The sequence below is a fragment of the Gambusia affinis genome, linkage group LG09 (assembly GCF_019740435.1).
Source record: "Gambusia affinis linkage group LG09, SWU_Gaff_1.0, whole genome shotgun sequence".
NCBI lineage: Eukaryota > Metazoa > Chordata > Actinopteri > Cyprinodontiformes > Poeciliidae > Gambusia > Gambusia affinis.
In genome coordinates this window covers 1,204,082-1,276,170 of record NC_057876.1, presented here as the reverse complement: position 1 = coordinate 1,276,170, position 72,089 = coordinate 1,204,082, and the positions used below count along the sequence as shown (strand labels likewise).

General features: G+C 40.8%; 1 protein-coding gene across 1 annotated transcript; it reads left to right on the top strand.

The window, feature by feature from the left end:
- The first annotated feature begins 38,299 nt into the window (after window positions 1–38,299).
- Window positions 38,300–67,630, top strand: LOC122837430. The gene is made up of 5 exons (XM_044127784.1): window positions 38,300–38,491; window positions 41,446–41,937; window positions 42,048–42,206; window positions 44,406–44,441; window positions 67,317–67,630. Exons 1-5 carry the CDS (start codon window positions 38,395–38,397, stop codon window positions 67,628–67,630), a joined length of 1,098 nt encoding a protein of 365 aa, XP_043983719.1. The 5' UTR covers window positions 38,300–38,394.
- The last annotated feature ends 4,459 nt before the right edge of the window (window positions 67,631–72,089 follow it).

The window sequence follows — 72,089 nt, the reverse complement described above, 5'->3', positions numbered from 1 at the left end:
CACAGCATGACACGTCGCATGCGCCTTCTGACGCATTTAAACACAGCGTGAACCGTCGTGCGCTCAGTCTGACGCATTTAAACAAAGCGTGACATGTCGCGCGCGCCATCTGACGCATTTAAACACAGGGTTACGCATTCAACAACACACCGTGACACGTCGCATGAGCCTTCTGACGCAGTTAAACACAGCGTGTAGTGTTACGCGGGCCGTGTGACGCATTTAAACACAGCATGAACTGTCGTGCGCGCCGTCTGACGCATTTAAACACAGCGTGACACGTCGCATGTGCCTTCTGACGCACTTAAACACAGTGTGTTGTGTTACGCGGGCCGTGTGTCGCATTTAAACAAAGCATGACACGTCGCGCGCCGTCTGACGCAATTGAAAACACAGCGTGACGCGTCGTGCGCGCCGTCTGACGCATTTAAACACAGCCTGACGCATCGCTTGCGCCGTCTGACTCATTTAAACACAATGTTACGCGTCGTGCACGCAGTCTGATGCATTTAAACAAAGCGTGACACGTCGCGCGCGCCGTCTGACGCAATTGAAAACACAGCGTGACGCGTCGTGCGCACAGTCTGACGCATTTAAACTCAGTGTGTTGTGTTACGCGGGCCGTGTGACGCATTCAACAACACAGCGTGAAGGGTCGCGCGCGCCGTCTGTCGCATTTAAACACAGCCTGACGCATCGCTTCGCCGTCTGACTCATTTAAACACAATGTTACGCGTCGTGCGCGCAGTCTGATGCATTTAAACAAAGCGTGACACGTCGCGCGTGCCGTCTGACGCAATTGAAAACACAGCGTGACGCGTCGTGCGCAAATTCTGACGCATTTAATCACAGCGTGACACGTCGAATGTGCCTTCTGACGCATTTAAACACAGTGTGTTGTGTTAAACGGGCCGTCTGACGCATTTAAACACAGCGTGATGCGTCGTGCGCGCCGTCTGACACATTTAAACACAGCGTGACACGTCGCATGCGCCTTCTGACGCATTTAAACACAGTGTGTTGTGTTACGCGCGCCGTCTGACGCATTTAAACACAGCCTGACGCATCGCTTGCGCCGTCTGACGCATTTAAACACAGTGTGTTGTGTTACGCGCGCCGTCTGACGCATTTAAACACAGCGTGACGCGTCGTGCACGCCGTCTGACGCAATTGAAAACACAGCGTGAAGCGTCGCGCGTCCCGTCTGACGCATTTAAACACAGCCTGACGCATCGCTTGCGCCGTCTGACGCATTTAAACAGTGTGTTGTGTTACGCGCGCCGTCTGACGCATTTAAACACAGCGTGACGCGTCGTGCGCGCAGTCTGACCCATTTAAACAAACAAAAACAAACAAATGGAGCAAAACAAGGAGTAAAATCATAGAAATGACCAGAGGAACCAGGGAGGAGGGAAGTACAGAGAGGAGCTTCCATCCTGAGGGAGAGATAGAAGTGACAGAGAAACCAGAACAGCAATCAGAGATGAGTTCAGGGGAAGCTGAGGGAAAAGCCAGGCAGAGGAAATGAGGGGATGAAAAACAGCTGGAAGGGGGAACATACTGGAAGACTGAGGGAAATGAAGCTGAGCATCAGGGAAACCATGAATAAAAGGAGAAGAAAATGAAGCTAACATAAACAGGAAAACAGCTACCCAACTCTAATAACCAAATAAAAATAATCAAGAAGTAAAAACAAGAATAAATGAACTAAAGCTGGATCTGAGCAGAAAACCAATAAAGAAATGATCAAAACAGAAACACAAACAATCGACTCAAACAAGCATATCATAACACTCATATTATTATTGACCGATATATTTCTTATTTTAATGTTTGCTTTGTTTACAAGCTACAGGCAAGCAAAATTATAATACTCTATTCAAGGTTTCACTTTGTGAACTGAGTTACTAAAAAAATAAACTTTTCAATGAAATTCTGATTCATTGAACATGACTATTACTCTGATAAACAACACATGTTCTAATTGATTCTAATCAACTGAGTGACAACCCGCCACTCCAGCAGGCCCTTGGGCTCCAAGGTCAAAGTCTGTTGTACCCATACCCCATATTAAAATGATATTGGATCTTCTGAATATGATGCACTGAAACTTCCTTTGATGATAAAATGAAGAAAGCTAATTAAAAAGCTGGCAGAGGCCTGAAAGCAGTGGTGAGTAAATCATTATCTATAAACCAACTAACTGAACCAGGCTGGGCAAAAAGATCAAACAGGAGGTGATTGCTTTAAGATGCTGCAGATTAAAGTGTTTCTGCATGATACAAGAGCAAACAGTGGATTTATATTTCTGCAACATTTGCCTGTTAGATTAATGACATAGAGGAAGGATGTTGTTTGCTGCTGTTGATCAGTGATCATATTTAATGAACTGTAACACATGGTGTTTTTCAGGTATTTAATTTTTCATCGTTGCTTGATTTCTTTATGCTAGTATGTGAAACCTTGGAAATGAAAGTGTGTGTTCTTTCCGCTGCAGCCAGCAGCCAACCATCAGGATCAGTTTAGTAGCTGTGGATTTTAAATGTTTTAATATGTTCATTTTGTTGCTAGGAAATTACATCTGTCACCTGACATCTCCCACTCTCTCAAACTAAGCAGCATAACTGCATTAACTCAGGTAGCAGCAACAATTCCTGTCTTAATAATGAAGATGGAGAACTTCTCTAATAATTGTTACAGTTGGATACTGTAATTACAATATTTTTCCCTGCTAGATATATGATAGTAAGTTATTATCCAGGCATTATACTGAGATTGTGTAAATTCAATAAGCGCTGCATGTTCATGTTTCATTTTCATTTTTTACAATTTGTCTTCCCACTCCTCCTACGTTAGTTGCTGCTTTCTCTTCACACATTACATCTCACATTTTTCTTTGAGGAACACACTAACTCCCTGCGCCCCTCCCTCTGAAATCACAATCATCTCCCCTTATCAGCAGCACTACAGGTTTTCCACTTTTCCCTCCATGGCTCTGTTCTTTTCTCCCTGTCAGGCTCATCCTTGGCGGTAAACCAGCTTCTCTTGTCAGGAGTCTGGACTCATTTCTTTGGCTTCAGCAGCTGTACGGTAGCAGTGGTCGGGGTTTTTTAAATCTGCAGTTAAGTGTTGTTTGAATGGTAGACTGCAGATGGACAATCACATGACATTGTTTGAAAAATTCATTATGACTGACGCTGCCTTTCTGCATAGCAGCATGTAATAAAATAGATTTTGGTAACACTTTATTTGACAGGTTGTGAATAAGACTGTCATGACACCGTCATAAACATGACATAACACCTGTCATGAACATGAATAAGTCTTCATGAATATTTATGACTCTTGTCATAAAGTCTCATTCGGTAAATCATGACACTTTTAATACAAAGTTGACATTCAAAATGACTTTGTCATGACAACTTGACATTAACCAAGAAATCATGATCTGACATAAATTTGTTATAAAAGTATTACTGATTAGACTTTAGCTTTAATAACATAAAGCTACATAATTTTTAAAGTTTAATCAGTAATTTTTTACTGATAGAAAAGTCACATAATAAACCTAATAAAGTTATACACAAGAATAATAATTTAGAATGCAAAATAATTCAATTAAAACACAACAGTTGGTGTTACTAAAGAAATGACAGGAAATGTTTTTACCAAGCTTATTTCTCTCTTGTACACACTCCTTCTCCTCAGTGTGAATATTTTATACAAATGAGGAGAATAAAAGCCTTCTGAAGATGATGATATAAGAAAAAAAGTAATGAAAAATGCTGAAGAGTAAATAATAGGATTACCAAACACTCATAAAAACCAGAGATTGCATATTTAAAGACAGTAATAACTCTGTATGTCATTCTACTGCAGTCAAACTTCTAAACATTTCAGTCATGACCCAGTTCCTCCAAGCCCCTCTGGCCATTCATAAATCACTAGTGGATCAGTGATATCCACACACAGCTGGGAGGGTTCTGAACATACATCTGGCAGGAGCCACCTGTATGTCCTGGGACATCAACGTCAGCACCACGCATAAAATCTGCATTTAAGTCTCTCCCTTTACATTTTTTTTTTTTGGTATTTGAAATTTATGATGAACACAGCATGAACTCAGTGTAGCGATGGTGTTGATGGCCAAGCTCAATTAAAGTCATCCATCTGAACGTCTAAAGGTTCCTGTTGGACATTATTTCTAAGTCTTGTGACGCTGGCTCCCCCCTGCATAGGTCTGCCAGGGCTGGACTGCGACTACCTTCACTAGTGAGTCAGGGGCGTGACAGAGGTGGACTCTGTCGGTTCCCTTTCACTAAACAAGGAGACAGCAAAAAGGAGCCTTAATTCCACCAAGAGGAAGCCTGGTCATTGTCTTCCTATGAAATGTTCTACTGACTTTACTGATCCGAAGAGAAGGAGGAGTTGTGAACGATGACATCAATTTTCTGCGCTGTTTCAGAATTGTAGACTTGACAGGCATGACATGTCCTGTCATGATGGGGAAATTGTCTTACTTCCATTGCTGTAGTAAAATATTAACAAGCGATCTGAGGCTCTGTCAGATCTGCTTCATTATAAAGGAAAAGTTTGTTTATCTTGATACTGTGGAAACATATTCTTGTTTACTGAAGGCCGAGCTGGAAGCTGTGAAGTTTAGACTGTGCTTAAGCATTTGTCTCCAGTAATTGGCTGTGCTCTCTGCTTTGCTCCCCATGTTTGCTCCACATTTTCTGAGCTCTGTTTTGCTGTACAGATGAATACTTCCCCCATGAGAACCAAAGAATGTAAACCTGAGTAAACCTGGCCGTCCGTAACACCTTAGACTAGAGGAACAGTGAAAGGTCTGCTCTGGTCAGCACACAGCTCACAAACTACACAAGTGGTGACCAAACGGTGCTTTAGGGGACTTTCAGAAATGTGCCTACTCAGGTTGTTCTCCTGCAAAGAAATAAAAAAATATTCTAAGCTGATTGGAGTATACACAAACTGCAGCACAGGGAAAGGAAGAAAGAAACAATAGGATTGTCACTCACTATTTTGACAGTTATGGTGCCATTTTATAGCAAAATCAAGTAACTATTTTACCTTCAGTCATAAAAATGCCATATATATTAAATATGACTAAAAGGAATTTTGACTTCATAAATGAAAGCCTTGGAACTGGGCCTTTAAAAAATTCCTGGTCTATCTGAAACTCTGTCTTCAGGAAGTCATCACAACATGGATCCTCTATTAACCCTTTAATAATATTTTTACCAGCATTAGCAGTGGCTTGTATAATGAGCATAACTGATGTGCAGTTCCACCAGATGTTTGCTAATTGCTGCTGGCTAGTCTGAAGGAGCTGACTGGAGAAGTCATGAGGGGAGGGCTGCTCTGTGAGGCGGACATTTGGAAACTGCAACTCTGAGGAGTTGCACCTCGAAGGCAGCGCTAGGTCCACCCAAGTGTTTTACACAGCTGAATGGTTGCCATGGAGACTAAAGGATTTCTCAAACATGCAAGAAGCACTCCAGGTACACTTTTTATGAAGGAGTAACATTATAATTTGTTGCAAAGCTCAAAAAGTCAATTTTACATAATACAGCCCCTTTGAAATAAAAAAGATCATGTTTTTATTGCATCTTTGGTTACCCCTGTATCTAATCATCAGGTGAAATGTGTTCCAAACTTTAAATGTCACAACTTCTAAGGCAGCCAACTCAGAAAGACACAAAACCTGTTCACCCCAATGCAACTACAGCCATTCTAGAACAATCTTTAACCTCAATTTATGTGTATCTCTATTTGTTCAATTAATGTTCTCTACCTCTAAGTAAAAACCTTTTACTCTTTATATTTAAATTGAAATTCACTCAGAGAAACACCTGTTTTCTCTCTACCTAAGCTTTGTTTTTAAAAAATATTGGTTTTTCATTATTCAAGGTTTAGAAATTATTCAAAGTACAAATCTGGGAAGTGTCAATGAGATTCATATGCTGGGAGTAACTGAACTTAATGTGCCACAATAATTGGAAAGACTGGGAGTAAAAAGCAAGTTGTTCACCTTAAAATAAATTTTTCTCATTAAAATACCCATGAGAGCAATTTAATGGGAGCATATGTTGGAACCAGAATAGCAGACCTAAGACTTACAGTATTGTATCCTGAATCAGCACAACCTGATCACAGCACAGTTTAAAAAGGTAAACTTAGCTTTAGTTTGAATTAGATATGTTGGTAATGAGCATGCTGCGAAAAGAAGGAAATGTAAAAAAATATGCTATGTTGAACAGAAAGTATTTCTGTCTTTAAGCTAAAATGCCTGGAAAGCAGTACAATAGCAACATAATCTGAGATTTATCACAATACACAGGGCCCAAGAGACCCTGACCGACTGCTGGATGTCTAATCAATGTGATATTTTATTAGTGGACCAAGAAAAAAGACCTTAGTAAAAGGCATAGGGGTCTGAAGCAACAGCAATATCAGGAAAAAAGGAATATGGGAGGCTTGAGAAATACTTTGTACTCACAGAGGAAATAAAGAAGTTTCAGAGAGTCAAGGCCTCAGTGATGCACCTCTGAGTCATTAGAGAACTCACAGGTGTGACATCCAAACTGTGAGAGTGGCTTCAGTGGATTGCAGGAAGAATCTGTAAAATCTGTCCAGAGCAGATTCTATAGATTTTCAAACTTCTGGATTTAACATGCAAAACTTAAAACTTCCCTTTATGAGCTTGAAGAAGAAACAAGAGTTTCTGGGGAAACATTTTATCCATGGATAAATCATCTCATTTATTAAATTGTTTGACATTTTGAATGAAATTTGATCTATTGCATTGTTGCTAAAAGACTAAATCTGTTTTGGTCTGTAGGTTCTCCTGTGCAGGTATGAGTTTGTCTCCATTTTACTTCCTCAGTCTAAAAACAAACATGTCAGGTTGTTTAATAAGGTCAGACATGTGATGTTCTGTTTCTTCTGCAGCATCAGTGTGTTGACAGTCTTTTATTACAGCGAAACAGCTTTCTCTTTAACTGGAGCAGACATTTAAATGTGCTGTTGTAACAGAAATATAATCCACATTTATTGTCTGCATACGTATGTATAATTGTGTGTGTTTGTGACTGAATGTGGCTCTAGTGGTCAGTATGACAGGAAAAGTGCTAAATACGTTCAATGTGATTATCATTTTCATGTTATTGTCAGTTACTCATATTTTATTCATCTTTGGTAAACCATCATATTTTAAAAGCCCTACAATCTGTCGTTCCATTTAGAATAAAGAAAAAGTGCTCATTCTAATTGATGCTTTTGTATCGAACTACAGTGTACTCTGTCAAACACACAGAGACTTTGACAGCGGTGAACTAATGTCTCTGTGTGTAGATAATGCCCTTGAGCTTACTTTTTCTAGACCTGCTAATGAAAGGCCTTTTAAATTACATTCATTCTAAAGCGAACACAGATTATACCGGTGCTTATCAAAGTGGAATCATGGTCATTAGTCCTGTTGCACGGCTGCAGCCCAAGCCACCTTCACCCATCAGTACCCCAACATCGATTTCATTATCTGACTTTTGTTGCTGGACATCACTTGTGCATGTTAAACACTCAAGTCTCTGTGAGAGACTGTTTGTTTTCTGCTCACTGTTCATTTTGTCTTTTTCTCTGGGTCAGTCTGGGAGCAGAGGAGCACAGACCACCAGGAGAGACAGAAATTACAGTGATACGTAAGCTGTTATCTGAAATGACGCCTACACACAGATAGTAAACAGAGGTGGAAAGGTCAAAGTAAGAGAAATGATGTGTCCATGTTGCTGCTGTGACACGCTGGGCAAGGTTTTCTGGAGGCAAAGCAATTTTTTCATTAGCATTCTCTACAGCATGTAATACTTTATCACAAAACCCAAAGAATTAGTTTTAGTTTTTGAGGTATGAAGTACTTTCCTGTGACTGGCCACACAGCTCAGATGTAGTCCCTCTAGCATCCCCAACTAGTCACTGAAATCCTTCCAGCCATTCCAGCCAGTAGGAATGGGTCAAACATTAATAGTTTGATCCATTTTTTGTTCTGAGTGACATTTTGCTACAAACTGTAGTTAATAATAATCGTCAAACTAGATGCTCTGATTTGTGTACGTGTAGCACAATGCAGCAGTGAAATGTTAGCTCTAGTAGAGAAACTGTCAGTGCTGGTTTTGGACTCATGGTTTTGGTTTGGACTCATGGTGTCTGTATCACTTTTCAATAGGGAAGGACAATATTAGTAAGATGACAAAATTTGCATCATCTTGTTCAACAGCAGACCCTGGTTGAAGTATTTTGCCCAGAACTCTGAGAAGTATTGTCGGAAGGTTGTGGCAGTTTTTTGTGGAAATGCAACTTGGACACCAATGCTGATATTTGGAATTACATACATTTCACCAAATATCTACAAAGATTGGCACATGGCAAAACCCTCCTGGGTGGAAACTGCAAACTCATTGTCCCTGGAGGAGGCTGCCTGCAAAAGGGTGTGGCATTAGCTCTGTGACTATTTTTATTAACTTTATGCTAAGGAGTGTGATATTCTGGGAGCGATGACCCCCTGGTGGTCTGCGCCAAGTGTAAAAAGTGCATGTGAATACAACCACATGATGGCTCGTTGAGCGTTTTGCTTCAGGTGAGCCTTAAAGCCACATTGACTCATCCAGCCACTCATACAGTCATACAGTAAAACACAGACTGGTTTCACACTTGAGGTTAAGTGAGCTCACAACCTTCTGAAAACAAGACAGTGAATCTTCCACTGAGCTTCAATCACCACAACCTCTGCACATCAGCAGATTTATATGACTGTACATGACAACCCAACTGGAACTGCCCATATTTGCAAAGCACTATGGGATCTGCACCAGCTAGACTCTACAGGACCGTGTCAACATGCAGCTGCACTTTAGAAGACCATACATCTTGAACAAGGAGGGAGTGCAGGGTCTCCCTCCTTGACCCTGCAGAGTCTGGTTAACCTTTTCATTGTAGCTCAATCCTAATCCTCTGTGAAGATGAAGCAGTAATCTTTTCAGCAGTTTTTGAGAGGTGACACATGTTAGGGTTGTTGATGTCTATTTCAGTAATTTTCCAATCATTCATTTTTAAACTTCTATCCATGAACAGAGAGAGTTTTGTGTCTCAAGCCTGGTGCAAAACTGTTTCAGTATAAAAATGCTCCACATCTCTGAGGCCAGAGATCATGCTGGTTATTTGAGGTAGCCTTTATAAACATCTCAGGGCTCAGTCAAATCAAATTAAAGAGTTTTTCAGGCTAACTTGGCTCATGTCTCTGATTCTCAGTGGATCCTCTAACTGTGTACTCTTTAATGACTACAGGGAAAAACCGACTGCACACTAATTGAGGCCAAATAAAGTAAACTCTTATTTGAAATCTTGTTTTAATTGCTTGTTTACTAAGACTGCTAACATTAATTTTAGTGTCAGGGTTTGATTTTGTTTCTGTTCAAATATGGCTGTGTTCATTAATTGCAGAGATCATCCAAGAAGGCTTTTAATTATACCCTGTCCTGAAGTTACAAAAGATTTTTCACATCAACATGCTTATTTTTATATTTTTATTGAGAACTTAACACCCAGTCATTCAATATGCCCTTCCTTTATATTGATTTATTCTCTAACTGTGGTTTTGCTACCATGGAAACAGAAATAGGAATTTTATCATAGTTGTTGTGAGGACGTTGTTTTTATATGTGCTTTCTCTTTTGATACACCTTTCATAAATTATTGTGTCTCTTAATTTAGAATGTTAATATTTACAATTTACAGTCAGAAATAATGGCATTTAAATTTGCTCTGACTACTCAAAGAAGCAGTTATGGAGATATGTAGTTATGAATATTTTCTTCTGTAGATATCAAAAAGTTTAATAAGTATTTTCTGAAACAGATTTGGTCCTTGTTTTTTTTAATTCTGTGTTATAAGCATAAAAAAATCCATGTTTTCAAGAATGTCAACTAAAAATGGGAGAAATTTCTTCTATACATTCAGACCACAATTAATTTGTTCTACAAACCATTCTGTTTCCATTCATGCTTTTCATCTTAATTTATGGTATTTGCAGACTTAACCTTGCTTATGTCAACCACTAATATTAAGGGTTCACTGTTTGGTCATTTTCTGTTTTAAAAGGAGAGCAGTGTATGAAACAATCAGTCATCCAGAACATTGTGATCCTGGTTAATTCAGGTGAAGTCTGCTGGGTTTGAATGAATGAATCTCCGAGACGTTCTCAAGTCAAATGCAGTGAACTGTTGTTTTTGCAGACTGATCTTGTGGAGTTGTTTCCAGGAAGCTGAGGAAGGAGCAACTCAGAGTGTCTATTTAAATCTTAAGATAATGAGGAAATACCAACTGCAGTGTTACCTGCACTGGGGGAGATGAAAAATGTACAAAAATGGCATCCTGTCTGTTTTGTTGCACTACATTGTGTATGATTATCTTTACTTGGGAAAATAGCACTTTGATTCTAGCTTAATTTTAAAAATGGGGCAATACATATTCATCAGTCTTTCAGTCTGTTTTTTGTGCTCACCACAGCACAGAAACTGCCCTCGTAAAAGTGTTCAATGACATCCATATAAATACGGACTGTGGGAGAACCACAGTGCTGGTTCTGTTGGACCTCAGTGCAGCTTTTGACACTGTTGACCATGAAATATTACTGAATCGACTGGAGAGTTGGGTCAGACTCTCCGGTCCAGTGCTTAACTGGTTTGAATCTTACATAAAGAACAGGGATTTCTTTGTTTCAACTGGAAACCTTTCATCAAAGAGGTCAAAGGTCACATGTGGGGTACCCCAAGGTTCAATCCTAGGACCCCTCTTATTCAATATTTATATGCTCCCACTGGCTCGGGTTATAACAGGAAATAATATCAGCTACCATAACTATGCAGATGACACACAGCTCTACATTACGATTTCACCAGGTGACCTTTGACCCCATCCAGTCACTGAACAGATACTTAGAACAGATAAATGTGTGGATGTGCCAAAACTTTCTCCAGCTGAACAGAAACAAAACTGAAGTTATTATTTTTGGACATAAAGAGGAACGATCTAGAGTTATAGATCTAGAGTTATAGATCTAGAGTTATAGATCTAGAGTCAACGCACAGCTTCAGTTATTACAACTAAAAACCAGCAATCAGGCCCGAAACCTGGGAGTAGTGATGGACTCTGACCTGAACCTTCAGATCCACATAAAGACAGTTACAAAGTCGGCCTTCTATCAACGGAAGAGCATTTCCAGGATTAAAGGACTAATGTCTCAGCTAGATCTAGAGAAACTCATCCATGTGTTTATCTTCAATTATATTGATTATTGCAACAGCGTCTTCACAGGTTTGTCCAACAAATCAATCAAACAGCTGCAGCTGATCCAGAATGCTGCTGCTCGTGTTCTCACTAAAACCAGGAAGATAGAGCACATAACACCAGTTTTAAAGTCCCTCCACTGGCTCCCTGTAGCTCAGAGAATAGACTTTAAAATACTGTTGCTAGTTTATAAATCACTGAATGGTTTAGCACCACAATACATTAAAGATCTGATGCTGTTGTATCAACCTTCCAGACCTCTCAGGTCTTCTGGTTCTGGTTCTGCTCTGCACCCCCAGAACCAGAACCAAATGAGGAGAAGCAGCATTTAGCATCTATGCACCACAATTCTAGAACAAACTTCCAGAAAACTGTAAAACAGCTGAAACACTGACTTCCTTTAAATATTGACTAAAAACCCACTTGTTTAGGATTGTATTTGAAACGTAATCAATTACAAATTTCTTGATGGAACCCGACTTAATGTTTTATTTTGATTATTGATTCTATGTTGCATTGTGTTTCTGTGTTTGATTTGATGTAAAGCACTTTGAAATGCCTTGATGCTGAAATGTGCTATACAAATAAAATTTGATTTGATTTTTGATTTGATTAACATTTAAGGCCAGGACTTTAATTTGCTTATTAGGAATAATTACTTACATTGATTGTAACACGTTAAAAATTTTGGGGGCATAGAAGCAACATCCACAAAACGATGACCAAGAGGCTTCTCTTGTCCCACCGGGGTTTCAATTCTGCTTCAGAAACGAACACTAGAAAAGTGTTCGTTGAACTTTTCGTAAACGTTGTACTAAAAAGAGTCAGCCTGGCAGTGAAGCTTTCAAGTCTAAAATAGCATCTGAATGCTAAACATGTAGCCAGAGCACAGATGCTAACGCTGATGTCAGCGTCCACAGTCCACATTACTAAAGAAGTTCCATGAATGATCAGGAGTTCCTGAAACACTGGAAAGATGAATGGATAGAACAACACTTCGATATAATCTGATGGTTTAAGAAGCTAACAATAGATTAAAAACAAAAAAATATCTCGTATGTCTATTTATGCAATCATTTAGCAGGAAAAAGGGTTTTTGAATAGAAAATGTTTTTTGGTGATATATAGTTTGGTTAAAATATGGATAATCGTGATCAATAAATTACAGACTTACTCAAGTAGGAAATGGTATTGAGTCTCATCACTCATGTAAAAATGCATGAGATTGTTGCTAAATGGTGAAATCCCATCTGTAGTATCATTTGCAAGTTTATGTTAAAACACAGATAATAAAAAAGAGATCAAAAGGACAGATATGACACAACTACAGCTATATAACACTGAGGTTCCATGAATGTGAGTTTCCATCTCTTCTCTTACTGGGGATTCAGCTAGCCAAAGACTTTCAGTCCCTTCTGTGACACAGTCACACAAACTGCTTTTGGGTTTCTCAAAGGAAGTTCTGTCTCCCTCCTTGAAATAAAGAGAGAATCCCACAGAGAGACTGAGAACAACAGGATGAATGAGGAGAAGTAAGAGGGCAGATGTAGGTTTATGAAAGCTGGAAAACGGCAGGGGAATGGAGCAAATTCATCAGTTTATATCTGGCCATAAAGTCATCTAAATCAAATAACAGGCCTGCGGGAATGTTTTCTCTTTCACTTTCTGGGACCATCGCCTAAAGATGGCCTCATTTCATTTCAGTAAATAACTTCACTGCACTCACTTTCCCTTTATCACCCCATAGTCCACACACACACATACACACACACACATTGGGCCAACCCTGTTCCTGTGCTCGGTCTGTCTCCTGTACAGTTAGTCTGTTCAGCCGTTACTGCAGAGCTGAAGTTCAAACCTGGAACTCTGAAATCATGTTCGTGGAAGTCAGATGGGACAATTCAAATGTGATTATTTTAAAACATGAAAATGTAATGAGCAGGAATTCAGAAAGTCACTGATGTTCTCCTAAAGGGGGGAACTGTTAATGTGTTCTTGTCAGTTTGGAGCTGTTTGTGTTTTGTTTTGTTGTTTTATGTTTTGCCAGTTTATCTGATATTTTTCTGTGATGTATGCAAGTCTGGTTTTACTGCAATAATCTGTTAGTTTACTTCTGAGTATACTCTGTATTTCTCCTCAGACTCTCAATCTTAGTATAAAAACTGCAGTATGAACTTTTATTTAGAAAAATATGGTTTTTACATATTTGCTGAAACTGTAATCATGGCATGACAGTAAATTATGAGACATAATGCTAAGGAACAACATAATTTGCTCTGATAAATTCCTACAGATTTTTCTAATGCACTTTGGACAGTTGAGGTTCTAGCATTAGAACATGTCCAAACGTGCTTGAACAAACAACAAGTTGCAGATAAGTTCAGTCTGTTTATCTGGAGCTCCTGTGGCCCCTGGGGGACGGCTGCTGACGCTGGTCAGAAACCATCAGTCACCTGTGGAAGTTTCTTTAAATGTTTTTTTACTGCAACATACAGCAAACTGGAAAGTTAGGAAATTCTGCTCTATGGATTTCTTTAAGGATGGATGTACTAAGCTTTGCGTCTACAAATTTAATAAACTAAATGATCCATCTTTAAATATGCCATCAACTAAGGGATCCACTTATTGTCTATCAACCTCTTTGATCTTATGAACAGTCATCTAAAAGCAGCTGCTTTGTTCTTCCTTTCTCCAGCTCAGTTTGTCTTTTTTCTGTCTCTTCTCAGAAGGACATGTAACTGTCTGCTGACTTACCTGCTCTGTATTGCTTTCTTGTACAATATGTTATTTATTGCTCTTCCCAAAATGAATATGTGAAGTGAGATAAACATCTGTGGTTCACAGTGGGCAGGAGAAAGCTGCATTTATTCACATAATACCATATTCTTCCTATTACAAACACAAACCCTTTCTTTGACGAACATTAATGATGATCTGCATGAAGGCTTCTTGTGGCACAGTAAATAAAGGGGAAAACAGCTTCAACAAGGGAATGGATAATATTCTATAGTTATAGTTACACCTGATAAAAAAAAAACTATTATGTGGTAGAACCGACTAATTGTTTTTATGGCTCACTATTAAACTTATTTCATGTTCATTTTAATAGGTTTCGTGCAGTGTTTTTTTTTTTTTTTATGCATCAAGTTATGCTTGAGAATATGAAGGCAAATTTTTCCCCTCGCCCACTTTCTTGGGTGATGTTTTCTCTGCTGGAGATGTAGGTTCTCCTGCAGGCGGTGAGGAGGCATCAGCTCAGCTCTGGCCCCACAGGAGAGCTACCACCAGGGGCTGATGCATGATGAAGAGGCTGCTCTCTCTGGGGGAGCACAGAGCTTCTTTTCAGCTCTATCCCAGCTTCTCACACCCCTGCTGCTGGGCCAGGACAGAGATGAACACTTTTCTTTTTTACAGAAATGTTCTCTACGCACTGCAATTTCCCCTGCAGCTCCATCACCCCCCGCTGCTGCGCTTCTTTAAAGAAAGAACCCAGCTCTGAGGCTTTTGGACAACAAAGTCATTCTATGTGAGACTAATGTTATCTTTGATTTATCTATTCCAAATATAACATTTGATATTGGCTGTTTGAATTTGAACATTTTATAAGTTTTTTTTATTATTAATATGAATTCATTTGCAGTTGTAAAAGAAAAAACTCAAAGTATTCTTTTTTCAATATGTTTTATCCATCAGGATGATATCTGAGGGAAAAATCTATCTATCTATCTATCTATCTATCTATCTATCTATCTATCTATCTATCTATCTATCTATCTATCTATCTATCTATCTATCTATCTATCTATCTATCTATCTATCTATCTATCTATCTATCTATCTATCTATCTATCTATCTATCTATCTATCTATCTATCTATCTATCTATCTATCTATCTATCTATCTGTAACAAATTTGTGTAACTTACAAACAAATAAGTTGAGAAGATTTCAAGTGTAGTTACAATTAGTCTTCTTTCTATGTTCAAAAAGGAGGATAAGCACAAACTAAATGATAACATTTAACTCCAAAGTGTTTTGCTCTATTCACAAATTGTTGACATTGTGATTCTATGAATGAGTTTTATTTTATCATTTTAGAGTCAAAGAAAAATTTCCACTTTGGAAGACTAAATAGTTTAACCATATTTTTTCCTATATATAAAACTCTACCAACAAAAAGTCTCAGAATAAGATGACACAGTAAAAATAAAAAAATGTGTTGTATTCTGGAATTCATTTGTTTGTTATTGACTTTTGCTCAATTAAATTTCCAATGAATACATTGTAAATGATATTTTTAATATAGTTGATCATGTTTTTCATATCTTATTTCTTTTGTTCCTCCTATAATTGATGGAGATATATACATATTGTTTATAATGTATAAAGGTATTGTTTATGTCACCTAATTAGCTCTACATCCTGACGAAAATGGAAATTATGGTGTTTTAGAAGATTATTTATCTTTCATGTTGCCAGTAATGGCAAAATTAATGGTAAATAATAAAGACTTTGTGGTATTCTAGTTTAGTGACATAATTATATTAGTTGTGTCACCACCCCCACACCACTAGAGGCAGTAGCAGGCCCGAAAAGATGTGAATAAGAAGCTGATTTACACGTACACAGAGCACAAGGATCAGATGAGAGTTGTGGCCACAGCATGCAGTGGACAAGCGGATGGAACTATTCATCCCCCACACACACACACACACACACACACACACACACACGCACGCAGGCACACAATTGGTGTGCTGAGCAGGGCAGGGGTCGCCCCTCTCCCTTTCACGCTGTGTATCAGGAAGACAATCTGTTTAAAACTAGAGGTATTACAACACTCCTATTCTATTGAAATTTCTCTGGGTATTGTATACACTATAGATATTATTATCGATTATTCTAACATTTATTGTTTTTCATACTTAATTGTTTTCTTTTTAAAAATCATAAAGGCGAGAAGGAGTTTACAAAAACAAAGTGTCACAAAGATGGGATTAACAGAGGTCAAAAGAATGATTTTTTTTTAAGGAGGGGGAGAGAGGGAGACATCCATTTACCAGAAATTAAAAGCAATTAATTATTAAGGTCACAAATCACTCTATGTATTAAATTTTGATATAAGGGTGTCCATATAGTCTCTCACAATGAATAAAAGGTCATTTCATCGTCTCTAAGGAATCTGGATGAATGGGAAAGACAACGGTTTACTTTAAACTTCTACTTTAATAATTCTGTCTTTTCCACTTTTCCTTCTCAAATGTCCCCTCCCACATAGTTAATGAAAAAAAACAAGAAATATATGGTAAACTGCTCTAATATTCCCTAAGTAAACATGATCTGATCTGCATACAGAAGAGCAAGAGCAAGTTCTCAATTAACTGCTATTCTATTCTTTGTCTGCAAAGAAAATATCATAAAGCATATCTCATTTTAAATGCTTTATGTGAATAGCTGCACATTTAATATGCATGTCTTAACTGTGACATTTGCAAAATAATTGTTTGAGGAAACAATGATAGGTAACATTTTTTTTAAAAAGAATGTCTGCTGATATAAGGCAATCACTAAAGAGTGAAACGTTTGCTGTCTCAGGCTGTAGAAGAATGTGTTAGTAGGAAGGAACTCATGGAAACTATGGAACAAGGCATAATTAAACTAATCCCAAAACCTGGTAAACATAAGAACAATTTAAATAATTTAAGGCTTATTGCGCTATTAAACACAGACTACAAGATCCTAACAGTTTTATCAACAAGGTTAAAATCTGGCTTACCTAAAAGAATTAGTCAAACACAATCCGGCTTTCTAAAAGGCAGATCCATCCATAACAACATCCGCCTGGTTCTGAACCTTATTGATTATAGTTACTTAATAGGAGATGATGGTTTTATGTTGTATTTAGATTTACACAAAGCATTTGATTCTGTGGAACATCAATTTATTGTTAACACATTGAGACATTTTGGATTTGGAAATAATTTTATTAATATGATTACCATGTGGAATAAACAAATCTGGTCAATTACTCATTTACTGGATGACAATTGTGATATTTTAAGTTTTAAACAGGAAGAATTAAACAGGAAGTATGGAACTGATTGTTCACTAACAAATTATCAGAAAGTTTTCCCTAATGTCCTCATTCTGTCAGTTAAAAACAATTTAACTAATTTCTCTATTCCAAGACTCAATAAGCTTTAAATTGAGCATATGGACACTAGAGATAATAAATGCAACAACAAATTTTTGAATCAGTATTTCATTAATAATATGTAGCCAGGAAGAATGAAAAGCACAGTTCTCTTAAAAAAATGTAACAAATCTATGATAGTCAAAATTAGGACAAATTATTTGAAATTCCCAATTCCTCCCAAATATAAAGAATTTTAAAACAATTAACATATATTTTTCCAATGAATTCTTAAGAGAGAGATTTAATTTTAATGTTGAGAATTGTGGTTTTTGTACAACTAAACATTTGTTTTACGAATGTAAAGAAGTATTAAACTTATGGGATCAACTTTGTAACTTTCTGTCTTCTGAAACAATAAATGTGGATTTTATTTCCTTACAAAATTTTCAGTTTGGTTTATGTATAAAAGAAAATAATTTGGAATTTTTAGTCAATGTTCTAATGATTGTAACAAAATATTATCTTCATAAATGTTGCTATGAAAAATTTTCCCTCTTAATCTCTGCTCTCAAAAATGAACTTTCCCTTTTTAAAAGTTGTCTGAGAAAAATGCAGAATTTAAGCACAATTAAATTGTTTGAATTAATGGAAGATTTTCAGTTAGTAGCCCCCTCTAATTAATTAATTTATTTTAACTTTTTTTTTTTTTTTCTTTCCCCTAACTTTAATACTTTGCTCTAGCCTCTGTATCCAATTAGATTATTGGCTTGTTGTTTGAGATTGTCATTGCTATTCTGATATATTCAATAAAAAAAATAAAAAAAACAACGGGCCGACACGCTCAAGCGATAACTTTCGGTTCCAAGGCGCTGTCGTCCAATCAGTGATCTCTCAGGTCGCCAACTGGGACAAACCCTTTTCATTTTGATAATGTTGAAGTGGTTTGCACCTCAGGGCCACCGTAAATAACAAATTAAAAACAATAAAATATATTTGTTGTTGAGCTTATATGTCTATTAAAAAAAATGCAAAAAATTCAAATTGAAAATATTGCTTATTTTGTTGATACTTTTAGATTGAATTGCAGTGACTTAAGTACAGACTCTACATAACCTGATTAAAAATTTTAATGGACTTCCACCTCTACAAATAATCATATAAAATATAATGTAAAACAATCTAAAACAGAGATCCTCAAGTCCAGGCCTGCGGGTCCGGTGTCCTGCAGGTTCTGGATCTGACTCTGCTTCTCTGTACCTGAGTCCAATACTCAGGCCGCTATCAGGACTCTGGAGAACCTGACTGGACAGAGGAAGTGATTCATCTTTGTGATTGAGGTTCATTGGACCAGGGGTTCATCTACATTGGCCCCCCAGGCCTGGATTTGAGGAGCCCTGATCTAAAACATGCCAGGTCCTTATTTCTTTCTGAAACATGAAGAGGATCTGCAGTGATAACTGAACGCCGTCTCTTTCTGCTCTGCCCTCTGCCGTGTTCCTGTCAGAACTGACCGACCTCTAAATCAATCATCCTTCACATCACTTTCCACGTCAAGTTCTTCCTCATGTCTTCCAAACGCTGCACAAACGATTGTCTGTCTGTCAATGTTGGCAAGTCAGTCAGACCGGTGAGGTCAGCAGTCATCCGTAACAAAGTCAGCTCATTAAGCAAACGAAAGGAGCTTGTTGGTTGGACTCAATAAAGAGCTGCAGGACATTATTAGGCAAATCCTTGATGAAAACCTTCCTCAGAGGTGACTCTGCAGATGGGTCAGACAGAACAGTTCTCCTCATCAGAGCAGAAAGGATGTGTGAATGATAGAGCCATCAGATCTACAGAGTGTCGCTAGGCTGGGGCCAGCAAATGATGGAGCATGCTTGTTGAAAACTTCTAACAGAAATGGAGCACCATGAAATGAAACACAAACACAGAAAATCCCCTGTTATTTTCCACCTCTATTCTCGGTGACTGTAAAGCGTTTCATGTCCCACTCATCCAGATGGTAGGGATGATAATTGGTGCTCCAAACTTAATGAAGGCTTTCTGCCGTGGTTAATTCACTTGTGTATGTGTGGGATTCTGTGTTTTTTCTGCTGCTCTGTATGAAAGCACAGCTATAAGAAGTGAGATGGCTCTTAGTGCTTTCCTGGCAGCAATTTGGAGTGATGCAGGAAGATATTTTTAGGAATAATGCATCCTCCACAAAATGTGCATCATTCATTCCGACACTCTGGTACTTTTAATACACCTGTCATACACAAGAGGGCTCATTAACTCAATTTCTAGGGAAACCATTTGAGTGAATAAAGCACATTAGCATCAAAAACAGCAATGAAAACACCCCATTTATCTTTGTCTTCTTGTCACCCCTCCAACAATGCAATCTGATAAACACACAGGCAAACAAAAGAACAACTAATACATGTGGGACAGTGGAACATCATTCTGAAACACTGTCATGTCCAACTGCAATATCTGGGTTATTACTCCTATCATGAGGTGACTGCTCTGGGTGGAAACCTGACACCTGAAACATCTGGACATTTAACAAGAGTATCTGACGAACTGACATATGCTGAAGTGTGGTTTTGATTCATGGCTGTGCTTAATGATTTCTCACAAACCTAACGATAAGAACAAAAACCACCGAAAAGTTCAAAAACTGATTTTTTTTTATCTTCTTTCTGTTTGGATAAAGGAGTGTGTTACAGTCCAACTGGAGCACTTTGTAGTATTTTAAATACAGAGCAACATCATATTCAAACATGTACAAACTGATACCTGCAAATTTGAAGAGTCCGTTCATAAAAGAAAGAACAAAATACAGTTTATAATTATCTAAACTGGTAAACTGTTACACTGGCCTGTTTTTTAACCCCAGACTTCAGTGTTGTGTTTATTGTCATTTCATGTGATCTACTGCATTTTGTTTCTGGCTTCAGATGTTTTGTTAGAGAACATTAGAGGACAAACAGCATAATGAAGTAGACATAAAACTTCCCTTTTTCATAAAGTCTATGTTAGACTAGCTTAGTTTGTCCTGAGCTGTTTCTGTAGCTCTGCTGCTACCGGAAGACAAACTGATCACTTTCTTCTTCTACTACTCTCCAATTTGCATTATTTGCTGCAATTTCAATAGATTTTTCGTGTTTGCTTATTTGTTATCATTCAGTTATTTTCCTCTCCATAGAAGCTACATCCTCTCTGGCGTTCTGATTGGCTGTGATTCCTTCCTGGAATCAGCTGACATAATGCTGTCATCAACTAGTCACTAAGGTGCCAGTGACTCCATTTGTACATGGCTGGTCAAAGTAACAAATAACCAGGATCAACTGGAATGTATCCATGATTGATACATGGATGCAAAAAAATGATGTTTTTTGCAAAGTGCCTGAAAAGGAACTGATGTGTTCAGGCCTCACTGGGAAAAACCACGTTGATGGGAGGGAGAGGAGACGGTCTGCACTTGGATTTAGATAATTATATTTTCTGTGAAATAAAGTTGTTAAAGTAGAATTTAAATACGTAAATGTGTTTGGGTTTTTTCTAAAGATCTCATTTAATTGCAAAAGTTATGTGCAAAGAAAATCTCTACACCTTTTAACTAGCACTGATATAGGCTGCAATTCTTTAAGACCACCCTTAAGACTCCCTTACAAACCTGACATTCAAGCTTTGAGCACAGAACTGATCACTGTTCAGTCCAGCATCTGAAAGTGGAAAAGAGGATGAAACAACTGCAGAGCCACCTAAACATGGCTCTGCATGTCCCCACAGTGAAACACGCTGAGTCCTTCCAGCAGCAACAACCACAAACTGCAGCCACAGTTACAAAGTGTGGTTTACATCAACTGAGATTGAAAGGTCCAGTGAAAATTCACACTTAAATCCAGTTGTGACTCTGTAGCACAGATGCTCTCCATCTAATCTAACTGAGCAGGAGCTGTTTTGAACGAGTTAAACTTTCAGCCTGTGAATGTGTGACGCTGCTACAGACAAACCCTTTAAGATGAAAAAATAGAACTGCATAAACAAATTCAAACAGTTCTGCAAAATATTGTCTGAACGGGGCTGTCTGGAAATGTGAACCATATGTTTCCGATTATTCTTTGTAGAAAGATGCAGAATTTTCCTTCTGTTTCACAGCTATGCCAGACGTGGTGATCTATAAAACACAAACCATCAAATATATAGCAGATTGTGAAAGTAATATGAAAAAATAATTTATAAAAAGCTATTCTAGGGTTATGAACAGAGCTGTCTTTATGAATGATGGTTTAGACTTCTGCACATCTGTTTATTTGTCACTTATAAATAGTTTCCACAATTTGTGCTAACTATTCAGTGTTTACCAGCAGCATTATTCATTGGTCAGGTCATTTCTCTGGGTACTCTGCTTTAAGGACGATCTTCCCAAATGAATTCTATAAAACCATGAGATCAAGATCACAAGTTGAAATGTCTGAATGTAGAGACGGACAGTGGATGAACCTTTGCTCCCTTGTTTGCTGCTTTGGGCTGTGACAGTGTGTGGACACATTGTCCTCCAGTCTGACTCTCATCCTCAAGCAGCAACCAGACGAACATTGTGAAATCCAGTCAGAAGAGAGAACGTTGTGTCTTTGGTGAAATCAGTGACATGACAACAGTCATCCATCCATCTGCTGTCACTCAGGCCTTTCAGTCACTTCCCTGCTTCTCTAAATTTTTACAGCTGCTTCTGTTGCCCTCACATGTACCAAAGCACCAACCTCCCCCGAACACACACCTGCCCACGCATGCAAACACACACCTACACTTTGTTCAGACGCAGTACAGCGAAGCTCCAGAGGACAGATGCATCTGTTGATCAAAGTTGATTCTATGGAGAGAGACGCTCAAGTTGATGTGGAGTTGTCACTACCAGATCTGTTTGCCTGGAGGTTTATTCTCCTTTTGTGTTTTTCTCTTTGTGTAGACCAAAGCACCAGAAACAATTTTGCTTTATATTAAAGTCTTTTCTATTGAATGCTTGTGTCAGATTAGTCCTGGGACCCATGTGAGATCCTGTCTTTATAAACATCTTGACATGTAAATAAGGAAGTCTTAATAAATGTCAGCTCAGTACCAGTGGAGATGTGTCCCACTGGTACTGAGCTTACCATTTATTCAGTGGTAAGCACTGAATAAATGGATGAACAGTTTGCAGCTAGAACATCAAATATTAAAACTGCCCAGCTCTATTGTTGTGGAGAAATACCAGCTTATTTTAAAGCAGGGAGCAGGAGTTTGTTTCTCTGCAGGTTGCATCAACTTTTATATTTTGTTTGTTGCTGAGGATGCGCACCGTTAGCTCCTGTTGTTGTGTTTATTTGATGAAGGCTTCCTGTTTGATTTTGTTTGGACTGGACCAAACACCGTGCTGCTGCTGAAATACGTCTGGTTTTATTGAAGCAAAGGACTTAACATGGCATGGATGTCGCAATAGTTATATGTAAATGAGACATGTCTCCCTCAATAACTTACAATAAAATATTACTTCCTCAATGGTGATTCTGTTGCTTTGTGAAAGAATCCCTTCCATAGCTAAATACTCATACTCCAAAACTCTAGATGAGAACAGATATCCTTTATTGTAAGCAGCATTGTGTAGATTCATAAAATTATGGAAAAAGCGTGATATATTGTACACAACAGGATTGTATCATAAATGCTGTGTATAAGTGATGTGTAGTGAGTATCCCAGAGCTGAAAATACAAATAGAAAATCCAGAATAAAAGTTTATATTTTTATTTTGAACCTAACTGATTAAAATTTTAATTATGCTTTTATCAATTCCACACAATTCAATTATAGCAAGAAAAATAAAAGATTATTTAAAATTAAATCAAAGTAGATTTTTTTATTTATTTATATGTTTTCTTTGGCCTATTGAAATTGAAAATCATGCATGATCTTAGCTTTATTTTTGTATTTTCTTCGTCTGTTGTCCTGTTTGCAGATTAACTCTCAGGTTATTCTTTCAGCCTGGTTGTGCCACAAACCTGTGAGGGTTTTCAGTCCATTCTGGAAACATCTGCAAAGATTTTGAAATACAGATTTTAAGAAAAACACATTAAATGTCTGGAGAACTCTGAGATGACAAATCCTGTTACAAAAGTAACATTTGTAAGAAACCTTGTTCACTGCATATTACGGCAAGAATTTGGTTCTGGACTTATTTCTCACACACTGTCTGTACATCAGTCTTGGGCTCAGCCTGATCCATCTCCCGTGGTTTTCCTCTTTCTCATGCCTACATCTTCATCCGGCTCCATCTGCCCATTTCACAAAGACGTCAACCCTGACAGTCCAAATCCCTCAACATGTGTCTGAAGCCATCTTGTGTTCTCTACCTATCCAATGAGCAGAGCGGACGTTCATCTTTCCATCTGCACCCACTGTGACAGTGTAGATGTACATTTTGATGAAACATCCTGAGGAATAACCGAGCTGTCACTGTAGTTTCTTATTTGAGGAAGAGCTTGTTATGTGCTCAGGTCTTGTTTAGCATGTTCAGCTCCTGCGTCTCCATGGACACCGGCACTCATTCTAGGATCCAGGATTTTCTCTTCATGGTTAGAATAATAAATTCTAACCATGAAACTGCTACATTTTATTACAACGTGTTCTTGCTGGGGACTAAGACTTATAGAGTTTAAAAAGAACAGAGAAAACCATGAAATACTGAAACAGAGAAAACTGAAATACTTCAGGTTTTATCATTTTCATTTTAGTATTTTTAATGAATATTTGTGTGTTACTTATAGGTAATGGGAGTGCTAATAGTAACCTTAATCAATCTTAATATGAACTGGCTATTTTCCAGATGATATAGGTATGACTGTCAAAGGGGAGTTTAAGAATGAACACAGAATCACAGAGACTGAATTGATATTTGACAGGCACCATATATTGCATTTTGTATAACAAATACCAATAATATTTAATAAACAAATACTGAATGTTCACTCAAATTTATAATTATGGACAGTTAAATATGAAACTAACAACAGACAATAAGCAATAAGGTTTGCTATTGTTTTCTTTGCTGTGCTAATTATTCATTTACATTGTCTCCTGAACCCCAGGAGACAATGTAAATGACCACCTCCTCCCTGAGTTAAGGCAGTAGCCTGAAGAAATGCACCGCTCCCAACCTAAAAGAACCAGTCAGAGCCAGGAGGAGGGGCTTAGTGCTGTCAATCAACCACATATAAATGAATATGAATTCTCTCTGGAGGGGAGAGGCATTGGGGAGGCCAATACTTTTCTAGAGGTGACCACACCTAGTCAGTGATTGATGCTGACTTAGAGGTTTCCTTAGATAGACCATTTTTTACAACTTTGAATAACAAATTGAACTTGACCACATTGTGGGATGACTTGGAATGTATGTAACTGAATTGGATTGAGTGGTTCAGGAAGGATGAGAGACTAGAAATCACCATGTTAATATCTTCCTTTCATTGAGAATCTTATTGATGAATTTACACCCTGGTCAAATTCTCCAGTTATCCCCACAAGATCTTAATGCGATTCCTTATGGAATTAAACAGTGTGAGACGACAGGGGTTTAGTTAAATGATGGTGGAGCAAACGTACGCTGGGATCAAAGCTAAAGACGGTCCAATGAAATATATATATTTATTTTTATTTATTTATTTTTTGACAGGTAGTGTCTGAGTAACAGAAATGTCTCGCTGGCGTTGTAACAGTGATTTAGAAATCCAGGATCCAGTGTGCCTCAGGCTACATTCTGCTGACAGCGTCTTCTATTTAATATAATGACCACAGAGCCTGAAATATGTAGAACTACAAGAAAGAAATGTATTAAATTAGTGTTATTTTGCCCATTTTTTCCCCATGCACCAACCCACAGGTTTGCAGCCTGAGGGACCTCATGCTGTTGCAGCACATTTATTTAGCTGCAGTTCTATTAGCAGCTGTGTTCAGTAGAAACCTGTGGATGCTCCAGGCCTGCAGGGGAAACCTCAATTTCCTCACCTGCAATTTAAACGAACAGAGATACTTTAGTGGAAGACTGTAAACTATATGCAATGGCTTATAGGCTTATAGGAAAAACAATAAGATAGAGAAAGGTGTTACCCTTGTTGTCATTTTGATGTCAGAGAGAGAAGAAAAGAGGTCTGGACTGCCACTTGCATGCATACTGGAGTGAAAGTAAGAACATGAAGAAAATGTTCTCCTTTGAAGATAAAAAGTTCCTAGTGCTTCACAATCATCATTAAAATAAGACGTTAATCACAGGAACACAGCTTCATTCTAATATCCTTATAAACATTGACTGAAATTATAAAAGAATTTCTTTGTAATGGAAATTTGTTTTTCCATTTTGGTTTCTGTTTTTGTTCTGTTGTTAGAATGAGTATTTCGCCTGGACTTTAATAAAAACCTGAAATGTTTATATTGGCAAAATGGGAATTTTTGTTTAAATATTGTAAAAACAGGATTTTTTACCAGAAGTTCAGTTGTTTGTGAATGGATCCAGTTAAGGCCACAAAGGGTCGGGTTGTGTAAAACAACCTGGTACACATAAGATGGCTCAAGTCGTGTTTCTGGCGCTGGAATCTCTGGGATCATTTTGCGGCTGCAGCCTGGCCTGATTAGTGATATCAGGGATATCTGAAGACTCCACCACAGTTTCAGTCATTTTCAAAATATTTTGCTTGTTTCCAAGTAAACCCAAGAACATCTTTCTCCTCAATTGAACACCATTGTGAAAATGGAAGAATGGAAAAAAACTTGTGCCAATTTGATGGAAACGTGGTAAAGCAGAGACATTAAAGCTGTCAGTGAGAGCCACTGCGTTAGCTCGTTAGAGTGATGTTTTTATGACAGCTACACACAGCCACTGCTGCTCTAATTAAGCCCAGTTTTTAGTTTGGATTTGTTCCAGTTTTGTCAAATTGGTGCCACTCAGTCTGCTGAATTAATGAATGTTTTTGTCTGTGCAGACAGCAAACTCGGAATTACTGTAATGTTATTAATTAGAGCTATCGAAGGAATAGCCATTTTAATACATGGCTTTTGGGCATTGAAACTAATTAATCACAAATTAGCATCAAATTTGCTTTTGATTAAGTCAATGAAAATACTCTAGACTCTTAGAAATGGTATGTGTAAAAGGTACAGTCATACAGCCACACTTAGAATTATCACTGCAAATTAGGTATATTGGCAAAACGTGCAGACCGGCAACTGTTTGTTACAACAAATCAATCAAGAATCTTCTAAATGTGCCAGTTTTAATTTATGGTCAGACAGTATGTTCTGGTGGCGTTCCAGATCATTAATATTCTTGGGTTAGCGTTCTGATTTTCCACAGAGCTAAAGTCAGGGAAGGATTATTACCACTTCTGATACCAAGCCTTGGTTGACAGAAGCTTGGTATCATAAATACAGTGGATTAATGTGACGAGACAAAACATATGGTAGACTCCAAAGTACTCTGCTGGATGTCAGCGTCTGTGTCAGTTCCTGACAAACAGTGACCAATTCTTCCTTTATTAGTTCTTTAACTTGAACTGAACCACATGTCCTCCAAGATGATTAATGCTGGGGCTTTACTGACCATAAGACTCAAACTTTTTAAAGTTGCATTATAATAGGGTGCCCCATTATGATGTGAAACACAGCCAGTCAGTGCATTGGGCCAGAGAAAAAAAGTCAGAACACAAAGCTCATGGATGATGTGCTGAACAGTTCTTTTATTCTGACACAGTTCTAACACAAAGGCTACATTTGCACAAGATTGTGGTCTGGAAACTGCTAGTATTTTAGAATGTTGATGGGGGAAAAGTTCCACGCTTAAATATGGACCAGGCCAAAATTCCAGCAAACTACTGTGACAAGTTTATTGATGAAAAGCCAAAGTGCTCAACCCACACTGGCAGTTCTAACAAATATTGCAGAGATCTATGTACATTTTGGAACTTGAAGACAGTAAAATGAAAATAATATGGCATTTTGCAAGAACAAATCAATTTGGTAATCCTAACACAGGTTTACCAATGTTACATTATCAAATTTTGTCTGATTTAATCTGAATGCAACAGTATTTACATTGTATTTGTCATATGCAATTATTGACATCAAGGAAATTTCTGTGGATTTGTAAAAAAGATTATCTTTATCCCAAATATGAAATTTCAAATGAAAAATCCATGTATAAATAGTGTAGAGGGTTATCTGCTGTACTGCCCAGCCCAACTCTGAAACTGTATGGATGAAATCCTATCTCATGTGATGACAGCAAATAGCAGGCATCAGAAGAAATAGTCCCATTTTCTGTGTGTACCTGAAAGCAAACTCAGAGAGCAGCAGTCTCAAGGTGGATAAAGTAAGATTTTATATGTCAACACTCCACTGTGTGCTGAGGCTTGCAGTTATTATCACCATTTTCAATGACATCTATGTCCTGCACAGAGTGCTCTATGCAGACAGACAGTTTTTATGGGTGATGTTACCACTCTTGATACCACTGACAGTTAAACTTTACCAATTTATTCATTGTTAGATTCCTCTGGCTTTTCTATAAGAATAAATGCACTCAGGCATTCTTTTAATCACAGAGTGTAATTTGCTTTGACATGCTGCAGAGAAAGGAAGAAAAGCACCAGCTGCTCCTGAGAACAGCTCAGTGTTACAGCAAATGGTTTGAAGAAAGTGGAGGACTGAGTCCTGACATGTAGACACAGACACTGGCACCCTTCCCCTCCTCTGTTGATGAACAGTAAGGCGGTCATCAGCCTGATTCTGCCTGAAATCAAGGATTAGTGTTTAGTGTCTGTACAGACTCTGACGAAGTTCTGAATCAACTACCAGAAGTTAAACAAATCAAAATCTATGGCATAAAATCCAATGCAACAAACTATCTTCAAAGGCAGGAGCTGGGTAGAGGAGCTTAGCACACCATCCCCTCAGTGAAACTCAACATGGCAACTTTTCTCTTCAGCAGGTACATAGAAACTGGTAGGAAGATGGATGGAACTAAACATACTGCAATCCTGGAAGGAAAAGATTAAAGTTTCTGGGCCTATGAAGCCAAAGCCAGAACCAGAGACACAAGGAAAAAGCTTACATCAAAGCATATCTGTGTGTCAGAAGCCTGGCCTAGTCAAAGTCTGAACTAGAATCCAATTAAGAAATTGTGCCAAAACTTTAAAAAGTTAATGGTTCTGCAACATATTGACTGGGGTGAACATTACTCACAATGACAGTACAGAGACCTGACTGTCTTTTCCAACATCAATCTCTGATTTCACAAATCCACTTCCATGAGAGAGGACCAGAATTCCCATAGACACATTCCTAAACCATGCAGCCGTCCCAGAGGAAGCACATCTGGGTTGAAAGAGTGAGATGCCACTGAAGTTCACATGTACGTGAAAGCACACCAGTGAATACTTTTGGAAATATTGTTTCAGTTTTTCTTTTATTCATCATCCTCCTTGCAGCATTACATAACTAAAGGACTCAGAGGAATGGGTGGTTGAAGATAACCCAACGCTACTACAAGCAAGGTCTGGACAGAGCCAGAACAGATGGCTAACGTTGAGGTAAGCCAGCCTCACAGCTCCAGGATGTGATGTAGCCATGGCAGACAGTCTGTGCCGCCAGCTGACTGGCAGATTTAAAGCAGAATCAAACAGAGTCCACCATGTTGGTGTGTGTCACACACTTTATCTCTTACTGTTACCTCTCATTGGCTTAATGGCATTGAAAACCTATTTTCCAAGAGACTTTGCCAAGATTGGCTGCAGAGCATGACAACACTATGGATAATGTTACATAGCTGATGAAAACAATATTAGTTCAAATAGCAGGAAACTGACAGGTGAATTGCTAAAAATGAATATGTAAAATACATTTTTTCCATTTTGTTTTTTTAATCACTCAGTGAAATGAGTTGTTTGACATTCCAGCCAATCGGATGCTTGTTCCACACAAACTCTGCAGAATGACTGAAGGTCTGTTATATTCAGGATGAATATACAGAACCAAATGCAACAAATAATCCTGAGATCAAACATGTAGTTTGTCAGGCTAATTTATTTGTTTCTAAAAAAGTCATGTCAGAACAAAACACCATAATAATTCACACACTGATATTAGTATGGGTCATTGAATATGGTCCAGAAACCCAGGAAAGGAAAGAATCTCACAAATGTATCTGTGAAGCCAGTCACCATGTTTCATTAGGATCAGATTAGTGTGTGGGCTTATGTTGTGGGTCTGGGCGTGTGAATGCATGCCTTCAGTCTCAGTACCAGCAATTTCCTGCTGCCGGATGCTGTCAGTCCATCTGACGGAGAAAGACAATTAAGTTTCATTTTAACATTTAGCTCTGGCTCCTCTCTCCTGCTAAATTGTCAGCTGCCTTCTCCCAGCATCCCAATTTTTCAACTCAACAGCCTTTTGTTGTTATCCCTGACTGTCATCAGCCACCAAACAGTAGCATGTTTTTTTTTTGTTTTTTTTTTTTTTTAATAAAATATAATGCCAATTGCAGTCAATTAGGATTTGCACACATAAGTTTGTTATCAATACCTGTTAAGAATTTCCTCTTGTTGTTGATGATGCTTGGAATTTTGCACCTATTCTCTTTTTTTTTTTTTTTTTTTAGCGTAAGTAGATAAAAAACTTTTTTATATAAAAGTTAGAATTATCTGACTTTGATCTACTGTTTTCTCTTTGAAAATTGTGACATAATGAAAGGACCATTTTTGCAGCCTATGCCACATAAAATAGACTGCTGGCTTTCCTTTTTAGTGCGTGTATGTGTGTTTATGTTCAACTGTCTTTTTTAAGATAAGTTAGTAGATGGGACGACAGTGCCCCCTGCAGCTTGAAGTAGGCAGAGATTTGCTGGATCATAGGTTTCAGTATGGTGAGTTTGTATTTGGCCTCTTGCGTTCCGTCTAACCTTCCATTGTCTCTGCTGTTGCTGCCTTATCACATTTCAAGCCCCAGACAGAGTCATCAAAGAAAGCCTCTCTTTACACACTTGAAAAGGGGCTGCGTGCCTTGATGCTGAGAGGAGAGAGTGAGGAGTTTCAGCTGAATGGATTGTAGTCACGGATATTCTCTGGCTGATGGCAGAGGGCAGCTGAAAACAAGGCAGCAATGAAGAGATCATCAGCCCATAAATGATTCAGCCAGCCTTTGGCTGAAAAATACCAATGCACTCCGGTCCAGCAGCAGCACACCTGCCTGTGTAGGACTGTTTCTACCATTCACCAAGCATCTACTGAGTGTGGAGTTCTGGCTCCACTTAGGAGCTCAGAGGGTTTTGAATCCCATTCCTGTCTGTGTAGCCGTTGCTACAGCTGTGTTTTGCCTTTAGAATCTATTGGATCTGTGATTCATAGTTGGCTATCCAGACCCACAGAGCAGGTTGCATCTGCAGAGTGTCAGATAGGATGGTAGTAAACTGGGTAAAACTAATGCAAGCTTCATGGTCGTGTTATATAAAACTATATCCGCTTGAACCACCAATGTTTTAATTAAAGGTTTCTTCAACATGGCAGGAATGTGTTTGTCTCGGTCCCCTCACTGACTGGGAACACTCGCTCTCTCTCACCAAAGCAACAAACACCAACAGGATAACAGAGGTAATACAATGGTTAGTCATAATGTCTTATCAGACCACAATGTCAATAAAACCTGCCTGTTAAAGCACAGAAGACCACAGGGCTTCCTTCGTCAGCAGTACCATTGGTTCTAGTTTTTTCTCCTCTAATCCAGTGATCACATTATGTATTTTTCTAATATTGATCTTAAAACCAGTACTCTGTGTTTAAGTGTTTTTTTTTTTTCAGATTTCCATAGCTTAGACATTATGTGATGCATGAATTACTGCATCGATGCTCCGTTTCATGGAGGCGACCAGCCTGTGGTTCTGTGTAGATGTAATGGAAGTCCAGGTTGCTTTGACAGTGACCTTCAGGTCATCTGCCTTGTTGGGTCTGGAGTCTCTCATCTTCCCAGAGGATTTCTGTGGGGTTAAAGGTCAGAGAAGTTTGCTGGCCAATCAGAAACAGGAACACCATTGTTACTGAAGCAGCTTTTGGAACCTCTGGCAGTGTGGGCTGGTACCAAGTCCAGCTGGAAAATCAAAGCAGCATCTCCATCCAGCTGGTCAGCAGAGGAAGTATGAAGTCTCTAGAATTTGCTGCTAGAAGCTGCATTGACTGTGGACTTCAGAAAACCCAGTGGACCAGAACCAGCAGATGACATGGTGACCCAAACCATCACTGACTTGAAACTTCACACTGGACTTCCTGTTCCTCTCCACTCTTCCTCCTGATTCTGGAACCTTGATTCCCAAATGAATACACAATTTATTTTCATCTGACAACAGAAATCTGGACCAACAGTCTGGTTCCTTTCCTCCTTGGCGCAGGTGAGAGGCTCACAGCGGGTACTTTCTGAAATGACTGACACTAAATATTGGTAATCAGATTACTAGACAGAAAGCACACATTCATACTTTAATAACAAAGAATGTCAACTTTAAGAATAATTGAAGCAATCAATTAATTTAGAAAAGAAATTATATACATATGCAGTCTTCGATATCAGAAGTTGATATCTGTGGTTTATAGTAAGATGCTACATCTAATAGAAAGCATCCATGTTAACCAGAGGCTGCTGGTCCGGCAGGGTCAAGGTCAGTCTCTAGTAGAAGGAGCTAAACAGAGTCATGGTTCAAGTCTGTAGACCCAGCCCTAATTTAAAAGTCTAATATTAAGTTTCAAAGTTTCCCCTGTTTCTGTAAAGTAAGTCACAGTCATAGATTTGCATATATTAGTGTCACCACGGTAGACTAATTGCAGCTCAAGTCAAGGATGATATTGAGTAAGATAAGTTCCTTCAGAGTCACTGTGATTCATTGCAGTTTAAAATGCAACAGCTGTGAACTTACGGAGCCTATCAAACACTTTGGAGGAGCTCGTTCTTCCTGACCCCTCCCCTGCATCCCATCAACTCTCTCTGATTAATTCAGAACTGCAGCACAGCAGTCAGGTTAGAAACGTTCAGCTCCACTGTATTCTCATAAGCATGCATGAAGATCTGATGGATGTTCTAAACATAGCTCTGAGTGTTTCATCCAAAACTTGGTGCATCCATTAGATCAGAATTGATCTCCACTAAGACCATTTAAAACAACACCATTAGCTGTAGGATAGCGAGTTAAAGTGTGCTGGTGTATCCAAGGCGAGGTTAGCAGAATAAAAAGGTTGCTTGGTTGATTATTATGAACTTTCTGAGAGACAGGATGACTTTGGTGGGTTGGACAGCTTAAAGTTGGAAGGCTGCTGGGTCACAGAGTTTCTATGTTCTCCATTTGTATTCATGAGGCTTCTTCAGCTGCTCTGACTCACATTCCATGTAAAGTGAAGTGGTGACTCTAAATTGACTGTAGCTATGGGTGCAGACATGCATAGCTGTTTGTCTCTTTCATCCAGTAGAGAGTCCTCTGACTGCTGGGACGAGTCCCAAACTCTGAAGACCAGGAGACCTGCAGGACGAAGAGCAAACAGAAAGCAGATGTATGAGTAGATGTATAAATAAGGCCCAATCCCTGAAAACTGATTATATCATAAAGGTTGTTGCAATAAATGTAATGTAATGTCAGTACTAAAATGTTATTAGTTATGTTTTAAAGCTAAATAAAAAGAGCTCATTGCTAATACATTTACAAAAGTTCTTTGTCTTAACATCTAGTGATGGAAATAACAGAAGGAAGTGAGATTTCAAAGTACAACTGTGTGCATTACTTTAAAACAAATTAGCCTTTCAGTGCATGGAGTTAAACTGTGGAACATCTTGGATGAGGAGTTGAAAAAATGTTCTTTGATAATTCAATTCAAAACAGTCCACAAGAAAAACATGATAAATTCTTAAACACTTCTGAGTGAAAAATGAGGTGAATGATATTGTTTGCAACTTGTATTGTAAGTCAGTTGAATGAATAAAGCCATGAAACTTGATTTTGTCATTTTTGAGACAAAGGCAGGTTTATAAAGGTGTTTTTTTTTTCTTTCTGTTCCATTTTCACAGTAATCAAGTTAAGATTGTGTTTGTGAAGTAATGATAAAAGCACTTAAATCAAGTGAATAAAATGTTTCTTGGTGATGCCCTGTGAAAGCCAGCAGTATCAGACAGCTCCTCTGGGTTTCACACCACACTGATGGATATGGATCTATGAAGGACCAGTTCAGTATTTTCTGATAAGTAGGTTACATTTGATATGTATAAATGCAATAACATGGGAATGGCCCCACAAGAGCACAGAAGTAGATAATGCAGAACTGCTTTAGTATTCATAGATCAAGAGAGCCTTTGAGTTTCTTACAGTCACAAAACTACATTTGTGCAAACAGCTTTAACTGGTTCTTTCTGAAGGTTAGAGCTGAATGGACATGTATGTGAATAATGCAATGCAGAAAACTTGAACTAAAAAGCTCAGTTACTGCTTCTGTTTAAAAAGGAAAATAAAATCAGTTTTGAATGATTTGCAATAATATACCAACCTGCATGAAGGTTTCAACTGTTCAACTATTTGTTCACTGGCAGTTAGAAGCACACGTCTCAGAATTGGTTTATTATGCAAGGCGATGGTTGAACTGGTTGGTTTTCATTGTGGATAGTTGTCTTTTAGGTCAAAATTAATCAATTAATTTATTTGCGATAAAGGATCATGAAATGTCCGAGAGCTTAGAAAGTCAAATAAAAGCAAGCAAAATTTTAATTATATAGCACCTTTCAAAACATAAAATGACAGTTTCCAAACAGACAACAAATGAAGCATAAAAACAGAAGAAATTAGTAAAAAGTAGATAACAAATATATATTAACTGACTTTTAAAAGAGACCAAAGACTCACCCAAAGTCCAAAGGAAGCGATTGAGGAGAAAAACTACCTCTGTTTTGAAGACCACATCCTTTTACCATGTTTAGCTTAGCTGCTGTTAGCACAAAGAAAACAGAACATTTAGAGAGTATTTAGGGCTAATTTGTGTAACTCTGTGGTAGTTTCTAATATGGGTGGCATGGGCAACCGCCCAGGGTGGCATCTTGCATAACTGCAATAACATGGCGCCCAGCGCACATAAGAAGAATTAAGCATGTTACATTTGTTCAAATTAACCAGTGTACATTTTAATAAAAAATGTGAAAGAAGTTCTGTCAATTAGAATCTTTAAAAGTCTTCCATAGACAGGTTTTTGAGGTAGCTGCATCATTGCAAAGCAAGCACACTCTTCAAACACAAAGATCAAAGTTAGGCTATCTTTGCTCATCAAAGCACAGATAAGAAGCTTATAATGATGATTCAAATCGATACTTGGGCCATTATGTTTGAACAGCTCATTATATGTACCTTAATACCATATTACTGTTCAACTGTGGAAAAAAAAAGAGGTAAAATAATCACTCACAAGAATTGATTGGCAGAGTTGTCAGCTGCTCATCAGCATTAATCATCGTCTGTAACAGATTTCTCTTTATTTCTGTGACTGAATTGTAATAAAAATCTATCACCAGTTTTAGAATAAACAGTTCTCAGTTTCCCCTTCAACAGTATATGGAACTAAGAGCTCGCACAAATGTCATTTTCCTTTTCTTTGGCGTTTGTTTTTGTTTTTTCTAAATGTATTATCAATGGTTGACTTGGAAAAGGGCATGGATGCAGTGTTGAGAGCAAGGGATGGCATTTAAACTGTGCTGACAGATGGGCTGTCCCACTAAAGGTTGAACAAAAACACACAGTGACTGGGAGCTTTTAGAGGTTGAAAGGCAAAAGGAGCTCCAAGGGTGAAAGAGTGGGCCAGGCTTGTATGTAAAAACAGTGGCTGGAAGGGTCAGCCTCAGAAGCAGCTCTGTATGCGGTCTGGGAGGACTGCAGCTGGGACCAAGAGCTGCAAACACAAGCACTGAACACAGAGACTGAGTCTTCTGAGCACGATGAGGCGTTTAGTTGTTTGTGTACTCAGCAGCAGAATGTTTTCATGGCAAATCTGTCCAAAACTCACAACACCCACACAGAAACTTCACAGTTTGTATTTTGGTTTTGAAAAGTACAGGGGGAAAAAAAACTTAGCATAATTTATTTTGTGTGTTTCGCTGAGATATATATAAACAAGAGAAAAAGCGCCGATTTTAATTGATGGGTAAAGTTACTGTACGATCTTGTCATACGTTAGGTTCTATAATAGTAATTCTATAATACTATTCAATAAATAAACAGCAACACAAAATTATAATAATGATTAAAATGAGGGAGATAAAATGTGAGAAACGTCTCCTCTGGGCAGACATCTGGTCCATGAACAAACTGGATTCCCAGTTAAATGCTAATGTTAAAAGCCAAATTTAAATGTTTCATGAAGCAACAAAAGCCCTGAATATGGATTAGTTTTTTCTTGTTAGTTGCAAACATGGAAAAGCAACGAATTCTTCACACATAATTTAGGAGCCAATGCTGTGAGAGCAGATATCTGTTCTTCTGTCTGAGGACAAACTGAGTTTTCCTTCATGATCACAACATCTCTTCTTAAGGCTTTATCTTATCAAATCGCCACATCTCAATATGTTGAGTGGAGACTGCTATCACTGTCACATCATCACAAGATCAATCAAAAAATAACCAGCAAATCTTAATTATATACAGTACTTTCTGTGTTCTGTTGCAGTATCTTAGTTATACCATATGGAGAAACCGAGTGTCTACATGTACCAGTGTGGATGGAGCATGTGTGTGGAATAGTTGTGTGTTTTAGATTGTCACCTGGAAGAGGTGACAGCAGTGAGGGGAAGGTGGCTTCAGTTCCCTGGAAGACAGATACCAAGTGTCCCCCAGAGCAGCCATGTACCCCACACAGAGGCAGGCAGTGAACCACAGGAGCCCCCGGGCCTGGGAGGCACAGGGCAACACACATGGCACGTCACACCACACAACCACAACCCTCCTTCCTCTCAAGAAACCCTCACCACCACCATATCCACCAGTAAAGGTCAGGGCTGCCACCCAGCCTCCCCACCAGCAGAACAGCTAGCAAGAAGGATAATCCCCAAGGTGCCCCAGACATGCTGCCAGACATCAGTAATCCACAGAGGCTGAGACTCAGCAAGGCCGGATAGCCCCAGAAAGGTCAATGGAGCAGGACCCGCAATAAGGCCCAACTAAGTCCCCACAACCCACAACTAGTCTGGGACGTCCCAGTGAACCACTGGAACCCACCCCAACATGGCATGGCTGCTTCACACAAACATCACCACATCAATGGGGCAGCCCTACTGGTGCCCTTCCTTCCCACCACAACCCCACAACAGCCCCCTGAAGTTACCCCACACAACAGAGAGTGCAGAGGCAGGACCAGTAGCAGGCCATGTCCCACAGTCAGCCCCCATCAGTTGAGGTGAACTCTGCTGTGGTTTGAATGTGTAGCAGCATAAATGGTACGCTGCCACTTTAAGAGCAATTTCGGCTGCTGCATATAAGCAGGTATCCACCTGCCACGAAGCTGCTTGCGTCATGACGTCTTATCATTTTGGTTCCTGTGTCTGCTGAACTGTGCTGGCTCCTTTCGTTGCTCCTCCACAACCCGGACTGATCCGTTTGTGTTTGCTTGGTGCTGGGAAGCTGCGCTGCATAGGCGGAATTGTGACTCCGTTTATTTGGCAGCCTGGTAATGCAACAGTTTCCTGATGAGTCTTTGACCACCATAACACTGGATTTGACATTCGCTGCTGTTTTGCCTATGAAGAACTGTTTTGCCTATGAAGAACTGTTTTGCCTATGAAGAACTGTTTTGCCTATGAAGAACTGTTTTGCCTATGAAGAACTGTTTTGCCTATAAAGAACTGTTTTGCCTATAAAGAACTGTTTTGCCTATAAAGAACTGTTTTGCCTATGAAGAACTGTTTTGCCTATGAAGAACTGTTTTGCCTATGAAGAACTGTTTTGCCTATGAAGAACTGTTTTGCCTATAAGGAACTGTTTTGCCTATGAAGAACTGTTTTGCCTATGAAGAACTGTTTTGCCTATAAAGAAATTCTTCAAAAGGACCTATCTGGACTTTCCCCCTGCTGCCGGGAGCATTGATGACACTACCATCCGGAAAAAGTGCAATATTGTAGCGCTATTGTGCCACTGTTTTACTTATATTGTTTCATTTTTGTCTTTCTTTTAGGGACTGAGGCTTCTGTGGTGGCGGTGGTGACCCCTGGTGGCGGTGTCTTGTTTTGTGTGTTTTGTTGGAGCACCTTCTTTTTTGTTTGCCGTGTTTTTGTAGTGTCCAGGGTGATCCCTTTTCTTCACTGGATGTTGCCCCTTTTCTCACCACTTTTCCCCCCCATTGGTAAGCCTCAGTTTCCTCTTGAAATTTAAATATTTTATAATCAATTTAATTAAAGATGCATTCACTGTTTTAACCATTCAATTGCAGATTATTGTGATTCTTTTTAAAGAAAAGACATATAGTGTTTAATAAACTTTTGTAAAACTATTTGAATCCTGTCTCATTTCCAGTAGAGCTTACCTGTGTCCTTACTATTTTATTTTCCTGGAGTTATTCCAGGTGGCGTTGTCGGTATCCCATATTAACTTTAACATCTTACATTTGGGTTTCATAAAAACAAGAAAATCCATCCACCCCCCAGGTTGCCACAAATTGGCGTTGTCGGCAGGATTCTGCTGTGTAAAGTGAGACTTGATTCTGTAGTTGTTTTTGTTTTTGTTTTGTTTTTTTGTTTGTGTAGTGGTGTTGTATTTTGTTTGCTTTGGAAGAGAATTGTGTTGTGTGTACAGGCAAAACAGCAGCGAGCCCATTAATCACAAAGGATCCAGGTCATGGAGGAGGAGGAGATCCAGGAAATGCGGGACTTGATTGCCCAATTGAAAGCAGACAACGAACGATTACGACAGGAACAGTCACGCTCTGCCCCAGGTACTTCTATTGCTCCTTCTACTCCCAGCACATCTCAGAGTGCTTTGCCTGCCCCGGGTCCACCTGTGTCAGAGAGGTTGGTGTTTGTGCCTCGTGACAGGAAATGTCCGATGTTCCGGGGAAGATCAGGAATAGGGTTAAATGAGTGGTTGGAGGAGGCTGAGGCCTGTATGAGGGCACGCCACTTATCACCTGTTGATCAGGCCTTTTATTTGTATGATCATCTGGAGGGTGAGGCACGAGAGGAACTTAGATACCGTCCTAGTGCTGAACGGACTGATCCAGCTTGCATTATTAGAGTGCTAAAAGAGGTATATGGTTGTACCGATTCCTATGTCTCGTTGCAAGAGGCTTTCTTTTCTAGAAAGCAGCAGGAGGGTGAAACCCTTCAAGAATTTTCCCTTGCACTAATGGGATTAATGGAGAGGGTTAAAGTTTCTGCACCCACTAGCATGGTTAATGCTGCTGTATTGTTGAGGGATCAGTTTGTGGAGCATGTTTTAGATGGTCCACTGCGGCGTGCATTAAAACAGTTTGTCCGGGAGAAACCTGCAGCTACTTTACTTGACGTCAGGGCTGAAGCTATTAGGTGGGAACGGGAGGGCTCATCAGGTGGTAGTAGGGCTCGCAGTCTTTCAGTTCCATCACTTGGATTTCAGTATGCTGTCCATGGCACTTCTCAGATTAGTTCAAGGGATCAGGGGTCAGAATTGAGGTCTCTGCGTGATATGTTGGCGCAACAACAAGAGCAATTAAATCAACTCACTCAGAGCATTGCCTCTCTTGGTCAAACTCACCAACAGAGTCGTCCCCCTCGTAATGTCCCTATAGTCTGTAGACGGTGCCAACAGCCAGGCCATTATGCTAGGGAATGTGATGGTGTACGTGTCCCTTCCCATTTTCGCACTCAAGGCCCTCAGCAGCCCTCGAATTCCCTGCCTCATACCTCTGCGGTCTCGGAAAACTAGTGCCCACTGAATTGTTGAGCCGCAGTTCGGGTGGGGCCACTATTGGCTCAGTTACAGCACCATATAATGGTATGGATACGCCAAAGCTTGTTGCATCGTGTCCTCATTTAGATGTGTGTTTGGGAGGTGTTCAGGTGCCCTGTCTAATTGACACTGGTTCTATGGTGTCAACCCTGACAGAAAGTTTCTTTAAGGATCATTTCAAGTCTGGGGGCCCTGATGGTTTACGCCCTTGTCACTGGTTGCAGCTTAAGGCAGCAAATGGGTTAAATATCCCCTACCTTGGCTACATAGAGCTTAGTGTTAAACTTTGTGGCAAAGACATCCCAAACTGCGGGGTTTTAATTGTAAAAGATCCTCCTGGCAAAGTGGCTCCCACACCAGGTGTTTTGGGCATGAATGTAATCCAAAAATGCTATCATGAGCTCTTTGTGCAGCATGGCGCAGGGTTGTTCAGTCAGGACAATGTCCCCCAGGCCCCTCATGAAATCTGGCCCGCATTGCAAAAGTGCCATCAGGCAAGCCTGCAGGGCCCATCAGACTGTGTGGGGAAGGTAAAGGTCAGAGGTCGTGCAGCATGCAGGGTCCCAGGTGGGGTTATGAAGCTTGTGGCTGCTACATGCTCTGATCAGCTGTCACAGGCTGTACTATTTGAGCCTCCTGAGGCAGGTTTGCCTGGAGGTTTGCTTGCTTCTCCTGCCCTGGTCCGTGTGGTGCGAGGCACAGCCTACATACCAGTTGTTAATGTAGGCTCTACAGATATTTTGCTTTACCCACGTACTGTTGTAGGTACTCTGCATCATGTTAATGTTATCAGTCTGCCTGCCGGTGTTAAAGAAGAGCCCTCGTATACAGCTAAGGTGTCCTCTCAGGTTGTAGCCCCAACAGTGCAGGACCAAATTGAGGCCATTGACCTCTCCCAATTGCCCAGCACACACCAGGGGCAGCTGAGGACCCTTCTTAGGGATTATTCGTCAGTTTTTGCAGAAAATGACAGTGATTTGGGGTGTACGAACAGAATTAGTCATGACATACCCCTTATTGATGAGACCCCTGTAAACCAGCGATACCGGCGTATACCACCGTCAGACTATGAAGCAGTAAAGAATCACATTAATCAGCTACTTAGTACTAATGTGATCAGAGAAAGCTGCAGCCCCTATGCATCTCCCATTGTGCTAGTCAAAAAGAAGGATGGGAGTCTGAGGATGTGTGTGGACTATCGGCAGCTTAACAGCAAAACCCGCAAAGATGCCTTCCCATTACCACGCATTGAGGAGTCGTTGGATGCACTTACAGGTGCTTGCTGGTTCTCTACCCTGGACTTGGCAAGTGGTTACAACCAGGTACCTGTCGCAGAAGCAGATCGTCATAAAACGGCGTTCTGCACCCCATTTGGTCTATTTGAGTGGAATAGAATGCCATTTGGCCTTTGTAATGCGCCCAGTACATTTCAGAGACTTATGCAGCGCATTTTCTCTGACAAACAGAATCAGACATTATTGCTGTATCTTGATGACATAGTTGTGTTTTCTTCCACTGTGGAACAGCATTTGGAGCGCCTGGGGATGGTGCTTGGACGCCTGAAGAAAGAGGGTCTCAAGGCAAAGTTGACAAAATGCTCTTTTCTTCAGCCAGAAGTTAAATACCTAGGCCATGTCATTTCTAGCAAAGGTGTTGCAACTGATCCATCTAAAATTGAAGCAGTGGCTAACTGGCAGCGCCCCAGCACATCCACAGAGCTGAGGTCCTTCCTTGGGTTCGCCAGCTACTATCGGCGGTTTGTTGCAGGCTTTGCCAAGCTGGCTGCGCCCCTTCACCAACTAGTGGCACAGTTAAGCAGTTCAAAAACAAAAAAACGGCTAAGACAGGACATCGCAGAGGGCTGGACTGCAGAACACCAACAGAGCTTTGATGAATTGAAAAGGAGGCTAACTACCTCACCTGTGCTAGCCTACGCTGACTTTTCTCTGCCTTTTATTCTAGAGGTTGATGCGAGCCATGGTGGTCTGGGGGCTGTCCTCTCCCAACAACAGGACGGGGTGGTGCGTCCTATTGCTTACGCCAGCCGAGGATTAAGGCCAACTGAACGCAATATGGATAACTACAGCTCCATGAAACTTGAATTTTTAGCCCTTAAATGGGCCATGACTGAAAAATTCAGAGAGTACTTGTTGGGCCATAAATGTCTTGTGTTCACTGATAACAATCCCCTCAGTTATCTTAGTACTGCCAAGCTGGGTGCCACTGAACACCGATGGGCTGCACAACTTGCCTCCTTTGACTTCAAGATTCAGTACCGGTCAGGGCGTACGAACAGGAACGCAGATGCCCTTTCCAGAAAACATCCATCTACCGGAGAACAGGTTGGTGCTCTTCTTCCAGGGAGTAGCCTGCCTGAATCCCTGCAGCTGATGATGGAGAGACAGGATGCTATGCTGCCATTACAGTCCTCCCTGAACGCACCACAAAGGATATGCAAGTATTACAACATGCTGACCCAGTTTTGCAGGAACTATGGACCTTCTGGGCCCGCAAGAAACAACCTGATCGCACAGAGCGAAAGAATTTATCTTTGTCTTTGTTAGCATTCCTGAGGCAGTGGGATCGCCTGGTGGAGAAGGATGGTGTCCTCCACCGCAAGACCTTCCGTCCCGATGGTGCTGAGGAGATGCTACAGCTGTTGCTGCCCACAGCCTTGAAGGAGGAGGTCCTGACGCAGGCTCATCAGGACCATGGCCATCAAGGTGTGGACAGAACTCTCTCACTCCTGAGGACAAGATGTTACTGGCCAAAAATGTCCTCTGATGTTGTTGATTGGTGTAGGTTATGTGAGCGATGCCAAGTAGCCAAAGATACTCAACCTCGTGCACGGACCTACATGGGCCATTTGCTGGCGTCACGACCCAATGAGATTCTGGCAATGGACTTCACAATCCTGGAGCCTTCTCAAGATGGGCGGGAGAATGTGCTCATCTTAACTGATGTTTTTAGTAAGTACACCCTGGCCATACCAACCAGAGATCAACGTGCCTCTACTGTGGCTCATGTCCTGGTGACCGAGTGGTTTTCAAAGTTTGGGGTACCAGCCCGTGTTCATTCGGACCAGGGGCGCAATTTTGAAAGTTCCCTTATTCAGCAACTTTGTCAATTCTATGGCATCAAGAAGTCCAGGACCACACCATACCACCCTGCTGGAAATGGACAATGTGAAAGGTTTAATCGTACACTTCATAATCTGTTGCGTACCCTCCCCACCACCAGTAAAAGGGCATGGACCTCTTATTTGCCACAAGTTGTCTTTTGTTATAACACCACACCACATCAAAGCACTGGAGAAAGTCCCTTCTTTCTGATGTTTGGCCAACAACCTAGGCTTCCTTTAGACTTTCTGCTGGGCCATGTATCAGAACCAAGTGCTGGCAGTATTGACAAGTGGGTTGCAGAGCACCAGACACGCTTGCAACTGGCTTTTGAGGAAGCCAGGGAGAAGCTGAAGATTGCTGCAGATAGGAGAAAAAGAAATAATGACCAGCATGTTCAAGATTCTCCTCTGCATGAAGGTCAACTTGTCCTACTGCGAGACACCAATCAACAGGGAAGACACAAAATTCAGGATCTGTGGCGCTCCAAGGTGTATAAGGTCCTAAAAGTACTGGGTGACACCGGAGCAGTTTACACTGTGGCTCCTGCAGATGAGCTGAACAAAATTAAAAGGGTCCACAGGTCTCTACTGAAGCCAGTTGTTTGCAGTGACCCAGCATCACCAATTGGGGAACCTCTGTTAAGTGATTCATCCTCTGAGGATGAAACTGATCCTGATTTGTTTTTGAGGGTAAATGTCCACCAACCACCGCCTTCTTTGCCAGTCAACCCACCCATGGCCAGAAATGACACGGTTCCTCTGGCTGCTGAGATATATCCTCCTGAAGCGCCTTCAACATCTGCCTCTCAAGCGCCTAGTGTTGCCAGCTCAAGAAAAGATGAGGGCCCTCCAAGGGTAATGAGAAGAACTGCACGCTCAACAGCAGGTCAGCACTCCAATGTCCACCATCTCCCAAGACCAACAGGATTAGTGCATGGGGCTGCAAACTCTCCTGATGCACACTGTAATGCCGTTTCTGCACTGTTTAGACCTTGGTGTTAGTGTTTTTGGGGTCGTCGTCGGGGCGTCGACGCAAGTTGGGGGGGTAGACTGTAGCAGCATAAATGGTACGCTGCCACTTTAAGAGCAATTTCGGCTGCTGCATATAAGCAGGTATCCACCTGCCACGAAGCTGCTTGCGTCATGACGTCTTATCATTTTGGTTCCTGTGTCTGCTGAACTGTGCTGGCTCCTTTCGTTGCTCCTCCACAACCCGGACTGATCCGTTTGTGTTTGCTTGGTGCTGGGAAGCTGCGCTGCATAGGCGGAATTGTGACTCCGTTTATTTGGCAGCCTGGTAATGCAACAGTTTCCTGATGAGTCTTTGACCACCATAACACTGGATTTGACATTCGCTGCTGTTTTGCCTATGAAGAACTGTTTTGCCTATGAAGAACTGTTTTGCCTATGAAGAACTGTTTTGCCTATGAAGAACTGTTTTGCCTATGAAGAACTGTTTTGCCTATAAAGAACTGTTTTGCCTATAAAGAACTGTTTTGCCTATAAAGAACTGTTTTGCCTATGAAGAACTGTTTTGCCTATGAAGAACTGTTTTGCCTATGAAGAACTGTTTTGCCTATGAAGAACTGTTTTGCCTATAAGGAACTGTTTTGCCTATGAAGAACTGTTTTGCCTATGAAGAACTGTTTTGCCTATAAAGAAATTCTTCAAAAGGACCTATCTGGACTTTCCCCCTGCTGCCGGGAGCATTGATGACACTACCATCCGGAAAAAGTGCAATATTGTAGCGCTATTGTGCCACTGTTTTACTTATATTGTTTCATTTTTGTCTTTCTTTTAGGGACTGAGGCTTCTGTGGTGGCGGTGGTGACCCCTGGTATGTGTGTCTTGTTTTGTGTGTTTTGTTGGAGCACCTTCTTTTTTGTTTGCCGTGTTTTTGTAGTGTCCAGGGTGATCCCTTTTCTCACTGGATGTTGCCCTTTTCTCACCACTTCCCCCATTGGTAAGCCTCAGTTTCCTCTTGAAATTTAAATATTTTATAATCAATTTAATTAAAGATGCATTCACTGTTTTAACCATTCAATTGCAGATTATTGTGATTCTTTTTAAAGAAAAGACATATAGTGTTTAATAAACTTTTGTAAAACTATTTGAATCCTGTCTCATTTCCAGTAGAGCTTACCTGTGTCCTTACTATTTTATTTTCCTGGAGTTATTCCAGGTGGCGTTGTCGGTATCCCATATTAACTTTAACATCTTACATTTGGGTTTCATAAAAACAAGAAAATCCATCCACCCCCCAGGTTGCCACAAATGTAAAGCCCAAGTGGATTGGAGGCACCACTCGGTTTTGTCAACATTTTGTGCAGAAAAATGCTGCGTTTAGTGTCTTCTTCAGTGGTTTTTGTGTTGTTTCCTTCAGTGATTCTTGGTGCAGCACCACCACAGGCAAGAGGGAGTCCAGGGGGGAGACAGGTGACTCAACGGGTTTGGTTGGTTTGACACAGTGCAGAGTAAAGAAAAATAAATAAAACTAATGAAGCTAATAATGCTTTTCACATCTAATGTACATCGACATAAACAAACCGTGAAGTGTCACCACAAAATCTGTAGCTACATTTCCCAAAAAAGAAAAACATTTTCTTCATGACTCAACACAGATGCACAATTTCAAGGGTCCACTTTGATTCTGAGTAGTTATTAATTATAATAATCAAAATGACCGTGAAGCTCATGTAAGAAGCATGAGCTCTTATACTCTCAGTTCTGCTGGTGTTTTCTCTGTAATGTTGTGTGTCTTGTATTTAGTTATCAGCGTTCTCTCCATCAAAGTGCCACTAGTGAGTCCTGTCTCCTTCACCATGGAGCCTCATTGCTACTCTCTTTGCATCGCTCCACTGATGCAGGCATCATGAACCTCAGCCCTTCCATCCATCTATTCCTCCACTATAGGCAGTGGAGAAATATGACTTTCATTTTTCAGCTCTGAGTTGAAATGATTATTCATCGTTATTACTGACATGCTCATCATGGCAGCTGCCATCATAGCTGGAGTGGCAGTTTCTGGAGTTCATTAAGTCAAACTCGCTTCAGAGGCTGTTATGAAGGTGTGCTTCAAATTGCTGACAAACGTCCATTGTTCTCTGGCAGACAATTCAAAAAGGCCAGTGCAAACTTCAACATGTTATATGAGCTGCAAATTAATTCTACCTCTGACCCTGGGGAGATATTTGAACAAAACAGAATAACTCAGTAATGTTTTTTAATAAAAATAAATAAATAAATAAAAAATGTATATGAGTGAAACAGGACCAGTTTTCTCTTTCCACTCTTTGTCTCTCCGCTGCTTCAATAAATGACATATTTTATGAGTGTTCTGAACTCCTATCTGGATTTTGATTATGCCACAAACTTACCAACTTTTTAAACATTATAAAAAAACATAATTTGTTTTTATATGTACATGCTGTTCCCTGCCTCCCTTTCTGTACCCATCTCCACTCATTTAGCATGAACGGCTGAGAATACACAGCACAGAATAAGAGTCAGTCAAAGCAAACTAATCAAACTAATCAGATCTGGGTTAGAGAAAAGCAGAGTAGAGAACTGTAAAACTACAAATCAACATTATGAATGTGTCTCATTATGCTCCACTTTATGACCGTCTTGTTTCTTACACCTGGACTAAACACTATTCATTGAAGATTTACTAAACTGTCACTTAAAAGAGCAGTTTTTTGTTTTTTCCAGATTTTCTAAACATCAGTAATTTACACTTGAACAGCACACACCTGCTCTTCATTAGAGGAAACACCATGAGAAAACAGCTCAAATCAAACAACAAAATCTAACATCTAACAAGAAGAACATTAAACAAGTTGACAAATTCATCTACAAAACTAAATGCTCTGCAAAACAAAACATTTAAGACCGGGCAACTCAAAAGCTTATTTTAAAGAAAACAAACAATACAATACTAGAAAACTACTTTTTGTAGAACCCAGTGATGCAATCTGTGACATCATTTAAACAGGAAATGCAGAACACCGGCCCCTCCCCCACCTGTTGAAAGGGACAAACATTGGTGAATATAAAAGAAACAAACACATAATTTACCTGAAAAGTACCTTGTAATTAAACAAACATTCCCATCTATCTAATGGTTTAGTCGTGTTAAAAAAACATGCATGGATGTAAACTGCCTAAAACAAACCTGGGGAAGTGAGTGAAGTGAAGTTTTGACATTAAATAGAATAGAAAGATGGACTAAATCAGAAATATATTTAACAGACTGCAGGAAAATAAACAAAAACGGAACCATTTGGTCACAGCAGTCTCTGACAGAATCTGAGTATCTCCAATGTTTTATTAGCATCATGAATCTACGGAACAGATTCTCCCTTTAGGTCAAACTTTTAGGTTGGCTTTGATCCCAAGATCTCTGTTTTCAGCGTTCAGAGGAGCTCCAGCAAACACCTCAAACGACGCTCCTTCAAAACTGTATTTTTGAGCAGAAAAGTTCAAACGAACTTATGGAGTGCTTTCACACATTTTTGGACATGTAAACTAGAATGACATGAATGTTTAAAAGAAGCGATAGCAGCTTGCCTCTGCCACGCCCCTCCCTCATTTTACCCCATCAGATGCTTTGTAGGACCTCTTATTTACTCAATCTCATTTGCCTGGGCAACGTCTGCACAGTTTTTATCTACCTCATTAAAAAATCTCAAGCAAGTCAAGCTCTGGCAGTGATTAAGTGTTATGATGTCCAAGCAAACAGCCCCTGCCTCGCAGCTTTAATGTGTGTACACCCTGACTGACACCAACATGTCCCAGAGCCGCTTTATAATTAGAGGTCCTCTGCTCTGATCTGAGACTTTACACCAGAAAAACGTCTCTAGTGTCTGTCTGACTCACAGCTGAACATGCCCACATCTTTCATTGACGACTTGAAAGCCCTGTGCAACACTTTTCAAAGAACTGCAGGTTTTGAAGAGAAAAAGAAAAAAACAACACGTAAGAGCTCACAAACACACAGTAAATTAGGAACATACTTCATGAGAATAACACCTCTACAGAGGACACTCAGGGTAGACATGAAACGCTGTCAGCTGCCTTGTCCTGTCCCACAAAGGATTCAGTGTGTAAATATCTGTCCTTCTCAGGGAGCGTCTGACAGGATATAAACCTCCTTATCATGTGAGGAAAGTAGCCAGGACATGGATGGTATTTGCAGGGTTTTGTCTGTGTGAAATACAGTTGACCCAAATATTGATATATTGTAATATAAAAATATTGATATACTGTAATATAAAAAACACCAACATTTGTTTTTTTTCTCACTGCCTGACAGTGAGAAAAACAAAACTGACCCAAAGTCAGTCTAGTCAGACTTTTCCTGCTTTAGGTCAGTTAGAATGACCAAAATTCACAGATTTGCTGTATGTCAGGATAATCATTGCTATACAATTTACAATGGCTCAATAAATTATGAGTTTACATCAACTAATAAACAATCTGTCAAACATTTCAATTAATTGAGGCAAGTATTTGAGGATTTCACCTCAAACTGCTTCCTTGTGTGATATCATAAAAAAATACAAAACAAAACAAAAAATAACTTGACCCTATGTGGGCACTTTAGTCTGATCAAACTAAAGTGTTTTGACTTTATAATCATTTTTGCATTTGAAGGAAAAGGTGGAAGCCTGGAAACCTGAAACAAAACATATGAGATACATCTTTTTTTATTTGTTTGTGTTTATGTTGTTTTTTCTTCAGGAGGGACTGGTGCACTTCAAAAAACAAACATTGTGAGAAGAAAATATTTTGTAGAAACACTGAAACAAAACATAAGCAAGGAGGTCAAAATGTGACATAAATGGGTTTTCTAAAGGACAAATAGCTTAATCAGACCATTTAGACTCACAATCAATGATTTAGGATGACCATTACAAGGCCCTGACCTCACCACCACAGAATATTTGTGGGCAAAGATAAAAAGCAGCAAGATGACCCACAAACCAGATTGTTACAGAATGTTTGTCAAGAAGAATGGGACTAAATTTAGCAAACTATTGAAAAATGCTTCATTATTTCTAATTAGTCGGTAATTTAGCAAATAGAAATTATTTTGGTCATTCTAACTAATGTAAAGCATAAGAAGTTTAGTCTAATTTAATGTCAGACAGTAAAGAAATATGTATGTTTTAATAAAGTCTGTAAATTGGTGTGGTAACAATAATGACATGAAGGTCCTCTAAAGAGCCAGTGTGTGATCTTTTCAGAACCCAGACAGTGTGAGGAGTCTTTCCATGGAGGGTCAGAGAAATAACAAGCAAACTGAGAAGAAGCTTATGAAGATATAACTGACTTGTTTAAATCGGGTTGGTCTTTTCTGGAATCAGCAGAGTAAAACATAAAGAAATTCTCATCTGAATATAAACTGAAATGTCTGAAGAAAAGTAGGAACGTTCCTAAGAGGATTTATCAGGAGTCGGTTTCTCCACACTCAGCTGCAGAAGAATAATTGCAACTATAGAACAATTTTTCTTTTGTATTTCATCTACAAGTTCTAACTTTTTGCTTCAGGCGGTTCGAGATGGTCTCAAATCAAAGCTACTCTGCACTCATTTATTGAGGTAACAAAGAATTTTAAGAATTTTCAGATGAAGAAATTCCAGCGCAGAAGCTTAATTGCTCAAATAGCATTTTAAAAAGTCACAGGAGAGTTCTGTGCTTGACCGGGTGATGGGTGGATGTGCTAAGCCCCTTCTCCACAGGCATTGCTTTGACCAGTCCTCTCCGATTCCAGCTCCAGCTGATGCAGGGCCCCTGAACGCTCCGTCTCTCACGCAGGTCATTGTTGAGTTTCTGGCCGAGTTACAGAATGGACTGGACTTTTTATTGTACATGTGATTGTTTGGGGAGCGCTCTTCGTCCGACTTTACCATCTGCCTACGACATTATGGAGCAGCACTAACAGTTATTCACACTGAGCTCCCTCCACATGCATTGGAATATCATCGTGGTGATTACAGCACCACTCGAGTCCAGGAGCAGCTGAGACGAGCATCTGTAGAGTTGCCATGGTCCTGTGCCGAAGCCAAATGGCTACATGTTGATGGAGCAGCGCCTGCAGGGGGGAGATGAATGTACTTAGCTCTCTCTGTTTCCTAGTTCAGTCGGCTGATGCTTCCTCCCAGAGTCCAGAAAAGGCGTCAGCATTTGAAACCTGTTCAACCCTCTCAGTCAGGCCAACTACTGCTCCCTGATGCCAGGAAATGGAATCTCATTAGGCCAGCGAGAGAGCGAGGCATGACCTTTCTTAGCTGGCTCTGTCTGCAGAATGTCTACAAGTTAAATATGTTCAATTAGATAAACTTGAACAAGATTTAGTAAACGGATTTATTTTCGCTGTTGCTTCTAGTCTTGTCGCCTGTGACAGAATGTCATATTTGTCTGCTTGTATCACCAGAATGTAGTTGTTCACTGTCAATTCTTAGTTAAAATATCAAGTAGCAAGTTTATTAATGCTGAAATAGAGTTTTACAGAAATTTTGAAGGTATTGTGTGTGTGTGTGTGTGTGTGTGTGGGTGTGGGTGTGTATGTGTGTGTGTGCGTGTGTGTGTGTGTGTGTGTGTGGGTGTGTGTGCGCGTGTGTGTGCGTGTGTGTGTGTGTGTGTGTGTCTGGGAGTGTGTGGGCATGTGTGTGTATGTTCATTACATTAAGATCACACTGACAGATATATTTGTCAAAATGTTACTGTTGCCTTTCTCCATGGACTTTAAATGTTCTCATAAACACAAATGTTCTTACTGGAACCAAACTCCATGTCAGGTTAACTGGTCTCTCTAAATGGTATGAGTATGTGTACATTGCTGTTATTCTGTAATGGATGTGATGAACCTTACATGAACAACCTTTCACTTTCTACCATTTGAATGTCTTCAGAATCTATTTCATCACAGTCAGATTTTGTTAGATTTTAATCTAGACAAAACTATTCTGGATTAGACTGGATGACTTTTGACAGACTTGAATTACCTGTCTGCCTTCTAGAGGTTTGCAATGACTCAGCTCTATATGGAAAAACTGAATTGAACTGAACTGATTTTTGTAATTTTGCATATGTTTTCCACAACCTGAAAGTAAATTGGGTAAAATCTCTAGATAAAGGTCAGACAGACCTAAACGCAGAGTTCCCAGTAACGCTGCTGGCTGTCTGCTATTCTGGCCCGTCTCTTCAGCTGTCCCCAACATTTCCTAGAACCTTTAGCCAACTTTACCTCTCTGTGTGTTCAAGGACAGTGACTGGAGTGAACAGGAGCCCAGCGTCAGTAAAAGCAATGACACAGAGAGGCAGATGAAGGTGCTCTGAGTTAAAAGCGAGCCAGCATGCAAAGAAAGATACTGGAAAATGAAAGAGGTGTAGAGCAGAGCAGGCAACACATGAATGGCAGAGGAAGAAAGTGGATGTAGAGTAAAGAATGAGCCCGTTTTAAAGAAGAGAGAGAAAGAATTTCTGCTTAATGTCTGTTAGAGTGGCTTTTTCAAATGTATCCAATTCTTTGATTATTTTTTCAGATGAAAAGAATATGGCTTGAAAAGGTTCAACTTTAATAACAAATAACAAAAAATGATGCGTTCCTTCACAATACAGGACAGTACGTGTCAGTCAGTTATTGCAATTCCTTTTTTACTTCGATCCAAACTAGTATGGTCAATTTTCTTCTCTTTATAAATTAAATAATAATTAAAAAAAAAATAAATTAAGTATACTCTGATTATTTTTGTCTGATTATCACATGTTGTTATGAAATGAAGCAGTCTGTAAGACGGCAGGCACATTAGTGCAGTACATGTTGTACACAGTTGGCTGGGATGTGTTTATCTGTCTGCACACAAAGTAGCAGAGAAAGTAATCTGTAGGTCTGATCACACCCCAAGGCACAGTCCATCATGCAAGAGAGACGAAGAGAAACACAAGCGAGTGGGCCGAAGGATGTGACTAACCTCCCTTCTTCAAAGCTCTATCAAACAGGCCAAACACATGGCGGAAACCTTCAAAATGGTGCCAGGACCCCTCCATCCCGTGAGATGAAAACAGCAATGAGTAGGAGGAGGAGAGAGGGGGAAGCAAGAACAGGGAGTCAAAGAAGAAAAGTGTTGCTGGCAATCCCTAAAGCTTAGAGTTTAAAGAAGAGAGGCACTTCGATTTTGTTGGGAGTGCCACCCTGACTGTTGGACTGTGTGGAATGAAAGCAGTCCTCCAGATAAAAGAGGAACAATTTACTGCATGGCCAGAGCATCCTCTGAAACGTGCAGGATGTGGGTGAGGAAACATTGGATGTGGAGGGTAATATTCTTATGTAAAAGGAGCTTGATGGGTGAAGTTAAAAGAGGTAAGCTGTGTGGGCTGCAGACATCACAGGGACCAAGGAGTTTGGAGAGTCAATTAATCGAAAAGCTGCTCTTCCATCAAAACCCTCCTGTAATCGGAGTTATTTCTTTACACAAAGATGGTGCTGAGGTTTGAATGATGCAGTTCCCTTCAGTCCTACTGTCCATCATTCACCAGACACAAGATCAACCTGCTGCTCAGTATTTTAGCTTCCAAAACATTTCAGTCCACAGCTGTTGGACCAGAGACTCTCCAGTTCCCTCATGTTGTTTCTCTGCACCACTTTTCCTTAAGTGTCGTAATTATGTAGGTAGAAAAGTCCAACTCTCTGCCGGTGTCTCATTCTCTCTCAGTTACTATGTATTCAACAAGGAAACAACAATGTGTCATTAGGCTTCACTCTGAGGTTTAGGGAAACCAGTGAGGCTGAAAAGGCAAAAAGGAAACCTGAGCAGACATTCAGAGAGAACTAACTCATAGTTCATCCTGAGTTAGCAGCAGAACATCACTTACTGAAACCATTCAACACAGAATTATTCACTTTAATTTCAGAGTTATGGATAGAAGGATGCTACATCTTTACATCATTATAAATGGCATAAAGTAAGATGATATTTGCTCTTAACAACTTATAGCATTTTTCTGTGGCTCCATTTACTCAATCTTAAATTATTATGTTGAAATTCTTAGGCTTTCTAAAAGGTAACAAACCCAAAATATTCAGTGGGTTTTATATTTTTTTTTATCTTTTAGTTCAAATCAAATAATTTCCATTCCCTTCACTGCCAACTTCACTACTTGGAGATGAGACTTGGCAGACTGCGCTGTGTGGTGGAGCAGTAGTTAGTTCTGCTGCCTCTCAGTGAGACGATCCTGGGTTTGAATCCCAGCCAGGACCTTCCTGTGTGGAGTTTCTCCCTGTGCATGCATAGATTCTGTCTGGCTAATCTGGTTAGTTTTCACAGTCCAAAAAGCATGCAGGTTTTTGGCTACTTCAACTACCCCAAGTTGTGTGCTCGGGTGTGTGTGTGTGTGCGTGTGCGTGTGGGCGTGTGTGTGTGTGTGTGTGTGTGTGTGTGTGTGGGCATGTAGAGGTGTGAGTGTGTGGTTGTTTGTCCTGTATGTCTTGTTTTGAACTGTGTGGCGTGTACCTCGCCTTCTGCCCACTGACTGCTGCAGAGAGGCACCAGCCCCTCCCAGCTGGTGGGATGTCATCAGTGCATGAATCAGAAATATTCTCTTTTGTTGTATCAGACACAGTTTCTATGCATGTAAGTGAGAAAAATAAGATGAGTTGTGTAGGCCTCATCGGGACAGACTGATAGGAATAATTTGATACCATCAGGCCTTTTCCACTACCAAATAGCCACACAGCTCAACTCGGTTCACTGCTGCTCACAGTTTGGGTGTTTTTCTGTTACAATTGAGTAGCAGCTCAAAAGGATGGGGTCGTCATATGGGTGGACCAGAGTCCAAAAAGTATCGCTATGTGATGTCCAATAGAGGACATGTAGCCTGGTAAAAACCAAGCCTTTGTTCTAGCTTTGCTTCGTCCAGAAATAGGAAATTATCACTTGCTGGAGGCTCTGTTAAAGTTTTAAACAATTGGATTATGATTTTACCCAATTTTACCCACATTTCTCCCTGATGTATAGAATGTGCCATCTTGACCATAAAAGGAAGCTACACTATGAAGCTAACTGGAAATTGCATGCGCTTGGAACAACCATTCCCCACTGTAAAGGCCAGATGTAGGTGTTAGGAAAACTACTGTAAGAGGTAAGAGCATGGAGAAATACTAATACAGGAGCACAGAGGGGTAAAACATGGAAGTTTACTGGACAAAACGGGAGACTTGACAGGAATAGCAAGGACAGAAGTGTCAAACCGAACCAAACAATATCTTTGCCATCAATAAAAATTCTTCTTGGTCAGCCATTCAGAACTTCTCATTCTGTTTGTTGATTGGCCTGGTAGAAATTTAACCAGAGAAATCAAGGTCACTGGAAGAGATCCCAGATGCAAGAGGGAAGGGAGATGAGAATCCAGGGGCTTTGCAGAGGAAGGCAATGGCCAAGCTGAAGGTCATGGAAGCTGTGTTAAACATTCTGCTCAGTCAGGTTTCTCGCCTGACTCAGTTGCTGTTGTTTTTAGAAATGGCAGGTTGGATTAGTGTAAGGGTCTTGTGATGCAACTCCACCAGCGTTATTCCACCCATGAAAGGAAAACAGGAGATAAAGAGATCAGATGGACAGGTTGATACATGGAGCAAGGGCAAACGGAGACAGAGCAGCAGGGCCAGAGATGCAAATAGTAAGAGCAGCTACAACCAGAAATAAAGGGAGATGTATGGAGATGAAGTGGTACAACAAGAGGTGACCCTGGGAGGGCAGCGAACATCGAGGCCCGTAGCAACAGGAAGCCACCTGACACTCAGAGCCCAGGACTCACAAGATGCTCTGCATGTCTGTAGGACGGAGCACTGGAGAAACTTGTGTTGTCGTATTCTTCGCTTCATCCCCACAGCCAAATGGGGATGAGGCTGCAGACATCCATTGCCTTCCAATCCACAGGCGGCTCATCTCTGTGATGTTAGAAAGTCAACAGAATGTGACTCTGCCATTTGACACTGTGTGGAATCTGCAAATCCCCCATTTGGGAAAGAGAGGAACAAATGGCTGTGCCACCATATGTGCTCCTGATCAAAATTTGAAAACCAGTTAAAAATGGTAAGAATTCATATTTTGCCTTTCTTAAGCTCCTCTGGGTCTTGGAGCTTAAGAAGGGTCAAGTTCAAAGCTTCAAAATGTGAAAAGAAGAAATGGGAGTGAGATCAAAATAGATTGAGTTGGCATTTAATTTCAGTCAACCACTAAGCTGAAATAGGCTGGTCAGCTATCTGGGTTGGGAACTAAAGTCCAACCACCTGCTCATCAAAGTATCTGTCACATGGAGATGAAAGTTAGCAGTAACAAGTCTCAAAGCTTACGCTAGCCCTTACTTAAGACTGGGAATTAGGCCTAAATGCTTGTGACAGGGCTTGAATGAGGCTGAGTGTAATAAGACCTAATATGATATCATCGAGTCATCTTTTAAACAATGGTAATAAAGTTCCTTTGAGATTTTCACTTTGTGGCAGACTTTCTCCCTTGTTTTGTGCTGACTGAGGCCCTCCAGCACACACCACAACCCCAGCTGTGACTCTCTGTTTCGGATGTGCTTAACCTCCCCGTCCTGACTTTCCATTCCATTTAACTTGATCAGTTCATTAAGAAAATGAAGTGTGGGATCCTAATGAGGGGTTTTTAACGAGGGACATCAAATCGCCTCCTTGAACCCGACGTTTAATCAGGAATGGAGAGAGCAGGAAGCAGTGAGCGGACAAAGAGATGAGGAGGCAGCAAAATGAAAGAGGACTTCAGAAAACATTCATGCTTTTGGTTTTATTCTGAAGTTTTAGCTTCAACACTCCTATTTACTGAAGCGATATGTAACCTTCATACCTGTAGTTCTAATCACAGGTTTATATCCGTTTATCTGTGGTGTGAAAGTCACACTAAATTAGTGATTGTAATCATGCATTTAAATGCTACGCTCAATATTTAATTCAAAGTGGGTTAATCCATACAGTTACAAAACTATATATATGTGTATATATCTATATATATCTATATATATATATATACATATAAATTAATAATTCCCTTCTCACCCACCGCGGGTGGTGATTCTTCCTCCTCTTAGCTCGGGTCCTCTACCAGAGGCCTGGGAGCTTGAGGGTTCTGCGCAGGATCTTGGCTGTGCCTAGGACTGCACATTTCTGGACTGAGATGTCTGATGTTGTTCCTGGGATCTGTTGTAGCCACTGTTCCAGTTTGGGGGTGACTGCCCCGAGGGTCCCGATGACCACAGGCACAACTGTGGTCTTCACCTTCCAGGCCCTCTCCAGTTCCTCCCTTAGGCCCTGGTATTTCTCTAGTTTCTCATGCTCCTTTTTCCTGATGTTGCAGTCACTTGGTATTGCCACATCCACCACAACGGCTTTCCTCTGTTGTTTATCCACCACGACTATGTCTGGTTGGTTCGCCCTCACCATTTTGTCTGTCTGGATCTGGAAGTCCCACAGGATCTTAGCTCGGTCATTCTCCACTACCTTCGGGGGTGTTTCCCACTTTGATCTTGGGGGTTCCAGTCCATATTCTGCACAGATATTTCTGTACACTATGCCTGCCACTTGGTTGTGTCGTTCCATGTATTCTTTCCCTGCCAGTACCTTGCACCCTGCTGTTATGTGTTGGACTGTCTCAGGGGCCTCCTTGCACAACCTACACCTTGGGTCTTGTCTGGTGTGGTAGATCTGGGCCTCAATTGCTCTGGTGTTTAGGGCCTGTTCCTGGGCGGCCATGATGAGGGCCTCTGTGCTGTCCTTCAGTCCAGCTTTTTCCAGCCATTGGTAGGATTTTCTGATGTCAGCCACTTCGGTTATTTGCCGGTGGTACATCCCATGCAGGGGCTTGTCCTCCCATGATGGTTCCTCCGGCACCTCAGCTTCTGTTCCCCATTGTTTGAGACATTCACTGAGCACATTGTCTGTTGAGGCTTTGTCCCTGATGTATCTATGGATCTTGGATGTCTCGTCTTGGATAGTGGTTCTCACGCTCACTAGTCCTCTGCCTCCTTCTTTGCGGTTCGTGTAGAGTCTCAGGGTGCTGGATTTGGGGTGGAACCCTCCATACATTGTTAGTAGTTTCCGGGTCTTAACATCTGTGGCCTGTATCTCCTCCTTTGGCCAGCTAATTATTCCTGCAGGGTATCTGATTACTGGTAGGGCATAGCTGTTTATTGCACGGATCTTGTTCTTGCCATTGAGCTGGCTTCTCAGGACTTGTCTTATTCGTTGGAGGTATTTGGTTGTGGCTCTTTTTCTTGTGATCTCATCAAGGTTGCCATTTGCTTGTGATATTCCCAGGTATTTGTATCCTTCCTCTATGTCTGCTATTGTTCCTTCTGGGAGTGAGATCCCTTCTGTGCGGATGACCTTCCCTCTCTTTGTAACCATCCGACCACACTTCTCTAGTCCGAATGACATCCCAATGTCCGTGCTGTATATCCTGGTGGTGTGGATCAGTGAGTCTATGTCACGCTCGCTCTTGGCGTACAGCTTGATGTCATCCATGTAGAGGAGGTGGCTGATGTTGGCTCCATTCTTGAGTCGGTATCCGTAGCCAGTCTTGTTGATGATTTGGCTGAGGGGGTTCAGGCCTATGCAGAACAGTAGCGGGGACAGCGCATCTCCTTGGTATATGCCACATTTGATGGATACTTGTGCAAGTGGCTTGCAGTTGGCTTCAAGGGTGGTCTTCCACATCCGCATTGAGTTTGCAATGAAGGCTCTCAAGGTCCTGTTGATGTTGTACATCTCTAAGCATTCGATGATCCAAGTGTGTGGCATTGAGTCATAGGCTTTCTTGTAATCAATCCAAGCTGTGCACAGGTTGGTGTGTCGGGTTTTGCAGTCTCTGGCAACTGTGTGGTCTACAAGGAGTTGGTGTTTGGCTCCTCTGCTATTTACCCCGATGCCCTTCTGTGTCGTGCTCATGTATTGATCCATGTGTTTGCTTATCTTAGCCGCTATGATGCCTGACATGAGCTTCCAGGTTGTGGAGAGACAGGTTATTGGTCGGTAGTTAGATGGGACCGGGCCCTTTGTTGGATCCTTCTGGATCAGGATTGTGCGCCCTTCAGTTAACCATTCAGGGTGATTCCCGTTCTGTAGCAGCTGGTTCATTTGGTCTGCCAGTCGCTCATGTAGGGCAGTCAGTTTCTTTAGCCAGTAGGTATGGATCATGTCTGGCCCTGGTGCTGTCCAGTTTATATATATATATATATATATATATATATATATATATATATATATATATATATATATATATATATATATATATACCTTATTAATTCTATGTGAACTCTCTTTTATATTGTGGATGTATATACATATACATACATTTTATTCAGTCTTACTATTCAGCTCATAAACTGCTAAGAGTAAAGACCATTCTCAGTCTGTCCCTTGAAGTTAAAAGGTAATCTCACATGATGGGAAACCTCGTGCTGTTAGTTTCTATAGACATGCACAAATAAATGGAAAGGATCAACTAAAACTACTATGCCAGTGAGTTGGGTAATGTGGGGCTTGTGTGTGTTTGTTGTTGTTGATGTCTCATGTTAAGGCATAAAATTCAATACAGATATCTGAGGCTCAAGCCTGCAATGGAACAACTGGAAGATGATGGGACATCAGTGTCACCTAACTGACATTCTATATGTCAGGGTTAATGGTCTAAAGACACTGTTTGGGGAAAATGACAAGAAACATATTTGGTGGGATGGAGGTAGACTGTCAAATCTAATACCAGCTGCTAAGCATAGTTATGGCAGCATTATGCTGTGGGCCTGCATTGCTGACAGTACTGGTGCATTTCTAAAAGTGAATAAAATTGTTTCATATTAAGCTCAAATTAACAGCTACACAGTTGAAACATTGATGCAACTGAGCCTCCAATAACCCCAAAATAAGAACCGATTTTAAACATTATAAAGAAAGCTGTTTCTATTTGTCATATTTTTATGAGCATAAAAACTCTGAAACCTTTCCAATCACTAAACTGAAACTGGAGATTTCTGAAACCAGCTAACAGGCTTAGTGTGTTAGCATGCAAACACCCATCTGCATTATTAGCAAAGCTGTTTAGAGGAGTCTCTTTGGTCCATTAGTGAGATCCAGAAGAATAATGAACTCATGGGACTGAAACTTTGTGTGCATGTTCAGCATAATCCATCTCTTTTTTTCCAGCTGGTTGCTTTGATAAACAACCTCTTATGAAAACTCTGAGGAGGGGCACCGGGCCAAGAATGAAGAGCCAGAGTGAAACCGCACACACACGAGCGGACAGCAGAGAGCTGAAAGCGAGACTTCTCGTCTTTTAAACAGGAATAAGTCTGAAGGCTCATATTTCATTAAGTCCTTATTACGAGGTTCTGTCGTCGCCTCTGCAACGTGCTGTAATCTGTAAGCCATTACAGGTGGCTAAAAATAACTACGTTAACACACACAGCTGCCAAGCCAACCGGCAAAATTTTAATAAACGTCATGTAAAGTGCCGCAATAATCAAATTTAATAGGCCTGAACCATGGCAACACTGCTCTGCCCCTCAGTGCAGTTTGCATAAAGAAAATGACAGTAAACCTAATAACAGAAGGATATTTGTTTCTTTTACATATTTAATTCATAAGGTGTTGTTTTATTTAGAGCTCTGCGTTTGGCTCAGTATCACAGAGAGCTCTGCCAGGAGCAATCTGAGAGGAAACCACACAATAAGAGATGCAAATAGAGGTGATTGTAAGAAACACAGGAGGGCAAAAACAAAACATCAACAGAGTCAACAAAAGACTTTAGCATCTTCTAACTTTGTGCCTCTTTGGACCTCATGTCTCTGACCTTTAGTGGGAATAAAGTGGAGCCAGCACAGGAAGATGACACAAAATCAGACCTGGGGAACAAAGCTTCACCTACCCTCCTGTGAATGCAGTATGATATGTGTATGTATTGGTAAAGGTGACCATATTTATCTATATTTATGGAAATAGCTGAAAGAGAAAATCTAGCGCTAGATTCTCATGAGCGCCTTCTCCATTGTCCAGTCTCACTCTAGCTGGTTCGGTTCTAGCCAGGCTGGGTGTGATCCTCACTATTGAGTGTGTGAATATGGCTGACTCAGGTCAACCCACAAGACCCATTTTGTCTTATTGAAATTCATTACTGGTCCAAACATAATGAAAACAGTTAAGGTTATCTGATCGGTTTGCTATACATACAAATCAGTTGATATTGTTGCTTTTTATTTTAAACTTGGGTAACCTTTTGGATTTAGATAACACAGTTCAAAGATGTACACCAACATCCAGACATGAACCATAGAAACATGTTGTTCAGTACGTGGGGAACCTCAACCCGTCCAACCCAGTCAGGTCACTCACCTGTTTCCAGTGAACATGTTCACCTGTGGAACATGTCCTCTCAGCATTCTGCCATTTTCCCAGTCTTTTGTTCTAACTTCTTTTAGAACCTGCTGCAAGTTCTAAAAAAAAAAACTGCAATAGTCACCATTCATCAATTCCAAATTACTGAATATTTGCAAAACCACAATAAAAATTTTCCATTTCAACATTAAATATGTTTAATGGGCTGGCTGGCTGGCTGGCTGGCTGGCTGGCTGGCTGGCTGGCTGGCTGGCTGGCTGGCTGGATGGAACGAACGTTGAATATCTTGTCTTTGTAGTGAATTCCATTGAATAGGTTGGAAAAGAATTGCGTCATATTCTGTTTTTATTTATGTCTTACATAACGTCCCAACTTCACTGGAATTGGGTTTGTAGATTAGAGCAATAATTTGTTAGAATGGACCTCATTGCTCAGAAATAGGATGTGTTATGTATTTGTTTCAGGTAGCAGGGCCTGGCGCCATGGTTACAGACGTTTCCTAAAAACAGTGTCAGCAGGGTGAAGTGATGGAGTCTCTTCTGTTTATTAAACGTTTCCAACAGCATCATATCTTGTCTTCTTTTCTCATAACCATCATGCCAAAGTCATTCTCTTTGTCAAAGCAGCACAGTTTCTGTTTCTGTTATATTAACAATTCCATTAATGACTCTTGTGTATAGGTACAGCATCTCTCTGACATGTCAACCTCACAGTTCAACTTCCACGTCTAATCTGATATGTTATTACATAAACAATATACAAATCTATGCTGACAGAAAGACATATATATATATATATATATATATATATATATATATATATATATATATATATATATATATATATATATATAATCAATTAGTTTCAACTCATTGATTGATTGATTGATTGATTGATTGATTGATTGATTGATTGATTGATTGATCGATCGATTGTTCGATTGATCAGTTGATTGTAGCAGTTGCAGGAGACTCCATCTAATAGTGAGTCAAATGTCTGAGGCTGACCATCTGAACATTTTCTTTAGATGTTACAATCTTTTAAGAAAGTGAAATCCAGTAGGAATGGGTTATTCAGAGAGATTCTTTCAAGCTACAGTACATTTCTTATTTCATAGCCAAAATGGATCCGCATGTAGAAAAAAAATACTCATGTTTTCTTTACATGGCTGTAACAACACACATCTGTGTTTCTTAGGGTTCCGTTCCCGTGTCTCTGTGCACGTCTGCAGCAGCCATAGTGTGCACTTGTAGAATAATCAGCAGCTACTTGTGAAGGCCAAACTCAAGATGTTATTCTCAGGGGGAATCTAAGTGTTAAACAGCAACACAGCCTTGATGATTGCATTCACCCTCCTCAGCATAACCCCATGGCCACATGCACAGGCTATTACTCTTCTCCCCTGACACACGCTGACAGCGAGTCGCCCCCACTTTTCCCCAGCACAAAGGAACCCACACCGCACCTTTAAATGCATCTCCAAAGCTAATACAGTCCACACATTGATTTGAGCTGGTTCTGCCCTCACAGCCCGTGTAGCAGAGGCCTGAGGTGAAAGGAAGGAAGGTTGGAGGTGTGGGGGACAGAATGAATCAAAGATAAATCAAGAGATGTGAAGGGCTGAGAGGTGATGGGTTAAGTACTGAAAACAGCAGCAATACACTGGAGTGTAGAGGCAGAGCAGCATGGATGGAAGCATGTCAGTCTTAACTGAGCGGGCAGACGGGATGAAATGAGGCCATGAAGGAGCAAGGAGGGAAAAAAGAGATGGAGAACAGCAACATGCTAGTACATCTCCCCCATGGCTCCCGTCCAACGCTTTTAGAGCGCACTGCAACCGCATAAAGATGTCAAGCGGAAAACGCAGAGCCATCATCAAACTCTGGGAGGGGCTCCGTCCCTGACGTTTCTATGGAGTCACACCAGGTCTTCAGAAAAACACTCTGCTTTTCCACTTTTCACCATCAGTTTAGCACACAGGATCCAGCCAGAGTAGCACACACAAACTCAACTCATTTTACTGAGCACAAGTCGTAAAATCCTGTGTAATCCGAACACTACTGACCAGATAGTTTACCTGGTTGTTTTTTGATAAGAATCTCACCAGTAGAAACAGATCTCCTATTGTAAATCCTCTGGTAAAGAAAGAGCTCGAATACGAGTAGTGGCAAGAGCTAATGGGAATTATGGGATGGAGTCTTACAAATAATAATTTATTTCACGACCATAAAGGAAGAAAGTAATTTTTTTGCGTTTTTCAGTGTGTGGTATTGTGCCTTGGTTCCTCCTGATTTGCTTTCATTCTTAGTCTCTGGCTAGATGAGCTTCATGAATGACATCAAATTTACAGATTATATAATAATAATAATAATAATAATAATAATAATAATAATAATAATAATAATAATAATAATAATAATAATAATATAATAATAATAATAATAATAATAATAATAATAATAATAATAATAAATGGTTTCACTGTTGTTTTATGGTGTACAAGTTGTATGAGCTTAATTCTTAAAACGAATTCAAAAATTAGTTTAGAAGACTGCTCACTTTTACACCTAGAAATTTGTAAAGATTAATTTTGTGCACATAAAAAATACATAAAAGTCTTTTAACAGATTCATTTTAAAAAAACTCTGTATTTCTGATTCTGTTTGATAAACATAAGTTTCTCTCAAAATTCAGCCGTTTAGAAACGTAATTACCATATTTATGCCACAAATTGGTGCAGATCTTCTGCTCCTACATTTGCATATAAAAGGACGAATTATTTAACAACTAAAAAGCCTTAACATATTTTCAAAACATGAAACTGAGATGTTGCATTAAAGAAGATGAAATATTTTATTTTTGCTCTCTAATCTTAACTGGGCCAAAATGTTGTGAACTGATAAAATGCAACAGAATAAATCAGCTCTGAATATTCAGAACAAGAGGCAACAAGTGAAGCAGAATGTGGCTGATGAGATGAGACCTCTGCTTTGTGCTTCAATGGAAATTAAAGGTTGTTTAATATTTGATATAGCCTTCAGTGGAGATGACGAGATGGAGATAAAGCTGTGCATATGGAGCTGTGTGTTGGCTGTGGCCCACAGTATCAAAACAACCATGATCTCTTGGTTAACCTACCTAACAGTCTCTGCATTGTTAGTTGGTGAAAGATGTTTGGTGGAAGATGACTGGCGAGCGCTCCACACCAAACTGGTCAACTGTCCTGAGAGGTTTTTGTGACATCAGATGTACAGAGTCAAAGAGTAAAAAAATGGGTGTGGTTAAGGTGATTGACCCTTTGCAAACTACATGTTAGAAGTGAGGAATGGTAACACTGAACTGCGATTGTCTTCCCAAGTTGTTTTTGCTAGTGTAGTCATGGCGTCTAGTTCATGTCTGTGGATGTAGCACACCTAGCTGGGGCTCAAAGACAGATTTTTACAAAAGGTTTCCATAGAAACCGATCCAAACCTTCTCTCTGAGGTATTAGTTGATTTGATCAAACTGCTGACTTTACCTGAATTCACACCACATGGTTTATATCACTATGTGGGTCTTTCCCTGTTAACCAGAGCAGACTTAAGTGTACAAATGTCTGGATGCTAAGCAGCTTTTTTTTCAAACATGGTCAGCTACATGCTGGTGGGATATTTTCTCCATGGTTACCAGTGATTAGACACACACCTCCATAATATTTGATCCTATCTCACTGACTTATAGAGTATATGAACATTAACAGTAATGGCATTCAACACATAATTTTGAATGAAATATGTGCAGAATTTCAGTCCAGCTGTTTTGAATACATGATTCCACTGTGTTAATGAGCTCTGTCCATCACCAAAAGCTCATTATCAAAACCAGACATTAGCAGGCTGTTATGGCTGAGTGGATAATTCAGATGAATATCAGAAACAACTCCTATTTATCAGTAATATCCATCCCTGAATCTTTTTTTCAATTTAAACCCATTCCAGTGCTTGCACTTCAAAGGCAGAAAGGGGCCCAGACAGCAGAGCAGCTGGGTAAAGGCTGTGTTGGGGTCCTTCAGAAGGTCGGGGTCAGTGCGATGCTCCAGGCAGTCAGGAGAGAAGGCAACGAGCCACCTCCACTGCTGCTCCTTGTTTTCTTCTTTGTCTTGGCCTCCCCCCAACCCCCTTAACAACTCTTCCTCGTTTTGAACTTTTCTTCCAGTCCCTTAGGCAGCACCTTCGGTCCAGCACCACCTCTTCATGGTGAGAGGGAATCAATAGTGCTCAGGTCTGCATGGTGGAGGAGGCATTGATTGTTCAGTCCCTTCGACAGCCCTTTCTCTGTCTGTTCAGAAAAGCCTGAGGGCAGGAAGTTTTAGACTTGTTTTCATATCAGGCAGACATTTATCTAATTTTGGATCTCCAGAGATGCAAAGAGTTGATTTTTACACTCTTTCCTCCTCGCTGAATTCATCCAGTGAACCACCAGAGGCCTTCCGTCACCAAGCAGAGCACATTATCGTTGAAAATGACCCTGAATGTAATGCTACTGGTAATCACTGGATTGTTGCCTTAATCACTGAGGTGCTGTTTGGAATGAGGAATGGCACCAGGGACTGGAAGCCTGTGTGAAGCAGTAGGTTAATTTGGCTGCGATTTAAGGTAGCTGGGAAATGACTAATGCTTCTGCGGACAGGATGGAGCTGTGGGAGGTGCTCTCAGCTAATGGGGGAAACAAAATATCACCACATGCAACATGGCATTAAAGAGGGGAATGGCGAAAAGTGGTGCATTAAAAGTCAAGATTGGTTGCAAGGATACTAGTGTAGGTTTTATTCTTCAGAGCTTCATTTAGTGTTGCTGAGCTCCTCGTGGTTCAGCGCCGCCGGAGGCTCTGGGGAGGGACGCTGTGGAGCTCTCATTTTACACAGCCGCTCTTCTCTGCTGCAGTCCAGCAATCTAAATCTTTCAGGGAGTTATTTACCATCTATTGCACAAAATAGAAAAGTAGAAGTGAAGAATTTTTTTTCTTTAAAAGACAGCTGCAGCATAAACACTACTTATGTTGTTGCTTTGCTAGTTCTACTCAGTGTTTGACCCCTCTTGGCAGCAACTACTACCATCCATAATTGGCAATGAATGGCTAATTAATTTTTTTTTTTTCAAAGCAGAATTCCTTACAGAATTTGCAAAACACTCCTCCAAGCCATCTTAGATGATGTTTTTTAGCATGAATGGTCTTTTTAAGGTTATATCACAGCATCTGGATCAGATTGAAATCCAGAATTTGACTAGGCCACCCCAGAATCTTCATTGTAGTTTTAAGCCAATCTGAGGTGGACTTGCGGTTCCAGTTTGGATCATTGACCTGCTGCATAATCCAAGACTGCTTCAGCATCAATTCTGTGATGTCCAGACATTCTCTTAGATTTTCTGAAACAGAGCAGGTGTCAGCAGGATGCAGTCACAGACCAACACACTACCACCACCATCATCATCATCATCATCATCATCTTACATGCAGCAGGATCCCTACGTGTTGTGGCCATTTATGCTAAGTTTTTGTAGTTTATAATTTCTACCAATTTAGCTTGTTCTTTGGGTTGTTAGAATATGTTTAAATTAATTTAGAACCAAAATTTGTAATTAATTTTTATATTTGGAATTGTTTAGATTACGTGGCTAATTGTTAGACCCTCCCATTAATTTGTGTAATTAAGAACACACCGGGTGCTTTGTGTAGGAGGTTTGTTTGGCAAATGTCTGGTGTGGACGGGAGGGTTTGTAGAATGATTTTTTGACCACTTTTTCCTACAAAAAAAAACTTTTTCCATATATTCAAACCACTTTGTTGTACCGTCAAACATTAAAGTGAGATTATTTTTCGTTTTGACTAAGCTACAAGATGTTTTTAGTTATTATTTTGTCTATACTTTTGCATTAAATAAATCAATACAAAAGTGCGTTGAAATCCGAAAACTTTCCTGTTACCCACCACGGCCTTTATTGGAAATTTTGGTTTTTTGGAACAAAAGGCTGCGACACTACGTTTGTCTTGTAATTCCAAAGAACATTTTCTTAAGTCTTGGAGATCATCAAGATGCTTTCCAGCAGGTGAGCAGTGGGCCATTGTGTTCTTCTGAGCCAGCAGTGGTTTTGAGCTTGGAATGTTTCCATGGAGACCAGTTTCCAAGTCTCCTTAACTGAAGTGAGTGAGGCTTGCAGAGCTTTAGATCTTATTCTACCTCTTGGATGAGTCATTAATGCACTCTTGGAGTAATGTTGATGGGTCAGTCTCAATCAGGAAGGTTCAGAATTGTTTTCTCCCTGTGGCTCACTGACTCTAAAGCTCTTACAGTGTATTCACAGAATACTGGTAAAGTTCACTTATGCTGTGAAAACAGACCGGCCTCGATCCAAAGTAACTACAGCTAACACACACCTTTATGGACTTCATGAGCCACCGTTGCTAACACTGACACTGTAAGTGTCATGAAGCGGTGTGATGTGAGGTGAGGTAGACGCGGCAGAACCAGAAAAGATGTAGTATAATGAATTTAATCCAGACAAAAAAACACAATAAGTCCAAAACTCCTGGCGGCACAGCTGAGCGGAATCCAAAGGCTCAACACTGGTAGCAAAACAGGATAAACGAATGGACAAACTGACACGTGCAGAACTGAAGCCAAAATGAGACGAGGACCCAACAAAGACACGGAGACACAGGTGACACTAAATACACATGAGGTAATCAGGGGACAAGACACACCTGGGAACTAATCAAGGGGATAGACAGGACAACAGAGACTCAGGCACACAGGAAACTAGAAATAAATACACAGAAAAACATGGAACCCAACAGTACCCCTCCCTTAAAGGGCGGCTCCAAGACGCCCAAAAACAGTCCAAAACTCAAAAACACAACAAGGGTGGGTGGAGGGGCTCTGGAAGGAGGGCCAGAGTCCAAAACAACAAAAAACACACCCAACCGAGTGGGCAGAGGCCAAGAGTCCAAAACACACATAAAAAAAAAAAACTACCCACAGGGTGGGTGGAGGCGCAGGAGGCGGAAACCACGGAGGAGGTCCGGGGGGCGTCCGTGGCGCAGGAGGCGGAAACCACGGAGGAGGTCCGGGGGGCGTCCGCGGCGCAGGAGGCGGAAACCACGGAGGAGGTCCGGGGGGCGTCCGCGGCGCAGGAGGCGGAAACCACGGAGGAGGTCCGGGGGGCGTCCGCGGCGCAGGAGGCGGAAACCACGGAGGAGGTCCGGGGGGCGTCCGCGGCGCAGGAGGCGGAAACCACGGAGGACGTCCGGGGGGCGTCCGCGGCGCAGGAGGCGGAAACCACGGAGGACGTCCGGGGGGCGTCCGCAGAGCGGTGGCCGGACACCTGGAGGCGGGTCCGGCGGACGTTGATAGCGCCAAGGGAGGCGGCGACGAGGAGTCTCTGGTGCCACCCGGAGGCGGCGACGAGGAGTCTCTGGTGCCACCCGGAGGCGGCGACGAGGAGTCTCTGGTGCCACCCGGAGGCGGCGACGAGGAGTCTCTGGTGCCACCCGGAGGCGGCGACGAAGGGACACGGGAGGAGCACTATGAGGCTGGGGCTCAAGAGGAACACAAAGAGCTGGAGTCTCGGGAGGAGCTCTAGGGAGGTTGGGTGGAACACAAGGGGGCGACAAGAGGTCACTAGAGGGCAACGGGGAGCCACTGGAAACACTAGGGACTGAGGAGGGAGCACATGGAAACTCAGAGTGGAAACTAGGAGACAATGAGAAAACACTAGGTAGACACTCGGAGGGGGCACTAGGGGGCGGAGACCCAGGACGAGCAATAAGGGGAGGAGACTCAGAAAGGTCACTAGGGGGCAACGAGGGGACACCAGAAGCACTAGGAGGCTTGGAGGGGACACAAGAAGCACTAGGAGGCTTGGAGGGGACACTATGAGGTGACGGAGGAACACTAGAACCTCTAAGGGGAGGAGACTCGGGACTACTAAGGGGTAGCATCGAGGAAACTACGGGAACTCCGAGATGCTGGATCTTGGGAAGAATACTAAGATGTTGGGAGGGAACACTAGAAGGCGGAGGTGACTCAGAGGGACCACTAGAGGGAGACAAAGAAACACAGGAACCACTAAGGGAAGGAAACTCAAATGAAACACTAGGGGGCAACAAAGGGACACTAGGAGCACTGGGGTTCTCGGAAGGAGCACTGGGGTTCTCGGAAGGAGCACTGGGGTTCTCGGAAGGAGCACTGGGGTTCTCGGAAGGAGCACTGGGGTTCTCGGAAGGAGCACTGGGGTTCTCGGAAGGAGCACTGGGGTTCTCGGAAGGAGCACTGGGGTTCTCGGAAGGAGCACTGGGGTTCTCGGAAGGAGCACTGGGGTTCTCGGAAGGAGCACTGGGGTTCTCGGAAGGAGCACTGGGGTTCTCGGAAGGAGCACTGGGGTTCTCGGAAGGAGCACTGGGGTTCTCGGAAAGAGCACTGGGGTTCTCGGAAAGAGCACTGGGGTTCTCGGAAGGAGCACTGGGGTTCAACGAGGGAACAAAAAACCCACTAACTGGGGCAGGATGCGCAGAGACTGCAGTGGCTGCGGGAGGCACAGAGACAGGAACAGAGGCTGCAGCAGCCGCTGCAGCAGCCGCTGCAGCGTGCTCTGAACGAGGAGGAGAAACTGCCGTCGGCTCTGGTCGCGGAAGTGCTGCAGCGGAGGCTGCGGCGGCGAGAGGCCGAGAGACGGCTGCGGCGGAGACTGAAGGCAGCGCCGGCCCAGAAAACGCAGGAACTGCAGGAGCAGCAGCAGTTCTTGGAGCAGGTGTGGCAGACACTGGAGATGACGGAACTGGGGCCGGAGGATAGGCTGGGACGGATTGTCTTCTCCGAAGAAACTCGTCATAGAGCTCGAAAACTATCTCCAACATAAATGAGTCTCTCTTAAACTGCTCAAAAAGGTAAGAAAAATCCTCCTCGGATTCTATTAGAGGAATGTTTGATGGGAGTGTCGGGGAAGCATTGGAGGTGGCTATCGGGGTGCGAGTCTGGTTCTTCAGCAGGTCGTAGTCCGACTCTAAGCCCATCTCCTCCAGCAGCAGCGGAGAAGGCTGGATCTCTACGTCCTCGTAGAGATCCCTTTGTGCCATCTCCAACTGCTGCTGGATCCATCCCTCACGGTTATTCTGGGCCATGAAAGCAGCAACCTCACCTCGTTGTTCTTGGTTGGGTCCTTCTGTCATGAAGCGGTGTGGTGTGAGGTGAGGTAGACGCGGCAGAACCAGAAAAGATGTAGTATAATGAATTTAATCCAGACAAAAAAACACAATAAGTCCAAAACTCCTGGCGGCACAGCTGAGCGGAATCCAAAGGCTCAACACTGGTAGCAAAACAGGATAAACGAATGGACAAACTGACACGTGCAGAACTGAAGCCAAAATGAGATGAGGACCCAACAAAGACACGGAGACACAGGTGACACTAAATACACATGAGGTAATCAGGGGACAAGACACACCTGGGAACTAATCAAGGGGATAGACAGGACAACAGAGACTCAGGCACACAGGAAACTAGAAATAAATACACAGAAAAACATGGAACCCAACAGTAAGTACTGATAGGGCTTCAATTCTACCTGCAATTTGCACATTACCTCCAAAGTTAGTTTTTTCCGGGTTTGTGCGCCATTATTTCTGTTCTGTGATTGTTACCTGGGTGACTACGTTTAGAAATTACTGCAAAAAAGCACAATGTGAAAGCAAACCACACCAAATGAAAAACTTCAACGTTTTTAGTCCAGACCAAACAAATAGACCAAAGACCTTTCCTGGTGTGAACACACTCTTAGAAATGGCTCTGTCAAAGATTAGTTTCTCCTGGTTTTAATTTCCTTAGTATGGGTCATAAATTGTTGAATTTTTTAATCTTTTCATCTACTTCATTTGGCAAAGAGATTCTGTTTAAGTAATATTCATGCGTGGTTGTGCAGGTTTGTTTGAAGGGATTTTTGTGTGTGAAATATGGTTGTTGATCTGAAATATTGAGGAGTAACAAAAAGAAAAGAAAATCTGTGAGAAGATACTTTCCATAACCCATCTTATAACATATGCTGTGTCTGAACAGTCCTGCGCTTCAGCTGTTTTAATCACAGCATCGGAGCAGCACTAATGCATCTGTAAAGTCCCAGTGTCACTCTAATGAAAGAAAGTTGTTTTTTTTATATAAATAATGTAATAGTTATTCTCAGTCGGCTTCAAATCATCGTTTCTTGCTTCCAGTGTATTATTATCTCGTTCAGCTGAATCAAAACATCCTGAATCATCCTGAATTGTGGCTGAGAGGTGAATTGAATCACGTTGAATCAGTGCTGGCTGCTCATGTATATTTCGTGCATCAGATCAGCAGTAAAGCAGCAAAACCCAACTCTGATGAAAACACTTGAAGAAACTGGATGCATAGTGAAGATGATATTTATATGACAAAGAAACTATACCTTCTATGTGTTTGACTTTAATAAAAACTGTGATATTTACTGGGTGTCATTAAAGACAAAATAATGCATGGTAAAACATTAACAGGATCATGTGATGAAGACACATCAACAGCCCCTCCATATGTTTTCATTTCACCATCTGTAGCCATAAAGGTAGTACATGCTTTATCCAGCATTTATTATGCCTGCTTCAAGATTTTTGGATTTTTATTCTGTACTACTGTCATAGCAGTAGACACGCCTGACTAGACGCGCTTAATTCTGAAGTTTGATACCTATTGTAATGGACCAGCTCAGACTTTAATACATATAAAAAGTAACAAGTCATTTATTTATCATTTAAGCTTAAAATAGATCTCAGCTACTCTTTATTAAAGCAGATAAATAAAGTGATTTGTTCAAATGATGGTGGTGACATTGGTAGGAGTTTGTCCTGCAATCAGTAGGCTGCAGATTCGATTCCTTCTCTGTTTGCCTCTGTTGTGCCATTGGGCAACACACTAGAATGGCAGACTGCTCCCGACCACCATCAGTGTGTGAATGACTGAATGTAGGGAGAAGCACTATGAGGTCTATATGGACTCGATAAAGTGCTATTCAGGTACAAGTCATTTACAAACACTTCTTTATTAAATATCTAAATTAGCATTCCTTCCACACATATAGTTCCACTTAAATTGGTTAGAAATATAGAAAAATGTCAGAATTATTCCATCAACCTTCACAGATCTGCTCCTTATTGACAAGCTCACAGAAAGACTTCCTACAGTGAGCCGTACATGTGGCCCTTTCATTCCAGCAGAATCTGGGTCACATCGCTGCCACCCATGTGAGGGATGCTAATTCTTCAAAACTTTCTGTTGCATCTATTATTCAATGTGAATCTCATTGTTTCTTATTTCTTTATATAGTTATGTTTATTTAATTCTCAGTTGAGAAGCTAACTAGTGCAGAAATACTTTGGTTTGTACATTTTGATGAAGTGAGCCTCTTGAAATTTGCTGTATTTTGACCCTGATCGTGTTTTTTATCTTTGGGTTTTATGTTAAATGGTGCAACATCCAAAATAAAACCTCCACTTTGCTCTGTGGTGTCTCATTGGAGATTTAAATTCAGAATAGACCTGCTTTATTCACTCCTTGAACAAATTGAAAAAAATTCATACATAGGCCTAGTACTTGAACATGTCTGCTCTTTTTATCGCAACTTTAGCCAATTCCATGTGTGAGCCTGATGAACATCTGCTTTTCCACAAATTCAGTCGTCACCATCCGGAGTCAGCTAAATCTGCAGCAAAAATAACTTTTACCATATTTCATATCTCTGCCTTGCATGTCAAAAGCAGGAAAAACATGCAAATGCAGTTTTAAGTCAATAATGCTCCAAGATTGCCCTCCTACGCATCTGTCACTGCAGCATACACAATTTGATCTCCAGCTGAGCCGCTCCGCCTCATGCTGCCACATGAGCTTCACAGTCTGAGAGAGATGGTGCATTACTCATATATGTATCACTACTATGAACCATAGGCAAGTCAGAGATTATTTGAGGGCAGTCAGAGCAATGATATTTAATCCTGACATGGTTGTTTGATCAGCGAGGTGACAATAAATGGACAGAT

Bases quoted from the DNA above. Each gene is read 5' to 3' on its own strand.
- LOC122837430 (XM_044127784.1), top strand. From the start codon at position 38,395: ATGGAGGAGGAGGAGATCCAGGAAATGCGGGACTTGATTGCCCAATTG. The intron at 38,492-41,445 runs GTACTTCTATTG...CTTTTATTCTAG, and splicing joins ACAGTCACGCTCTGCCCCAG to AGGTTGATGCGAGCCATGGT. The intron at 41,938-42,047 runs GCAAGTATTACA...TGTCTTTGTTAG, and splicing joins GAACGCACCACAAAGGATAT to CATTCCTGAGGCAGTGGGAT.